Raw genomic sequence first — 60,294 nt, 5'->3', positions numbered from 1 at the left:
TCGCGGCTGATAAACTTCTCTCTGGAACTACCTGTGTGGGTCCTCCAATCTGACTCATATCTATGTTCATTCGCAGTTGCTGTGTTAAATAAATCTCTCCCCTCCCCACGAACTGAATTACAAATTATGAGGCATTTTATGAGTTGTAATAGAATTTTTCCCTTCATTTTGTGACATTCGGTGAATCATATCATTTGTGCGATTATAATAGCAAAGATAAGTCGCCTATTTATCAGGAGTGATATTTCGAAGCAATAACTATTATGGGTAGTCACACTTGTCAAACCATCGCCAAGTTTTGAGGCTTTATGCTCACTGCCAATCGAAGGAGATATTAATGTAAGTGAATGATGAACGGGAAGACTATTAAACCCTACCAAGGCCAATGACAGTTGAGCAAAAGTTTTTTTGAATTTTCTCTTTAACTTAAATTAGTGGGTAACTGCTATTAAAGAACTCCCTTAACACTTACATAGGACCACCAAATCTGATGAAATGCAAGCCTCTCTCCCCGTGTTCCCTCTCCTGTGGTTTTGCCCTATCCTAATTCGCCAATCCGGAAACAATTTTTTTGCGCGCCATCTGAACTCATTAAGGGACATGGGTGGTGTCACGTGACATCCGCGAAAATGTTTTGCCTAATCCCTTGCCTTTTTGTGGATTTCTTCAATAAGATGGAAGATGCTTCCGTCAATTACTTAGGCGAGACGCCTAACGGCTGTTTGCACACTAATTAGTTCAAGCCAGTCGCATTTCGGTTGCGGTCGATTATCGATTTCACACCCGGGGTGAGTCATCGCGTCTTGCCTTAAGCGATTGATTTTTAATTAGATATTCGCGCTGACGATCTTGTTGATCAGCCAATTTTATTTTCACCCAAGTTGACTGAATGAAACTACTTTGGTATCAGCATTTGGATTTAATTTGGAAAACCGAAATTAAATTAATTTATTTATTATGTAAAAATTTTTCTGGTAAAAAAAAAAGACTAGCAATTGCATCACTTTGTCGAGTTTGGAATTAACAACCAACTGACTGTCTAATTGTTTGGCTGATGAGAGTAGGTAGCGATTACAGCAGCCAATTTCCACCTATATTATCAAGGCATGCTGGTTATTCCATTTCGCCATATTGAGAATGTAGCTGCCTGATTTCGTTTTTACTTCAGGATGAGCATAGCCATCGAAAAAAGAGAAAAGTGGAAGGGGCAAATGATGCGCTGTAAACGCATTACTAATCTAGGTTAGCGATAACAAGGCCTGGCAACTTGTACGCCCCCCTATTTTGACAGATCATTTCAGTTTTAACCTTAGGATTGGGGACAGCTTCACATCCACTTCCTCTAGTTCTACACACTCATCAGCCACTGCTACATCTAAATTTGTCCTCGGCTCACCCAAGTCCACTGCCCTTTATTCCACTTTTTGACCTTATGCAAGTGTATGGTGGTTCCAGAGAATTTGATTGATGAAAACGGTAAAATGTCGACTACGGGATCTTATGACTGGATGATCACAGGGATTGCTTTGGTCCCATGTGATTCCAACCTATGCGTTGCTGGTATCAAGTTCTGCTCTTACCGCCCAAACCACGAGCCTCGTTCACGTCAAATCGGGACTTATACTGCTATTTTTTGGTGGTGCTACACGCAGCAGTGAATGGCAAGCGTGTCTCATTGTTACTAAACTTATTTAGCATACACGCTATGAACAAGTTCAGGCATCGCGAATCTAATCTGAATGGGTGGACAGCAGTGGTTGTGAATAAAGGCATGAAGCAGCAATCTCTTGCAAAAGAGGGTTTGCATCCCGTGGATATATAACTACAGAACGTTTCAAGCACAGCAGAATGATGATAATTTAAACAAGGTGAAAGTTGTTGCAATGATGGGATTACTCCAATGATGGGCATCAAAGACCGCCAATTAGTGCCCCACCTCGGTTGTGGCGGTTCCCATCCCACCACTACCGCCCTGGATGTTTATAACATAGCTAATTCCCTAATTACATGTCTAACACTGTCTTCAGGAGTAGATAGAATGGCAAAGGTGGGGAAGTGACATTTATGCTGATAGGACCTTCACAGAATGGTTGCCAAGACTAAACTGAAAAATGAATATCCACAGAAAATCGATTTCAATTGGCACTGACATAGTCCATTGTTAATGGGGGACTATTCTGTGTTTAATTTGGTGACTCTTCACGTTTCTTCACCATAGGGCTACCCAACCTGTCTCTCAAGGCCCCAAATCAACCAATTTACATCAAGGGAATATCCTCATCAAACTGAACCTCAATTTTTAGCTTAAAATACTCCCTACGGACGCATTGAAGTTACAATATGGAATTTTTGAAAAGGATTCCACAGTGGCTACTTATAACCATGTTTTTTCGCCTGATCAAAGTGCTATATTAACAGATGTAGATTTCAAAGTCTTCAAAGGACCAATCGAATCTACTCCATTCATAACTTATTACTTCACCTCTGCAACAGACAATGAAGGTAACGTAAGACCACATAAAAAAAAAATGAATACCAGTTTTTTGCCCCCAGCCCACATGTCCGCGAAGTTGGTGGTAGACCCACCGATGTGAATTCGAGTGTGTGCATGTGTCTGGTTCGGTAGACAGAGTGGCAGGAAATTGGGTTGGTGGGGCCGCGCCTCGAGGTTGGTCGAATTTGCGAGGCCAACTCAGACTCACGTCAGAGGCTGACTCACCACACAGAGGACAGGCAATTACTTGGTTGCGTGTTATGCCACGATTGTGCAGAGGCTAGCCACATTCCTCCTACATGGCGTGATTTTTCACAAAGTGCACAGAAAACTCATAAATCCCCTCTCAAGTGAGTTGAACAATTACATGACCTCATGACCTCACACACACCGTTTCACTGCGAGGGGGTACGCAACATACGAACTGTGATGCAGTTATCAGCCAATTAGGAAACGACAGTAATTTTGCCCCTCCAACTGCCATTGGTCAGGTCCACCGAAAACTCACTAATAGGAAACGGAGAAAAGCAACGCTCCTTTTATTACTTAAGCATACACAAGATCTTGAAGCTAGGGGGCGTTTGCAGTTGGACAGAGTAGACGAGTTGACAAGGTGCGGCACCTCTAGGTGGGAGTAAAACCAGTAAAATATAGTCTGTGCTGAACCAAGAATACCACGTTCAGGTAAAACGATGTAAATTATGGGGAAGGCTAGATAAAAATGGAATAAATGATGGATGAAGAGTCCGGAAACATCTACACGGGACTTGTTCCAATGCAATATGTTGGTTTTACTGGTTAACCCTCAGTTTTGGTAACGCTCCACTTAGGGGATACGCCATTGCGCCTCTGCCCGGCGGCATGGTCTCCGGGTCATGTTAGTAGTCCCCAAGCCTATCTGCAGCCATTGATATACGAGATGGCCTGCACGCTTTCCCTTCTCTTAATGCGGTTCCCCGACAGGCCAAAATTCCATATCCAGTGGAACTGCCTAGAGGGGTCGGTGACGTTGTGGTCAAGTATCCTCCCAGTTGCATGGAAATTCGATGACTGGCGCGGTTGATTGGTGGGTAATGTTCCTACAGCACCGACTCCTTTGTAATGCTTGACACGGGAGGTTGACTAAGGTGAGCGCCGGAGACGACGCTTGAAAGAGGTACTATGCAATCCTTCGGCTGTCTGTTTGGCTCTTCATTTTGGCTACGCGGACATTTAAGGCTTGAACATTGTATCTCCACCAGGCGCCATGGCCACTGGGCCATAATAGTAGTCCCCAAACCATTCCCTATGTCAGCAATACGCTTTCCGTCCAAGTATAGTGATGTCTATCTACTTCAGGGAAGTCTCAGGGCACTACACTGACATCGTGGAATCAGGAGTCGAATATGGAAAAAAAGTGTTAAACGTAATTAGAACCAGAAGCCAATAAAAGATGAGTTGTGCAAGTGTTTAAAGACGGGAGACAAGTTAGGTCATTTCCGGAAGTCAAACGACCTTTTAACCATAATCAACTTTAACCACGAGAACCAAACAACAGGGCACACTAAACTGAGATGGAATTCACGGTGGCCATTAAACAGTTAAAAAAAATTGACACCCAACTACACTGACACAATCACTAGGGCCGATAAACAACAGCTGAATGAGATGAGTCGTTTGAAGTTTGAGGAAATTCCAAGACAAAAATGTGATATCAGACTTTGTGCTATAACAATGAGAGGTGGAGTGAAAGGAGCTTATGAGCCGCCAAATCCAAGTGGTAATAAGTGGAGTCGGTGAACATGAAATTGCAAGCAGTAGGTGGAGCCTTCAATTTCTTAGACGGGACAAACAAAACGAATTATGGGGAATTACACTTCAAGCTCAACATGAACATAGAAATGTGTTAAAATGCATATATTAAGGAAAATGATAACTTGAAAAACGTCAAACACTGAATAACTCGACTTTAGTGAGGCAGAAAGCATGAGAGGTTTAGAAATGTCGAATACCACGGAAAGGAATGCGATTTAGTGGAATTGCACACATTAACCATCTCACCTGACAAGTGTAAATAGCGAGACTATTAACACTAAGAGAAGAAAAGAAAGCGGGTGAAGGGCATTCTTTAGTGTGAATGCGCTAAGTGATGCATGAAACGAAGTGAAGAGTTCTACTTAAATACCAACAAGATCATGCAAATATTAGGTAAACTTCGAGACAGAAAAAGCAACAGCAAACTGGAAATGTCCCGAAAGGGGAAGGAAGCATAGAAGGAATTAAACACAGTTAATTTTTAAAAAAAGAGCATGGTAAGAACTATAAAATACTGACTGCTTCACTTGAAGATAGCAGTAATGCAAGTGATCAAAAGACCCTTAAGGCTCGACTAAGACAATGGAATAAATCATAGGGATTGTTAAGGAAAGAATACAAAGGGGCGCAGTAGCCCCACATACGACTTAAGATAGCTGAGAAGTGGATAAAAAGAGGCAACAGGCAAATGCATTACAATAGAAAGTCAAGTACTAACCCATTAGGTAAATGTGGGGAAAACCGCCTTCAAAATAACAGAAATTCAATAAAAGATGACTTGCGGGAGGGGTCGCAACTTGTCCACGAAAAAAAATTGTACAAAGTCTTGGCTAACCAGTGTAAACACATAATGTATAGTTAAGCAAAGTAGAATCAGAAAAGGCAAATAAAAAAGAAACGTCAGAACGTAAGATAAGCATGATATCGATTAATCGATAGCCGAATGCGTAAGACAGTACACGTTGCTTTGGTGGGTAAAAATGGATACCAGAGTTGGAATTTTACTCAGTGGGAGATGATCAGTAAAGGAGGAAGTCGCCGAACCGTACCGAAAAGAATCGGTTTAAATGACAAGAAGTGCAACCGGTGAAGAGAATATCGATGTCAAAATGGAACCACGTGCGAAATTATCGGCAGAGTGGAGTAGAAGGCTGCTATCAAGAGCGCTGTCGCCAAATCCATCGTGAAATAGCCAACGAAGGGCAAAAACAGTTCAAGAAATGGCTCTGTTGAAAAAGGGAACCCAATATCAATCAAGCATCAGTCAATTGCGATATGAATGACTCGAATACAAAGGGAAAGTCGAGTCCAAAAAAAACTGATACCAAAGAGGACCTTTTAAAACTAGGGATAAACCATGAGAAACGTTTAAAAAGAAGACTTCAGCAATGGAGAGCAAAATGCACTTCAACTCGCAACCAAGTTACCGGCCTGGTGGGGATTATGAAGTACATCGGTGTTTTTGAAAATCCAAGATACATGTGACTAAGGATCAGAGTAAATGGCACAGGAGAAAGGGCAAAGCTCCAACCCAGTAGCATCAAGCTTTTGCAAGATTTATCGAGTAAATATTCCGAACGTCACATACATTTTATCGATTTTGCGTCAGCACGTGACAGACGTCAATATCTCTGAAAAATATGGTAAAGACAGCCAAACCCTCATCGCGCCTCTGTGACCTATGCACACTCCACGAAACTGTTTCCACTCCCCTTCAACATTTCATTTGAGCCTTAAAGAGGCTTTCAAAAGCCCTGGTGTCCCCCACCGACTCGTTAACTTCAAGGGAACAAGAAAGCCTGTTTTAAATAGAAATTAATCTCACCCTCTGCTTACTGTTTGATGATGGCTTAAAAGACTGAAGCAATGTGGCATACGTCTTCTTTCGTTCACAGAACCCATTCATAAGATTGTGGCGCGCCGAAATGGACATTTTCTTCTAGAAAAATGCAAGGTTACAACATGCAAATTTGCACGTAGAGCTCAAGTCAAAATGGCCTCCTCAAGGTTGCGAGATTCACGACGCTTAAATGGACGAGTATATCGATTTTCTTCAAGGGCGAAATCGATTTTCTTGCCTGTGTGGCACAATTTACCATCCCAGCAACCCCGCGGAATTGATGCGAATTTAAGAAATATTTCTCGAATTTTTTAGCCAAAAAGCCACTTCTGTGATTGCGACTATTTCTCTTTTCTTACTAATTCAGCTAAATAGGATGGTAGGTTAACCCTGATGAATCATGCTACACCTTAAGCGTTCAAAATGCCCTTTCCCATTTATCTAAAAATACTTTTCACTCCCGTCTGCAAGTGTCAAGCCTATCAAAAATCGTCCGGACGGATGGATTGGGTGGACTGGGAGAGGAGAAATATGTTATTTGATTCCTTCAAGCGAACCGTAACAATTATGCTGTGAAAACTGGTGGCGTGACATCTTCGACCGATCAACTGACCGCTCTTGCCGCGATTTGTTAATGTCGATCGACTTGGTGCTACTGCGACTTTGAACTTCTGGGAATGCATTTCAATTCTACGAAGCACCACTCCCTGGCGTATTGATCCCGTTCAACATTGGAATAATTGTGTCCAAGTATATAAACTACTTTCACCGCCAAACTGCATGCTGAGAGGCTCTCATGGTGGCTAAGAGTGAGACGCTACCGTTCCACCAACTTGTGACCGCAAGATCTAACCCAGTCCCGCGAGTGAGAGAAGCAGCAGTCGACTTTTAGTAAAACAGCATCTTTGCATATACACATGTATACAACCATTAACGCAAATAGACGGTGATTCTTAAATGTGAGCAACTTTAATATTCCAATGTCTGTGTATGTATTTGTGAGAGTCTGTATGAATACTTGTAACAATAATAATGTAATAAAATAAAGCAACACGAGAAAAAAACCACGGTTCCTGGGATGGTTCATTCACACTCACAAAATCACATCGATAAGAAAAAAGAGGAAGCTTGGGAAAGTTTGTGTCTCTGGCTCAAACACACGCACACACAGACGAAGGTGCGGGTAGGGGATACAAAAAATCGAACAATAATGGACACCTTTGTCCATAAGTCTCTTGCCTAAAGCTCTCCCATCAAACAAACAAAACAAACACTCCAAGAATCTGGTTGGCTGATTTAGTTCGTTGGAGGAGACAATCATGAAAAAATAGACGTTAGTATCATCGTCATCACCATTTGCTTTATCTACTGATTATAACTGGGGCCAGAAAGGTACTACTCCAGGGTCAGAGCCGAGTTTTCAGCTCTGTTGGAGAAGGCAGCTGCGGCGGTGGCTTTCCAAGGAGGAGGCGCATTTGTGGAGGCTCTTCGACGGCGCCCAAAACCGACTTCACTCTGTGCGGTGAGAGTCAACTTGATGGCAGAGGACTTCAGACAGCCAGGAGCGTTTAGCAGACGTGCAATTCGACACATCTTGGTGGAGTAGAGACGCAAATACACTCCGGGCGGTTTGGACTCCTCTATAAAGTCATTCATCTCTTCTTCCTTTGTAAACTGAATGATAGTGGTGGTTGGTGCCATTGGTGTGATAGATGAGACCTGAGTTGTTGTTTCCACTTCTGTGTCTGGTACTGTAGCCGCTAAAATACAACAAATTTGTGATCGGATGCCAGCTACAATCCAGCATTCTGGGACCCCCACCAGTTAGGATATCTTAGAGGTTTCAATTTAACCATGAAAATATACTGAATGAATACACGTAACAAATATTTTCGCAGCTAAGCAAATTAAACAGAATTATAAAAAAACCCAAGACCCTCCAAAAATTATCAAAATTTTACAGATAAAAAGTCTATAATTTGCACATGGCTTGAGGTATTTGGCATTCACATTTGAAAGTAAATAATACTAAACTAACTTTTATAAATGCCCGCTAGTTGGATAGGTTTTGAGTCTATTCACTTTAAACTAGTAGCAGAATTTCAGACTTTGAACCTCCATGAGTTTTTAAGAAGATATTTTCACTACTTGGTAATAGAAAAAAAAGACAAGCATTCAAAAAAGGAAAATTCCAGGAGTTCCCCGAACTCAACCAATCAGTATTCAGGGAAATAACTATTTGATTAGACTACAATTACTGGAAGAATTTTATTGGCTGCTTTGAAGTCGGTAAAATCCTCAGAGCCAATCAGAACCAAATAAACACAAAAACACAACAGTGGAACGTCAGGCAATCGCCGCTTTTAATTGCAAAAGCGAACGTCCCAAAAAAATATCCTCCAAGATTCACAATAAAAATTATGATAGTATTTAACCTAGTTATTATCAAGATAATGGTAGAAATCCGAATACTCCAGTCCGGAGGTCTTGTCGTTCTTATAAAGGCACCAACCACCAATTCACCTGCGGCTCAGCTAAAAGATACGGCTATCCTCGGACTAGGGAATGGTCTGCATCCATTACTTTATTGTTACAGACTCAACCAATGCTTTCGCGGCAAAGCAGTTGGCGAAACCAGTTATCATAAATTGCTGGAAAGTACACTCCACAGTCGTCACGTGCAAGGTAAGGTGGGAAAATCAAGACATCGCGCCTGTGTTGCTGGTAGCGAATGCATCATAATAAGCATTCTTTTTTCTCCCAGAAACTAAAAAAACTTTCGCAGAAGGCTGCTACCTTACAGCAGCTCAATCGACACCCCCGAACAGGGTTTACTTTTAATCCTTATCAAGGCAAAGTGTGTTTCACCGTCTGTCGCCATTCTGCCCACGATCATGGCGGTTGAAGTTGGAACCCAAGGTCTGCCGATGCAACTCGATGCTATCGTGGGGAGAGACGAAATGGATTTCTTCACACAGATGTCGTCAAAAGGGGGGCGCTCCTATGATGATAACAATACCAACAACATGCAATTCACGTGCTGAAGGAGTATAAATTGTGAAAAGATGTGTTAGCGATAAGGCCACATAAGAAGAAAACAATTATTGGGGGTTAATTTAATTACCTAGGCAATATACAAGAAAAGAATTATTCACATCTTCAAGTGGAAAATCACATGAGTACTATCCCCCGAGACATCACTTAAAGCTAACTGCGTTGTTATTATCTGACAGGCGTCGTATTACTGGCGTGAGTAAACGTCAAAAGTCCTCAACGGAAGTCGGAACTATTGAAATTCTGAAAACTGTCAGAAGTAGAATACAATTAGGGAATCATTTCTACACTGAAGTTATGTTCGCTTTAATGAGGCGATAAAGAGGCTAATTTCAATCACAGTCGAATCAGTCAGAATTAATCTATTTGCACCCGATAATATCCAAGAATAAGTCGAATAGAGGTTAAAAAATGAATTGGAATCTTGTCAACCACATAACAACAACCATTTTTCAATTTTCAAAAGTTTTAGATAACATTGGAAAAACCCGGATTTGAAAACCAATCAAATCGCAGACAAAAAAGTGGGAATCAATGAAACGCCGATGGAAAACAAGAATGCAACTAATTTTGCAAGTAAAACTATGACTTAGCAACTGATCATCATTCATCACAATCAAAGAAGGCGATTAGAAATGTGTGCTACTCGTGCAATAGCTATTGTGTTGCAATACAACGCACGTGGACCCGGTCACAAACATGTGACCTGTGCCTTGACAATTTATGGTAACCATGGCTTGTTGCACCAAACCGAATGCCAAAAACAGCCTTTGAAACAATAAAAAAGATGCCGAATGATTACATCTTCCTAGATTTGAGAAGCACATATTTTTGTGCTAGCGAAATTTCCCTCTGGTGCCCTGGTGGTGCAAGTGCTAAACAAATCATGTGAGAAGGTGAAGAAGGCAAGATTAGACCACTTTTGTTTCGACAACGGCTACCTTAGTTGCCAGAATTTCTTAATATCTAGCTTAAATAAACTTCCTGAAATCTCGTCGATAACTTACTTCTCGCCTTCTCCTCTTCTTCCTTATTTACCAGCACAGAAGCTGCGGGGGTTTGTGGCTTAGGAGCGTCAGTGACATCATTATCTACTGTCGCCATCCCAACCACAGTCGTAACAGCACCTTCAGTAGCAACTGCAGTCATAGCTTCAGGAGTGACAGGGAGAGGGAAAATGGGAGGTGTGGAGGGGATGGATGGGAGGGAGGGACAGGCGGAGGATTCGGGTGATGAGGCTCGGTGTTGAGATGGAATTGCGACGCCCACATCGACTTCTTCGTCCTCTTCTACCTCCATTTCGTCCTCCGCTGCCGCTGCGACTGCATCGTGTGGACGTGATGGATCCAGCTTCTGCTCCTTCTCCCCCAATTCATGATCATCCTGTTGTTTACATTGCGGTTGTTCTTCCTGGGTCTGACGACCATCTGGAATTTCTACCACAGCTGCCGGTGTCGAAGATGGAGGTTCAGGCAGGAATTCAGGCTCTTCTCGATCCTCCTAAAGAGTAGATTGAAATACTTGTTTAGAATATACATTGACAACAATACAATCTTGAACACGAAGAGACAGAAGTAACAGCAGCAGGAAAGCATCAATGTGTCAATTTCGGCAAGGGATAAAGCTCTGATACTAATCTCCAGCCCCCCATATGCTAACAATGGAACTAACTCCAGACAGATAACGGGGATAAATCTCGTCCAAGAGAATACTACAAGTGCGTGAAAAAATGGGGTCTTGGCTAAACCAGATCAAGTACAAAATCGTGACCTACTTCCTTAATTTTGGAAGGCTCCCGTTCCATGAGAAAATCAGCCAATTCTTCTGGGTCCGCAAAGGGTGGCGCAGTAAGATCACCCATCAAAAAAGCCGGATTGAGTAGACGAAATTGTGAGGCCTTCGCCAATCTAGAAATTAATTTCTCCTTCGGACCTGTACAACAATCAACGACCAGACTGTAGACGTCCAAAAGATCCTCCTCACCTCCTTCCAGCCCATCGATTATTCCAGGCAAAAGGAGGTCCTGTTTTGGAAGTGATTTGGCCATCTCCTGTTTAGGCGGTTTTGATGCCATTTCAGAAATCGAAACGATGGTAGAGTTCTCCCCTCCTGAGGTCAAAGGCGTGTTGATGAATACGGAAAGTACAGAGGATCCAGTGGTCGAACAACTCTGGAAGGACATAGATGCAGCTGGTGGTGGAAGGATTACTCTCAAGGGCTCCGCCTTCGTCATTTCATTCGCCGTGTCTATCGTTGATGTCTTTGGATCTTCCAACGGCGCCGACGCTACTTCCACTTCCGTCTCCATCTTGGAGACGGGCAACGGAGAGGGTTCGCTTTCCCGAACCGTGATGGGATGTATGACCACAGAATCACTTCCAAGGCTGGACTGACGAGCACGAGGATAGGGATACTTTTTCTTCGGCGTCACTGTCGACATTCTCAAGTTCTCCTCATCCCCAGTGGCCCGGATTGCTTCCAAATGAAGCTGAGTTCGTGCTTGAATTGAGAATCGTGTCAGCGATGCGACCAACTTATCCACCCACCCAACGTGAAGAACAGGAACTGCTGAACCCTCCTCCCACAGACAGAGGTGGTCATAAAAGGCGAGAAGGTAGGCCAGGCACAGGGGACTGTCTAGAGACAAAAACAAATTCAGTTAGGGTAAGCGGATCTGATCTCATATTGGAGGAAAAGCAGCTCACCTAGCAGGTTTGGCTTCGTGGACATTCCGGATCGATGTTCTACGGCACACAATCGGAATATCTCTGGAATTACGCGTGTCGCAATGTCTAAGAACTCTCGGTAGATTTCTGCGTCCTCTGAACTGTGGTTGTACCTGACATTAAAGAAGGTAAGCTTCAACTGGTGGGGGGTCAGAAACGTCTCTCAAAAAATGAATCTGCTTTCACACTTGTCACTCCTTGATGACCAGATAAAACAAAGTGCCTAACGTACTGTCCAATAACACGAGCAGCTTCAGCCCAACAGCGCAAAGCGCCAGGTGTATCGCCTCTGCGTTGAAGGTAATTTGCCAGATAGATGTAGGGGTAGACGTGTTGGTTGCGGAAGAAAACCCTGTTAATTTCCACTGCTCGCCGGAGCAATTCCAACGGAACGTCCAACTGCCTCGACGGTGTTGGTGAAAATCCAACATCTCTGAAATCGCCGTACACCTCTACAATCTCGGGCAAGACGTAGTCAGTAGCAGGCACACTGGAGGATATCTGGAGGTCACAAACAACCTCTTCGAGTCGAATTCCTGTCGAGGGATAGCCCTCTTCAATATCCGCTAAATTGGTTAATCCAAGCGGGTACTGATTGAGCATACCCGCTCGGTAGACCGTCCACAAAAGGGTCTGCTTCAAACGCACTAGCTAGAAAAAGTGGAAAACGATGTCGTATAGAAGGTGCTCGTCAGGAGTGAGTCTTCATTAAGTTTTGTTTCACCCACCTCAGGTGAAATAGTCTCAACACTACGGACAGGATGGCCATCACTGGAGGTAGAAAGAGTGCCGGAGGAGAGTTTTTGGCGGGGACGTTTGGAAGAGGAGGGCGGTACTGACGCCATGGTGATCTGATCTATCGGGCGAACGGATTTTGACAGTCCACATGGCTGAATAGCGGTTACAGCAGCGGCAACCGAGAGGACAAGGGGGTTGCAGACTACGGGACAGCCGTTGAGGTAGAGCCAAGAGTGAAGTAGGTGTCCGAGTCGGACAGGAGGTGGATAGAGGGTGGAGACTGAGGTGGTGGTAGTGATCTTGACCGGGGAAAGAACTTCAGTGGGTTCCAGTGCAGGTATCACTGAGACATCAGCCGTTTCACGCCGCTCTGGTGACCCGAACTCAACCCAGGCGTGGTCCTCGGATAACGCTAAGTGGACGTCTGTGTAGCCCAGGAGCTGGCATGCTGCTACCGTGGCGTAGGCCAAACCAAAACTGTCTAGTTGGCCATCTGAGTGAAAAGCAAAACATTGCACAAATAATCAAAAAGTATTCACGATGGTCTAGGAACAATAACAGATTGGGACTTGAGCACTCCTGAAGATATCTACAATCCCGGAAAAAACATTCCACTTTTAACGTCCTAGAAGTTCGCACTCGAACTTTGAATTCCCGGACGTTCCAGAACATTTCTCCATTTGCACTCACGTTGAGTTCACCCCACATTACATGTACTACACTAAGCATTGCAAGGTTAAGGTCATTCAAGTTGAGAATGCTGACTACCTTGGAACTTCAGCAACCCACCCAGCAGGCACGTATGCACACGTCGTACTCCTAATAAACTCACCTTATCAGCACCAAAGACCTCCGTGATGAAGTCGTTATCGACTGGTTATTCTGGTTGGAATCTTGACAAGAGGCGTAAATTTACATGACCTTCAAGGGATATTAATCAAATTCGTCTTTTGTCACAATGATCCCAAAACACCAGGAAAACAGCCAAACGAGGTAATCGCAAGCACTATCTTCGGATTTGATTAACGAGGGTCCAATATGGCACACTTCCTCCATCAAAGCCAGAAGAAAAACACGGAAATGTTCTCCTCATTATCACAATTGAGGGATAGGGAGGAATGAAATGAAATAATGCCTTCAGTTCTACTAATCTCAAGGTAGTGAGAACTGATATCAGGAAGATTGTTCAAAACAGAAAACATGCAATTTGAAAGCTACCTACTGGATTGGCTAAAATCATCTTTCAAGGATAATCAAAAAACAGAGGAAATGAGCAGGTAAAATGTCCGGTACGGGTTCCTTCGTCAAGGGGATAAGTCGTTACATTCAGTTATAAATCCTGATCCGGCATCCATGTCTAAATGTGTTGCTCAGCGATGATCGAAATGCGTCGCCAGACCTAGACTCAATCATTGATCGCTTAGTTCCTTCAACCTCCTTCCTTAAAGGCTGTGAGCAAGTTAGACAATTTCCCTACTTGTTTCAGTGAACGGAAAATACGGGAAACGGAGCAGAATACCACTGTTCTAATTTCCAGAAAAAAGAGCAAATTCATCATCATCGCACAACTTATTTGGGAATGATCGTTTCGTTTAAAAAAGCTATTCCACTTTCCCCATTTCTGGAGTAATCAGAAAGTGTCAGGAATTAAAAGTAGCATTATTGTCGCGGAAATTTACAGATTCACTGCCTACAGATACCAATGGCCAGTCATCTGAGTGCAATAGTGGAAGCAACAGAACAGTTCAGCTAGATCCCAGATCTTAATAAAACACCAGCAGAAAGCTAGGCGACTTTTCCCGTGCATCTCCTTGATCAAAAGACATCGAGAATAAGGTAGTGGGAGCACTGACGCACCAATTCCCAGACTGACAAGAATGTATGCTACTGAGAATAATCGGAGTGAACGAACGGAAAGTGATAGCTTTGATGTATTAATTCGCACAGTCCATCCAAACTCATAGATACTTATTCGTGAATGACAGAACCATTCTATACAAAATTATACAGTGCGTCAATTTGAATTGCTTCCACTAGCGCAAGGCAGAAAAAAGATTGGGGATCCAACATTGCCATAAAAAAGGAATAACCAAAGTTAGATTGATGGAGAACTGATAGGATTAATTATGTAAACGGTCTGGTATGGGTTAGTTCAGCATAACTGAAGTTGCATCGTGGTATTTGGTGGGGTTTTTTATAAAATTGAGTTTCTTTATTTCATGCATCGAATAAAAAGTACCGATAATGATACCTCGGTCTAATTCCTGAGTTAGCGGAATCTGCATTTCAAAAATTGTTTAAAAAGAAAATGCAATTTGAATAGCCTCAGGAAATCATGTTACTCAAATATCGTTCTCATCAAAAAAGTAAAGGGAATAAATATACATAGAACTGTTCACACCCTGATTCTCAATTTCTTAGAAATCCATGGCTCGAAGAATAGCAACAGAGGCCAACTAAATGTCTGGCTTACACTCGAGAAGAGAGTAGATTGACTGAGCATGAGCGAAGTGCTCTCGTTGCCTAGCCGGAGAGGCCATGTGAGCACAGAGGACATCACAAACTGCCTTCACCAGTCGTCGGTTTGATGACAGTCCCAGTTTCTTGGGGGTCACCTGGTCGGGCAGAACTCTGGCCATCGATGCCAACTAAAATGAAGAAGACTCGTGGTCCGCACTTCTAGCCACTTCTGCTATCTTCCAAGAGTAACTCATTCAGATACCTACAGAGCATCACATTAAAGAGTTCAAGGGGGTTTGCTTGTGGGTAGGTAACCAGTTACAATGCATGTGCAATAAATCAACGCACAGATAAACCATAACAAAGCTAATGCTGCAATCAAGAATCGTTTCTTTGCTATGCGAACTCATCTAATTACCATTGTCGTGATAAGCAGGGCAGACGCAGTAAAGACAACACTTCTCACCTGGGAACTATAATTGCAAGAGGTGTTGCACTTCTAGCCTCCCTGTCCCCTTCCTTATAATTATGACGTTTTTACAGACTGATTCAAGGTAGCAGTAGTCAATGGCATAGGTGCAGGGACATTGTACCTTCCACAAAGTGAGAACAACCCAGACAGACATTTCGATGTCATCAAATTGGTAAGGAAACTTCTCAACCCCATCGCTACCAGAACATAAGAGAAAAAGTAAACCACCAGAGGCCGGTGTTTTGTTATTCTATCACTATCACTTGAATAATCGAACTGACCAATTCAACCGCTGCTCAAAAGGTAAAAAAGGTCACACATTTGTGACGTGCGGATTCAGATAAGAAAATCGGAGTGTCGCACGCATGACATTGATAGCGAGTGTCCATCATTCGGCTAAAATGGAACTTGCTTTATGGTGGGCAAAACTATGGAATGCGTTCCCTGTAGCTTGACTGGGGATTTCAACATTACAACCAAAACTGGTCCAAGTACCAAGTATTCATTCGGTTTAGACTTGTAACAATTTGAAGATGCTTCTAACCTTGGGATTGTGAACAATCATGGTATAAAATCTCTGATACAACTGCTCCGCCTCTTCATAACGAAGAATAGGAAACTCTGATCTGGCCGTTTCCACCGCCACACGCATCAAAGAAGCCGCTGCACTCATTGGAGACGGCGTCGAATCACTGGGGGCCAGGGAAGGGGTCGAAGCCGCCGGTATCTCTTCCTCCGAGAGGGAAGGAGGCACTTCAGGCGAATTCGCTTCGTAGGGCGAAGCAGCAACAGCAGGAGCAGTAGCAGCGGGAGAGGGGCGGACCGTCAATCGTTTCGCCCCGCAATTCGATCGAGTCCCACTGAGTGAGCGTTTGCGTGTCGGCGCAGACGCAGGTGTCGTCGACTCACCGGCAGTGGCGATGTGACTCTCAATATACCCAAGAATGATAGAAAGGAATGCCAAATTTGGCTCAGGACAGACGGCGGGTGTAGTAGTAGCGGAGCTGCATGTGGATGCCGAGTCGGAAAGGTGACTAGTCTGAAGCATCTCCTCAAATAGTTCTACCAAAGATTCAACAGAAACGAGGGGAAAGAATCGACGCCAGGCACGCATTGAAGTGCTAGTAGCAGAACGCAGAGTCATTATGCAGGGTCTGTAAAGCAAGGATGAGATCTTCAAAGTCAACTAAGAATAAAATTTATAGTACTTTACTAGATTAAAAAACAACTCTGGGGGTATGGTTGTGAAAGTGTGCCAAGAAGGGTGGCAATAAAGCGCAGAACCGATTCAAAAAAAACGTCAATGCACTTCTGCGCCGAAATGGTCCAATTCACAAGGTCATAGAAACAGAAGCAAATACGTAGGAAGAACCTGACACAAACCCTTGTATTTAAAAGGCATGAGTTTAAGGAAAAGCTATGAACAGCTTGTAAGATATTGTTCATCTCCTCTCAGTAAACGCCCAAAGAAATCGATGTGACACACTCACGACGTTCATGCAACCACTGAAGAGCATTTCAAAATAAGAATTATGAGCCTCGAGCAATAAGCTGAGTGCTGGAAGGCGACTACTAAAAAATGATACAAGATGGAAATAGCATAAATAACCCTTCTGGATTTTTAGGCAGAAGGTGCATACTATTTTAGTCAACAAATACGAGTAAATGACCTAAGTAGGTATAATTACCAAATGAAACAACCATCTGATGCTTGTATTTGTATTTTCAATAAAACCAATTTAAACTAATATGACAAAACCCTGAAACACTTCTTTTCAATAAAAAGCGTGACGAGGTAAGGAAGGCATGGTTATAGCCAACTAAAAATCTATCAAATACAACACTTTGACACTGAGAACAGCAAAAGTACTTATTTAAGGTCGATTCATACTGCATTTGGAGCTGTCCACGACTTATTTGGTTCAGCATACACGAGAGAGCACAAAGGCAGAAATGCAAAGTAAATTAATAAGAAATAAGGCACCGACGATATTGCGCTTGTCGCATCAATGCGTTCCCTCAGAAAACGAAAAAACTTGGTAAACGATAGCGTTAAATTCAAAATTATGCTTGTTTTTATAACACCCAGTGTGGGGAAGCATAAATTGTGTGAATTGATATCAAGCAATTACAAAGCACAGAGCCAACAACTAAGGTGAATGTAAATAGTCAGAACATAATATAGTCAAAATTAAACTTGAATTAGTATTATTAATGCTCACCCATAAACAACCGTCCAGCGACTATCTGGGAGAGCATATGCTCTCCTCCATATTCAATTCCACAAATAACCAATGGATAGGCGGCAGCATCAACACCATCAGCCGTGATTTAACGATTATGCTACGGTGTGACTTTAGCTTGAGAATGCGTTATTTTACCAAAAATGAATTTCCACTGGACTAGATGCCCAAAATAAATGAACTTTCTGGCAAAAATTTGCTGTGCCAAAAGCTAGAATTTCCACTCATTGAATATCCGGCTGTTAATCGATACACTTCAACACCTGTTTTTGAAAAGGGTTACAAACTTAGAATTTTTACTCTTGGCACCAGTGAGCAACAGAAAAAATGTGGTTCTAGAGGCCCCTGTGCAGGATTCGCACTCCGATGCCCTTATTCTAATACTTCGTTTGCCTGGAATGTTAGCTAATATACCCGAAGAACTTAATCGAATTTTAAGAATTTATTTTTTCCAGGCAGCATTGTAAGGTCCCGTCATTCTCCTGCATCTCAAGAGCAATTAAATCCACTTCTTTGGGACCAAAAAATAATCGCAGTTTCCAAACGCCTCACCAGCTCATGACGGCACATTTCATTGCGCAAACAATGAAGGCAGTGACAAGAGTCGAGTAATACAGACGAAGAGAATGAAGGGCAAAGATGAGATTGAAGGAACGATAATATCACAATAAAAGGGTCGCGCGATCACTGTCTAGTTACTTGTTCTCGCCTTGATGAAGCTGCAGTAACCACCTGTCGCGGCAAGTACTGAAACTTCAATTGGCCCTGGCCGGGAAGCGCTGATCTGATGGCCTCAGTCTTTGGTTTGTTGGGTAAAAGGGAGGGTAATTCAATTTCAAAATGTACGATGAGATCACCACGCTTGAGTTTCTGTGAGTCGAATGAGTCGGCCGCTGCATTCCCATCCATGTCTTTTGATCGAATGTCAGGCAGTCCGCCACCGGGAATAATTAAGGGCGAAAGAGACGATGGCATTGGTTCCATTTTTACTGAAAATGATTCATCTTTCAGTCCTTTTATCTATGGGTAGAATAAATAGCACAGTTCGTTTTAGCTCTAAAATACGCAATAAATATTTTTCTACAAGCCATTAGTAGGTGAAACGTGGTAATTAATATGCTCACCACGAGACTTCCCCCAAAGAGTGCCAACTTTAGGTCAATTTTACATCCAGTTCGGAGATTGCAGTCTTCACGGAGGAACAATTCGTGTGCCTCCTCCTGGAGTATAAAAACAACATCTCCGGGAGGTTCATTAGGTGTTGCTTCGTTTCCTTCTCTTTCGAATCGGATACGCGTGCCGTTCTGTGCTCCTGGTGGAATATTGAAGGTGAGAACTCGATTCTCCTGAACATAGCACCTTGACAAACAATCGAAACGGCGTCGATGGACCCGCATCCGGCGCTGAGTATTGCCGAGGAGTTCATCAAGCCGCACCTTCACTGGATGCTCGATGTCTCTCTTAGTTCGATGGAAAGTTGATGAAGAGTCCTTAGAAGCAGGCTGAGAATAGCGTTCAGTGTTTTGAACACTTGGTGCATTGAAAACACAGGTAGATTGCATACCCTATCAAAATTAGGGTCCTCTGACATGAAAGGTAACGACTTGCAAATATGCACATTTATAAAACTTAGTCATGAGGTGCGTGAGTGTCAAACTGAGACCTCTGCAGTAGTGAACGCCACGTGTCCTCTCACCACTAATATCACCCAGCATGCATATTGTGAACCAATCTGGATGGCGTATAGCAGAAGTGAATGCGGGCATGAGTAGTGTTGGTGATCAAGGCGATCTCCAGTGAACGATGATGCGCAGCCTATGGACATATATCCACCGAAAGTTCTAATCATAGTATAGTGGCCAAAATCTCAATCACAGTTATAACGATATGGACGTTTCAATGGTAGACGTTGAAGACCGCCTATTAGTGCTGACCTCAATTGGGGCGGTTCTCTGCTCATCATAATCACCATCGCTAGAGTAGTCGGTCCTGTAAGCATTCAACCAGTAAGTGAAAAGCCTGTTCGGCACAACTTACGTTCGTAGTGACTTCCACGAATGGTTTAAAGGCCTTATCTCCTCCAAAAAACATCTGAAAGGTGTGAAAGGCACCGCAATCGCCGTCAAAAGAACTTCCAAATGATCGCATTGGTGGCGGCCCCTTCAAACATCCGTTCCCATATAGATCGTAGAGACGACGCTTTTCCGCATCTCCAAGCACCTAAAAAAGTTGTTCATGTGTTTCGCTCTTTTAAACAATACTTGCCAGGATATAGGGCCCGTTTAATCAGATCTCTGGGGAAAAAAGAATGCAACGAAATAAAAAAATATTTTTGTCATCTTAACTTATGTAATTCTCTTCCAAACCTACCAAACATGTCATCAAAAATGAACGCCTGCCCTGACTTATACTTCATTTAATCGGATCATGAGATGCCTATTTTACCTCGCAACTACGCTACTTGCCTCATAGGCTTTGGAGATCTCCTTGAACCTCGCCTCCGCTTCAGCTGTGGCATTTTTGTCCGGATGGTAGAGGAGGGCCAGTCGCCGATAGGCCTTCCTGATTTCCTCCTCGGAGGCGCCACGAGGCACCTCAAGCAGCGAGTAGTAGTCCGGTCGTACCACCCCTGCGCTGCACATGGCGTCAGTCGGCCTTCCCCCTGAGCCCAGCTGGTTACCACGTGGGGCTATCGATTTTTCTTACTCGCCGCGCTCGAGATGTTAAAATTCGCGCATTTTGACGCATTTGACGAAGTCTTTGAAGAAGACTGGTTGTTTGGCCCTTTGGTTTGAGTATGCGAGCACTTAAAGCTCTACCGGACCGTGAAATAAGACCCCCTCTCCTCCCACCTAGCCCTTCTGTACGTCAGCAATGCATTTTCTGCCCTAAAATTGCTTTCTTTCATTTTTAGGAAAAACTCTGAGCACTGCATTGGTGGCAACGCCATACGAACCCAGCCCTAAAGGACAAATACCTTGATTTCTGTTACTGAGTGTTAAACCTCAATGTGACGGAAGAGGGACATACATTACGGTTGGGAGAATCTGTCAGGGTCGCTAACAGAAGGGTTGGGAATGTTGTCTACCTTTGGCAGCTACCTCAGTCCCATGTTCTACAGGAATGCCTTCAACAATTGAAGTGACACTAGCCGTGGCCGCAAACCATCTGGAAAGTTAGTTACAGAGCTGTCCACGGCACCCGTATGAAGATGTCAATTAGGTGAAGAGGTTAAGAATGAATCCGCTCTACTAGCCGGATAGAATCTAAATAGATAGGACTGGGTAGAAATGAAGTGAGAACAAGATGGCAAGAAGGAACAGACGTGGTGCCTTACCTCCACAAAACCATTTATACCCCATCTTTTATTAAATCTTTCTGCTTTTAGGCCAATGTTCTGAGGAATAGTGATGGCCATAGGAGATGGCTGGTACACTTCTCCTTCCCTCGGTATGGTTTCTGATTCAGTAAAATGTAACTTTTAGGTGGGAAGAGTCCGTTTTTAAAAATCCCAGAGCAGAGCAGACGTTATTGACCTATGAGACGAAAGTTAATCCCGAACCATTATACAACTGGACTATTAAATAAAAGATGCCCTCATATGACCAGGGTATAAAGAGAAGCATCGAACCTGTCACATTACTATCTTTAAGGGAAAATAATTTGAAAAATTTTGTTCGTATGTTTACTACTTAGTTTAAGTCAGCTTTCCATTTGTTACTTTTCTGCTTCAAGTAAAGTTCTAACATGTCAAAGAGGTCACCAAAAGGACGCTTTGCATTACTCAAGAACACGTTAGCAATCAGCTGGTTGACACGCGCGAAAATCGATATCGATTGACGACGAACTGCACTTGTCATAACCAGACCTCCTGGGAGAGGCAGAGCAGGCGAAGCGGTACGCGGCAGAAGCTGCGTAAGTATCACATTTGCCGTGTCTTAACACATTATTTAAATGATTTAATTTACTCACAACCTTGTTTTGCTTGCAATAGCCAATATGACACTCGTCTTTTCTTCTTCACATCGCAGTACTCCACCACGCCATTCATCACCGCACACAGTCTCTGCCTTGAAAAAAGAAACCGACAATTGATTTTGACTTAAAAGAACAAAAAAGCATGGTTGACGGTCTTAGTTGGATTAAGTTAATAATCTGTCTGATATAATGTTGTTCAGAGATCTAGCAGGTTGTTAATAGGGATAGTTTACAGATTTCTGCTTACCATTACGGATGAGGAACTGAGAGGCTATAGGGTGGAACGGAAGTGCAAACCGCAGAGAGACTGAGGTATTCAGGTAGTTAAACAAATACGCACTCCCAGTGATGAAGATTGGGCAAAAGAGGGTGAGATCGAAATGTGAGGTAAACACGGAAAGTACTTCAGAACTCAGAAAGCTATTATTAATGACGCATATTTCTGTTCACATGGTTTTTGTGTACCGGACAGATTTTGTCCAAGGATAAAAAAATTATGTCTTTGTAAGCCGCAGCACTCACAATGTAAACTGATATTCTTAAATTAGATTGCCTTTGCCCATCAGCCTTTAACAATCAAGTGGACACAAATTCACCGAAATACCATGAATATGAATTGACCATTACCTTTTAAAAATGCGACTTGTAGTCAATGCTGAGTAAAAGAGCCCATTGTTGTGATAAAGAATTGCGTAAGACTAATTTCTCTGCCATACCGCCTGAAAAGTGGCAAGTCCTCAGATTTCATGAAACATTTGGCATTGAAGGCAGCAATTTTAGTTGTCGAATGTCATGCATAATTAAATGGCACTATCTCGTGGTTTGTTGCCCATACTTGACAATTTAGAAAGATGTGTCAGTAGTTATAAAGTACTTCAGTAGAAAATAGTACTAACTAATCAAATTTCAGCATTCCAAGCAGAAGACAGGTGGCTCATGAGTAAATTTTTTTTGCCTAGATTTAACAATTTTAAAGGGCGTGCTAATAACTATAAAATAAATAGAAAAAAATATGCATCAGCTCATCAAATTCAGGAATTGCGTCCAACTCCCGATTGGCAATGAGCCATAGCAAATGAGAAAATTTGTTACGTAAGAAGCCGCACTATTTAAATTTCTTTTATAAATTTTCCACTGTCAAACAAGTTTTAAAAAAAAACAAAGGAAGCTGAATAGGGCCCACCACGACCAGTCCAATTCACCATTTATCTAAGTTTTCCTTCCCAAATTTTAATTGTTTTCATCACCAAGCAGTCAATGCGGCATCTCCACCGCCAATACGCTTTCAATAGGCACGGTAACTTTATACTCCAATAAGTAAACCTACTCCTGCATTTACTTTTAGGTATTTTCTTAGTTTTTAGAGGGGGCCTCACCCGGCTATATAACTAGCACAAGCGAACTGGTTCTTGCTCTCGCTAATTCTCGGGCAGCACCAGCCAAATCCTCCTGCATGTCCTATCGGAGCATGTATGCTCATTCGAGCGCTTTTTTAATAACCCTGCACCAAATCTTGGTATTTCCAACAAAACTAAACATTGGTCAATCGCGAGTGCTGGAATTTACCAGCGAGCCACTGTTACCGACGTCAATGTGTGTGTGGATGAGCATGACCACCCTCGGGGCCCCAGTCAGTACATCAAGCGACGGACTTTAGCGCGGAGGTTTTTGATGCCGGTCTTGTGAGTACCTGGCTGCCTGTGTGTCGGCTGGATGAATATCTGGAGCTCCAGAACGGTGCACACCCTCACGTGTCTATTTCATTTTGAACGGCCCTGATCTTAGAGAACTTGATGTTCCGCAATGACTGGAACTAACTTCCAATGAGGAACTTTAGAAAGAGGTATTGTCAGCACCTTTTAAGCACTGCTAATCACGTCATTGATGTCATCTACACGAACATCATCCCCAAAAGGCATCAACTTATCGCTACCATGAATATTGGCTAACTAACATCGCTTGCCAGCCCAGAGCAAAAAGTACCACCCAAGAGTGCCTCAAGAAGTCAAATCTGAATAAAAAGCCAGCCACATGGTGCCCCAAAGATGGGGGTGTAGGGAGGAGCGGATTGAGGGTGAGTTGGGGTGACCATCGGGGAAAAGAAGGGGTAGCAGTGTTAAAGTGACAAGTAGGGGGGCAGGGAGGCAGTGAAAGAATGCGGTGTGTGGCGATGTCCCTTCTCCCGATACTTTCCTCCCCATGCCATTAAAAACGCGGGGAGGCTGTGCTATACATACACACATACGCACTCGGAAAAGGCAAACTGAACGAAATCCAACCGCGAAATTAGAGCACCTCCTCCTTTTCTTCTCATTCTTTTCACACGTGAATGGTCATGGATCTGTGATATCACCATAGAAAGGCAGTAGGACATATGCACTTGTTTTTTACAGGTAATGGGCTAGTCCCGAAGTATAAAAATATATTTATAAGTGTGATTGGATGTTGATATAGTGGGTTTGAAAGTGTAGATGTAATAAATAGTAGAAGAGACGACAATCTTCCCCATTCGTTTGCTAAGTGAGTGATGAGGTCAAAAATACAAACAGACAGAGAGAGGGAGGGCGGTGAAGGCGAAAGGCGTGCAAATGGAGGAGACGGGGCAAGGGAAGGGCAGCAGTGCTGTTACTGTTGTTGTTGAAAGCCCGAAAATGTGGTGAAGTCGCCATCTTTGTCTCTGCCTCTCTCGGTCATACTTTGCGCGGCTTGCGCAAAATACTCTCCAGATGACGCATGTCATTTTCACTGATTTTGTTGGACAGTGTCCGGCTGGCTATATGTATAGTGAGAAGGAGTGGGGTGAAAAAAAACATTTGGTTAGGCAAACTAGGAGGAGAATGAACACTCAAAACAAATCAGAAACCAAAGTAGAGAGCAACGGCAACACGAGCAGTGATTTGGTGGAGCAAAAAAGAAGGGAGAAATTTGTACAAAAAATTACAAAATCTTTTGCTTTTTCCCTTGTCAGCAAGAAAAACAATCAGGCTTCCGTTGAACAAGATTTCAGAAGCGAAGAAGGAAAGTTTTTAATGGCGGCTTGCAAATCACAGAAGGCAGTAAATAAACAGCAAGATTTTTGTCCCTGAAGTACCCGAAAAACGTCAATCTGTCGCTAAACGAGAGCGGTGGTTCGCGATTCGACTACTTTGCCGGTGGTGCGGAGCTATGCTGGCGGTCTCCAACAGCCTAGCCTATCGTCTATGTGGTGGTGTGGTGGAGATACCTACTGGCAAAAGATTAAGTTGCGTCTGTAGGCCAATCCTACTTCCAGGAAGTGAGATGGAGATGGTGCTGTTGGTGAGGCAACATAAATGGCAAAAATAACCGGAGCTCGTGAAAATTCCAAGGCACAGTTTACTGTTTGGTGGCTTGACGATTGTTTTAGGACATATTTCATAACACAGGATGGTCTAGTTACCCTGGTGTGCACTTTCGTCCTGCCGGCATGATCTCTCTGGCGGATTGTCTATACGTTTTAAATGAGTCCTCTGCACTACTGGTTAGGCCTCATGCGACACTGGAGAGGACTCGGAGCAATGCGCTACAATCGGATTTAGCCAACAAAGTTCAACCTCTTTTAAATTCAAGAACGTCCCATTTTAATGGGTTTTACGAGCGGGAAAAAAAAATTTAGCCCCTAGAATGATTTGGTTTGTCCTAAAGGCTATCACTTTAGTTGTGAGAGGAAGAGACCTTAAAAATATTTTTACAAAATGGGCTCACTCTTTAATCATTGCTAAGGTTTTTACATTAAGTCCTTTCTAATGAACTTTTTAGCATAAAGCACTTCAGCAGCTTCCTTATTTATAAAAGTAGTATCCATTCGCGCTTGATTTAAGCTATCTTTTTTTAAAGATGAAAAATGAGCCGAAGCCGAGGGAATATCGCAAGCATGCAAGCAGAAAAAGGAAGAAAAAACGAGGTGAGGTAAGAAAAGCAATGATGCTAGAATAAGGCACAGCAAAGCAGCGCAAAAATACAACGAGGAAAAGGAAGGGGGAAAAGTGGGAAAAGAGGAGCACGAAAAAATGCGCCACATTTTTGCTATTACCATGGCGTGAGGTGTTGCTGATGGCGAGGTGCATGTTAGTAAAATAGTCGAGCTGCAAAGTAAAACACAAAGGGAGAGAGAAGTGTAAGTAAAGCTACCACCGCACGAAGGCGCACAATTTCTGCGAGGGGGGTTAAACAGTAAGCAACTTGGGATGAGTTGTGCGGGTTTATGTTTCATCTTTTCCAAACATCTTTGCGATTTAGCTTACTACTTCTCTAAGGCCTCTATGATGCTAGAGATGAGGTCTTCGTCGTCTGGAAAAGGAGTGAGAGTGTAATGTACTTAAGAGAAGAAATGAGACAAAGTGGACGAAGCAATCGCTTAGAGGGTTTGTGATCGCGTGTATAACAAACCTATTCAAACCGGCTTACTTGCTAAATACCTGTTCCTTCTCCCTGAAGTGTGTCAGGGGGAGATTCGTTTTTTTCCTATCATCTAGGTATCGGATCTCTTAACTCGGCTGGCTAAGGCGGACCTCCAAAGGACTTGAAGATCTGTGAAGTAAATGAACTAATCACGGCTTGTCGCGGGATCCTTGTTGAACCAGTGTTAATGCAGAGTTTCGTTGAGTTGATGCGATTAGTCAATTGGGGGCCAAATTTGAAAAGAATAATAACTTGTCCCTTTTCTGGTAATCTACGTAGACTTGTGATTAATTGGTGGTTTAAAAGCTCCATTTTGATACTACAAACCTCAATCGAAACGAAAATAAGTCCTATAGCTTCGGCCCAAAGGAAATAATTCGTGCTTGGTGGTTTTTCGCGAGGGATATATGTTCGTCACAATTCTCAATGTCATTGAAGTCAAAGAGACATTAAGAAATCTCCCAAACCTTGCCAGTTTCATTGGGCTGACATTTGATCATATATCGCCTACTATAAGCACGGGATTTATACCAGAGGTATCAGCGTACCCCCTCCCCCCCTCTAGCATGTATTCGGTATAGAAAGAGGGAAAATGGTCTGATAATGACAAGATTTATGCAAACGAAATGCGGCCGGATGATATACTGCCCTCAGTATTCCAATTAAGCATGTAGTTTCCCTTTAAAATGCCTTAAAATCTGGTAAGGTCCTACAAATCTTAAGGAAAAAAGTGTAATTCTTAGCGATTTACCATCCAGTGTTGGCATTTGATCCAGAAGAAACGCATTCTTGGAAACTATTTGATCATTTTGATGGTTTGCGTGCACTTAAACTCTTTTTCATCACAAGAACAAGTTCATTTTATTAAAATATCGTATCAATTGCACTAACTTTCTGCACCCTGAAAATCCACTTTTCTTCCAATCACATCAATCTACTTGGTTGTTTTACCAATGAAACTACTGCTACCGATTACCAAATAGCAGCTTGATTAAAATCGCATTTCAAAAGATGACTTACTGGCTTGCCGAGTACGCTCTTGCACACGGCGACGCTCTTTGGAAGGACCACGTCGGCCAAGTGTGCCTCCAGACGGAGCGAGGGAGGAGGCACGATCGCAGGCGTCGAGTAGGACACTGCCTTCGCGGTGTTCGCGATCGTTTCGTCCTGTCACATCCAGCACTGAGCTGGGCAGGCAGGGGCTCATACCGCGCTCACGATGACGCTTAGAGTTGGCGACTAAAATGTCGAGTCGAGTGTAGTTCATGACCTTCCACTATTTCCCATTACCCGGCATGCTAAATTACCTAAATTATTAGCGAAATTCCTGCAGTCGTGTGAGCGATGCGTTAACGCTAAGCGGTGTTATGGCGCCCAGGCAGCTCAGGAGTTTGGGAGTAGCTTTTACCAAAAGACTACTACTGTTTGTATCCAGAATGCTTGCACACATCTCAATCATCAATGCGGATACTGAGTAAACAGATAAGAATTTCTTAAAATTTATCTTTGCTTGGTACTCTGTAAGCTATGGCTTGCAAAGCTGCTCACCAGATCTTCCACGATGTGCGAGTTAACATAGCTGTGTTAATTTTTTTGTGCTGAAATATTTTGTAGTCAATTGCAAACATTTACATCTGATGGCTGACCTCCTCAAATATCATCTAGTTTCCCCTTCGAACCGCTTCAAAGCGGTGGTTGCATCGCTACCTCAAATGACTCTTTGGTAGGCAAAACCAATACAACGCTTGTCACAGGCTAATTAATAGTGAAAAACAGTGTTGACTGTAGCATTCTTGATTGCATGCGGCTTTTAAAGATAACACGTAAAAGCACCAACTCGATTTTTACCCAGTTTAATCATCGGACAATTTGACAAGATGAAAGAAAGCATTTATGCCGGCGCGATGATTAAGCAACAGCGTCTTGGTGATAGCATTGCAGAGGCAGCGGTAGCAAATCAGCAGAGCGTTATCTGTTTACATAATAATTTGCCCCACTTACGGAGAGTCGAGCTACTACACATGCGACGAGTGTTCGGTCCCAATCGAGGCAAGAAGGAATAAGAAGACTCACTAGACTCGCGTCTACTTGAAAGCACCTGCCGTAATTCCATATCATCTGCCGCTTGCTGCTTTGATACTGGTGGAGCTGTGCGGATTTTTGGCACCTAAAAGGAGGCAGATGGGAGAAAAGCCACGTATTCTCCACCACTCCGTCAGTCGGTCAGTCGGTTATTCATGCTCTCCTTCGAGTAGGTTGAATTCGCGCAGCCAACAGAGGGGAGACCACGGTAAGTGCTCAATCAGTCAATCACTCTTGTGAGTTTTATGACAAGCAATTGATGGGTTTGTAGAGATACCACAAATATCGAATATGTAATGTATAAGTAAGGATATATGTATTAGGAGTTTAGTCGAGCAATGAGACAGCGAAGCCGTGAGGAGGAAAAACGCGGTGACAACTCACGTTATGCGCGACAATTACAAACCCCTCGTCCATGGTGAGGACCTAGAGAGGGTATTCACACGTATACTTGCATGATATTATTAACCAGGGGGGAGCGAAGAAGGCAGGAGGAGAGAAGGACGAGGACTATATTTGGTCGACTTACGTCGTCGATGAGCTTGCCGCGAGTCTGTCTGCGCTCCTGGTCATTTGCTTTCTTGGCGTTCTGTTCGAGAATTCGCTCTCGTGTGGTGCGGTACTCGAGAGAGAACTCGGCCAGAATGCGGCAGAAGTGGCCTATTGCTATGTTCTCGGCTCGGGCTGGAGGGAAACCCAAGTAATTGAGGAGCTGGCGATACCTAGGCGAGAAAAAAGATTACGTACTTGGTAATCCTCCACGATGGTGCAAATTATACAGCTGGCTTTAGACTTCGTAGAAGTAAAACAACAGGTAAATGCAAAGAGGGAGTAAAAACAAGGCACGAATCCAAAGAGTTACTACATATGAAACGATTGGCATACACAACGTGCTCGCTGGACAATGCTGACCAGTCCAAAGCAGCATGGAAGCAGGGGGATAATACACAGACCTAGCAGACGCTACGAGATGCCAAATTTAAAATTGTCCCAATGTGTCGAGGAAATAATCGTAAGATCTCAGTCTTCCACTCACAGTTGACTGAATTCACTACACTGGTCGATGCAAAAGAAGAGGCGCGGGAAGTACCGGGGGTAAAGATTGGGACAGGGCGGAGGCATTGTGAATGGTCCGTGGTATTTTATTGTCTAGGTGATTGCGATCTACGCATATTACCTGTGCTTCTAGTCTCTCAGGCCTGGGTTGTGTTTTTTAAGCTACTTTAAATTTGATAATACTATTATTATTGAATGCTCAACTACGGCATAAACAAAGCCAATTTAAAGAGCTCACCGTTTTACGGTTCGTCGCTTGACAATCTTCATGGCAATTATTCTGTCAGCTGCATCTGCTATGAAATCTGCCATCCTAGGAAATCCAAAACAGTGTTATTTTGTTTAAATTAGCAAAATTCCACATGTTTAAATTTGGCGACACAGATCAAATAAAGATCAGAAGGAAATGGTAAAAGCAACTTCAAAACTAGAAAAATCAGGAAGAATTCTTATTATGTAGTGTCAAAAGTAGGATACCGAGATGTTAGATAAACAGTCCTTTAATAACCAGGCGGATCCTATTTATTGAATCCCTAATTTAGTTAAATTAAACGTAATTCTCAAAGCCCAAGTCATTTTGTTGCTAAATGATAAATACACAAGTGTTATGTAAGAAAAGTTTCCAGACTTAGAGTTAATCTCCATACAGCAAGAATATTGAATGCTTCCATGTCCGCAGGTGATCGACTAAGTAAGGAGTTATAGTGGACATTCGAGTATAAGTAGCAAAGGGAATGGAAGGGAGAAAGCCAACTTCCAACTACTCACTAGTGAAGTAGCTTAGATAGGCATACATCAAAACGAACGAACATGATGGGGTAAATGAATAAAAGGAAAATTTTAATCAAGACATCTTTGATAGACTTATTAACAGGTTCTAATAAAAGCATCTATTTTCTCATATTTTAAACCGGTAATTATTTCGAAGACAATAATATGGATAAAATAAATGAAACAAATATATACGAGCGCTTAGTTACTTATGTGTTGCATGATCCTCAAAAATAGAAAAGGAGGGCATTCGTAAATAATTTTGTGACACCAAGGTGATAATGTAAAGTTGTCCTTTTCGCTCCAAATCAATTATGATCAGAAATTTTGGCACGATCGTCACCGGCGTCTCAGACGACGGGTAACCAATGAAGCTATTTAAAATGCTTGGTGCCGAAGTACAAGAAGGATGCAACTCTCCTTGGACAAGTAACACGTTGGGTGTGTTTTAGTGTTTAGACCTCAATTATCCAGTGTGGTCCCATTTATCACAAACTGACAGCAAGCACTTACCACACATATGTAACACTCATAGCGAGCGTGTTGTATGTTGTGGTGAAATAATTCTGCACTGAAAAACCAAGGGTGCCAGTTGCACCTTCCATGGGAACAGCATCATATTCCAACTACTAGTTACTTCGTATTCCAGGGAGTTTTGACTATTTCAAAATGGGCTTAAGAAAATTGTACACTATAACGGCAAAAAACGGCTTTTTTTCGATATCAAAAACTACTTTGTTCTAAACTCTTGATATGTTATTAATTTTGAAAGGAAGATATCGTGCCTATAGTCAAAATTGATTTGTTTTAAATCTCATCAGTCCGGGGTGACTCTTTAATCTGATTGGTTCAAATGCACTGCAGTACTTGATGGGAGTGGATCCGAGTCAAGGTACGAATTAATAGTCTAAAATAAAAAAAATAGACAGAAGTGGGGACGCCCTTTACGAAATAGCCAAATTCTCAAGTCGGGACATGTTTTTTTCCAACTTAAAAGCGACAAAAATTCCAAGAAGTCCAACTAGGGATTATTCGAAATGCTAAATAGGTTTCAAGGTAGCCTATTTTAGACGAGTGTCCAATTTCAAACGTCTTACCCGAATCTACCAGTCAGAACAAAATGAGTAGACGAGGATTTGCGTAATGCAAATCTAACTAGCTTTGAGTCTTTTAAATGAACTTGCTCTCACCCCTCCAACAGGCCAAGACAAGAAAGGGCGATAAATTGACGGAGTCAGGCCGACACATCAACACGAATAAACAGTGGGCCTCAAACTGTAGTGCTTGGGAGACTACCACGTTGATCTTTGAGGAGCACACTCGCAAACCGAACGGTGACGTGCATGGGCATGTTCGCCTGCCGTAACCGAGCTCCAGACATCTGGGCAGCTACCAAAGGCTTTTGTACACGGGAGGAGCGATCTGAGTGATTCTTGATCGACGCTTGATTGATATTTAGCTGCTACCAGATCTGTCGACCTATTGTGTTTGCTAGACTATTTGACTTCTCTCTCTTATAGTTGGTCTTGACGGAAATATAATATTTAAAGCAACACGCGTTTAATCCAAAGGAATCTCCTGGGCAAACCCACTTGTTATTGACCACAAAGTTGCGATTCGTGTTGCAGTAAATGGTGTGATAGTGCTCCCAAGCCCGTCGACAATCATTCTCGACCTTTTCCAACCTCTTGTCCAGCTCCTCCCAATCCACTCGATGGCATCGACACACAGCACCCATCTCTGAGTGCAGATCTGCAGGGAAAGGACGGCCTTCACAAATCATCCCTTCAAGGGGAAGTCAGTTCTTGTACAAGCAAATTCCATTACCTGTACTGTCGGGAAAGAGTTCAAGGACTGTCTGACAGACGTGGTGAAGGAGACTGTGCTTGTGTTTGGTGTCCTTCACCTCCGGAAGACGGTCCAGGTACTCTGGATTGAAGCCCCAAGACTCGCTGGAATTGAGGAAATTGCCCATTGCGAGTATGACGGAGAGAATACAGCGGAGGGTCTGCGATTCTTGAATATCATACACCGCCTAAGAGAGAGAGAAGGGAGGTAAATCGACAGTAAAATCATTTTTACCTTCGCAACCGTGGTCTTACCTGCTTGAGGTCGGTCAGAGGATCGAGAATATCTGCCTCCATTGTCTCGTAGTCAAGTTTGAAGAGCCACAGTTCTAGCCGAGCTTTAAGGTGGGAGACTTCAGAAAGGGTTAAAAGAAACTCTTCAGCTTTGCCTAGCTGAATGTCACTGTGTTCGCGTTTGGCGGCTATAATCTTCTCTCGTTCCTCATCTGTTGGCAGCATAGTGTTGAGAAGTTGCTAAATCAGGGCAAAAAATAGTATATTCCAGAGATGAAAAACTGAAGTGGATTGGAAACTTTGAATGCCTTCCCACTACCTCAATGCCTTCACGGTTGATTACAGAGGAGTCCATCTTGATCAGCGCACTGCTAATGGTCCGCAGCGGTGGCAAGACCTTCATACCAATGTTGATGGCATTAGAGCGTTTCATATCAAGAATCTCAATCTTCTTGCTCGTCGTGTCGTGTTTCTTCAGGAAAAGACAGGGAAAATGCACTTAGAAATGATACCGACGTTGATAATAGCCAGCAAAATTGTCAACTCTCACCATGACTTTGATCTCCGTTACTTTGTTCTCAAACAACTCCTCAAGATGCTTATAGTTTAGAGTCACTGGAACCATATGGCTCCAGATTGTGGAGGTTTTCAACTCCTCAACAACCTTTTTCGCCTCCTCATTCTTCTCCGTCTGACTGAGAGGCGGTTTTTTTATGGGCTTGAAGTCTACCCTATCCTGACCGCTGGATTTTGCAGCCTTGGTGAGAGCCTCGACATCCTTAGGCTTGGGGACCCATTCACTCCAGTGGAGTCGCATGGTTCGACTCTGTTTTTGAATACGCGCTCCCGGAGGAGGTGGAAGACTGCTGAGAAGGCTGTTGGTGGAGCTAGATTTGCCGAAAGGTGGAGGAGGTGGTGGGATACCGCCTAAAATAGACAGTAATTCAGAATTTCAATTACTCACTGCTTCCCCTCAAAAGACCCGCCTCTTAGGCGTCCACCGCTTTATCCGCAGGAGACCAGGCCTCCTTGGTGTTTGTGTGATAGGCGGCAAACACAACACTTTTCGCCATGAAGTATTTAGTTACTGAGGTAATTAAAAGGTGCGCAAGGCAACACCTTTTTGAATAACAGGCAAGATAGCCAGGCTTGGTGGGACAATGGAAAGAAATTCTTCTTCGTACATGATCTCAAATCTCATTTCCTTGAGAAATTAACCTCTGAGGAGACCTCAAATCATACTCTAAGATGGAAGGGAGCTATTACCTCGTCCTCAGTATTTCCCTGATGACATTCCTCCGTCCTAATCGTTCAGAAAGGACTCGGATTCCACACCGCAGCGGGATTTTAATAGACCCCCTTAACTGTTCTCCGCACTTAATCCCCCTGTAGCATAGACATCAATCTTAGGTCTGAAGAAAAGTGGAATTGGTAGAAGGAAACCAGCTAGAGGGCCATCTACCGAGTGTGCATTCCAAACGAGAGAGAAAGGTGCACTGTGCAATGAGGCCTCAGCTGACAGGAGCAGTGGTGATGAGAGTCATTAGAGCACGATGCCAAATGCTAGAGCACTTTTCTCCATCAAATCATTGTAGAGCGAAGACCCCACGCACACACACACACAAACATGCACAAATCACCTCGGTGAGGAGATACGTTGGTGGTGGTGTGGCTTTGTTAAGCCGCTGTCTCCAGTGTGGTTGAAAAGGCACAGGCAATGGAGGTGAAAGGCGGGCGATTATGAAGATCGCAGAATCCGCCACACTTGTTGGTTTGTCTTCCCTTATCCACACTGATATGTCACCACCTTTCGATGAGAGTCATTATGGAATGTCAGTTTCATCAGTGAATGTATCCTTCACTTCAAAAGACGCCTATTTTTTATAAAGGTAGAAATCCAAAACAAATATGAGGCTTTCTGCTACTTTCCTCTTTAGTAATTAAAAGCTATTTTACGAGGCTCATTTAGTCAAACTAACATTTTTATTGCATTGATGTGCAGAAGGAAACGATTGGACGGTGACGTCACTACATGCAGGAGTAGGTGATAAGCAAACATGCCAGAAATCAGTCCTGATACCGTTAATCAAGGCGGCAGATGATGGCGCGCGGTGATTAATGAAGTTTCTCATGAATGGGGAGGCAGACCTTGCTCAGCTGCCCCACAGGATGACATTGGACAGATTGGTGTTAACACATCAAAGACAGCTATCAAGGCCTGACTGCCAGAGACGATTCCGGCTAAGATAAATCTCACCTCCCTTTATTTGTTTTTATTTTGAGGGTTATTCCTTCACTAATTTAAAAGATGCGCCAATGTAACGAGTCGCCAACCAACAAATTTTTCAAGCAGTTTGATGAAGTTGATGCCAGTGCATGGAGTCGGAGGATGTCTGGCATATTCTCACGCTTTATGCTGGCTTACTGGTTAACCCTCATGAGTGCGTATAACCACCAAGTGAATTCGATACTGGAAGTCTTGCTTTGATTTTTGTTTATTTCAACATAAAGTGAAGGGATCACTTATGTCAACAATGGGCACAGATGACACGATTTTACACCAAAACAGCCGCCAAGGGTGTAATAGCGACTTCTTGCCAATCACGAGCTCATGCAATTTATTTGCAACCAAACTGAAATAGCGATAGGATAATAAATAAATTGTGCAAATAAAATAAATTTTCGAGCATAAAGTAGATTGAGTATTGCACCATTTCTATTGGCTACTCAGGGAATTGGTATCAGCTAATCAAAATTGCGCCTGAGCCGTCCTCTCACTGGCTAGATTTCATTTGAAAACCCCTCCCTTTGACCACTATGCCGTTGTAAATTTCCGTATCCGCAATCTTCTGGTCAATACCATCATATTTATAAATTCTCTGCAAGGTTTTTTTTACCTCTTCGATTGGTTAACTGGCCCCTTTTGCTCATTCGTGGTTGGAAAGGAATCGTTGACTCATTGATTAAATAAAACGGCACCACAAACAAATAGCCTTTCACCGCTTCAAATAAAGCCTCAGAGACCGTCATCCATTAAGCTTACAACTAAAACAAGTAGGTGGCAGTCCACCGAGTCTTGTGACGCCTATTCTCACGTTCTAATTTAACGTCAATTGGCTACATATCAAGAGTGTACGTACTTATTACTAGTGTAAGGCAAATAAAAGTACAATTTGGACGCTTTTGTTTACTTAAAGCAAATAATTTATGCAAATAGTAAGTAGGGAACTTTAATTCTACCGTCTTAAAAGGTTACTAATTCCTAAAACCTAATTAGCAGGACCTTTTTGTTGAATGGGTGTTAGACACAGACACAAGAATTTTCTAAGTCCCCAGATGAATCACAGTGGAATTATACCAAGTTAGAATTAAGTTTATCAAAGAAAGTATATTTTAAAATTGAATTGGTAAAAAACTAATGGAAGTTGGGTGGCAATCACCGGAACGAAAAATGCACTTAATGTACTTAAGTGTATTTATTCATTGAAAGATCTGCTAACTATTACTTTCAGCTCATTATTTGTAGTAATTAATCAATTAAAAAGCTAGGTAGATCAAATGAGCAGTCGGTTGTAATCGGGTATCCCTCTCATCGGGTGTTTATTGGATGACTGCCTTCCCCACATAGCATTGGTGGAAATCAGACCAATGGGCTATTACAAGTCCTACAATTCCTAAAAATGAAAATTTAAAGCCTTTTTTAGGTTTCTAACTGTTTCGCCAGTAAGCAAATGCAAATGGCTGGATGATTTTATTAGGACAGCAACTAATACGTGATACATTATTCAATCGGCAAAAGCATTTTAAAACTCCATACTAAATTCTTTTGCCTCTGCCTCACTCAGTCTCCATCAGATAAAAAAACGAACCGATTAAAGCGAAAAGAAAAATAGCACTCCAAATTAGATTGGCTGACCACTCGCCCCCTCTTATTGCAAATTAGTTCAAACATACCGGGTGCGGGTGGTGGAGGAGGCGGAGGGGGACGGAAGCCGCCAATCCCAGGAGGTGGCGGAGGTGGGGGCGGTGGTGGTGGCGGAATTCCACCGTTGACTTTTACACCATCCGTAAACGCCCCTGCCGATTCGTCGTCAGAACTCTCGAGGTCTTGAAACTCCCTATCCTTCACTCGCAGTGGTCGTGAGTTCACTTTCTTCTCGTGGTCTATCCAAAAGGAGTCCACACCCTTTAATTTTGGTGGCTCTGGTTTTTCTACCGCTTTCTAGTAATCAAAAGGACAAAAAATGGCAATTTAAACAGTTCGAGTTACTTATTGTAAACTTGAGGTTTCAAAGACGCAGACTAGATCGAACCGCCATGGAATCAACAAATTCTGGTTTACCGAGACGGATATGCCACTGAGAGACACCAAAAAGTCTTTTTTGTACCTCTTGTTATTAAGTGGTGAAACAACTGAAACAATAAACTCCAGGAAAAACAAAGTCGTGATAAAAAATGAACTTCTGGAATCACGTTGCACTTAAAAGCTTGTACGCGTTCAGAGAGTTTTCACAGCACAGAATTTTCCCAGAGCGTGGGTGGGAAGGGGGAAGAGGTGGCGGGGTGTGAGTAGATTGTGTTTGAGGTTAGAAAAGGGTCACAAGAAAGTGGATAAAATAAGACGAAACCAAATAAAGCTGGCTAAAATTACCTCCCTACAAGCAGATAATGGCAAAATTCCATCTTCTTCAAACCCTGGAAAAAAATTCCACGACTTGATTTAGTGGAAGTCCTGACCAAAGGAGTGTGCAAATCATGCGCATTTGTGCTCACCCTCTAAAACCTTTTTAGCAAGAGATTAGATTTTACTTAAAATAGCCATTTTTAAGGAGGAAAGTGTGAATAGAAATGGGTTACTAGTGACAAATTCGTCGAAGACACAAAAAAAACGGAAAATTTTAAGGCTAAGAAAATATTAATTTCAAAACAGAATGAAAGAAAGCGTTTGATTCGTCCGGCACCATGAGTTTTTCTTAAAGACAGAAGAAGACAATGCCAGAGCCGATGTGCCGAAGGGCTGAGGAGGAGGGGTCTACCGGCATGGCCTGGAAGCCATGTCGTCCGGTGGAGGTACAATGGTCGAGCCTCAGGTGCCCGCGTAACCAAAACGACGGTTTAAACAAACCAAGCATTACAAATGGTCGGCCTTTTGCTATTTACTCAAGCTTTTGATTTCTTTAGAGATTTTTGACAAAAAATAATTGGTGGATATAAGACTTGTGTTTTGACCCACCCTCCCGAAAGCTTACTAGTCATCAAATGGTGGCGTGAGTCAGAGATGAACCCCTTTTTTGACAACACGGGTGGTAATGTTTGCTAAAGTGGGACCTAAGACAAGCCAATTACTTCACTTCTGGAGGGAAATGCTACCTTTTCTGCAGAAGCAGCAGTACTAGTTGTTGACGCTGGTGGAGGACCCATGGGTAAACGACCAATTGTGGCCGCCAACTTCTCCTTCGTGGCAGAAATTAATCCCGGTTTCACTTCAGGCATCGTGGACGAGTCATTGGTCCTTGCTGCATTCTGAAACAGTAGCAGAAGAGTACACAATCATAGCTGACACATAAAAACGACTTCTTGTGCAGTAAAACAATAATTTCTGCTAAAGGTGTCAAAGAAGAAAAAACCGGAACTAATGAGGTTACCAAGGGAAGTGGGAGAAAGATTTTTTAGTAAAGCTTAAACATCCCAGCACGACCGGAATGTACCTCGATAACTCTATACACTGTTGTCGCGCAGAAATTAGCCTCTTCTGCAATTCAACTCAGGTGTTCAGAGCTAAACGTTCCACACTTCAGGGCAGAAAACCAGCAGTCATGGATGCAGCTGTCATCACCAGACGCAGCGCCGTCTGTATAACGATTAGGCTAGTCAAACGCCTTACTGCAACTGAGCTTTTCTTCACCGTACTGTACTGAAAACCTTAAGTATGCACGAGTTTTCGTGGATTTTACACCTTTATTAACACCCACAGTCCCGTGTACTACCACCGTTGCTAAACACCTTGATCATTGGCATCTGCATCAAGTACTGACTGAAAGGAAATACTTGTCACCCACCGCTGTCACAGTGGCACTCTCTCTTTAGAGTTCTAAAACATCAAGTGTCAGATCGACTGAAATGCCCACGTAGCAAGCCAAAATTGTCGCTGCGGAGTAGATGCACAAGTATCCATGCCAAAAGCGCCTAAGCCTCAAGTGAGGATGTGACCAATCAACAAATGGGAAGTTCTCTTCTAGGGGGGGGGGGGTAGTTTCAACGTTGAAACGATACTTGCCTTCCAGAAGCATATCTTGCTTGTCAGTCACGTCATAATGCTGAAATCTGGTAAAACGCAATACCATCCCCGGGGGCCAAAACGGCTTAAAAGGGGGATAACAAGGATTAATAAGTGGCACTTTAACCCACCTCTTTTGCCACGCTAGCCGATTTTTCATCTTCTACAAAAAGGGAAAAAGGAAGAAACGCGGTAATTAACTTTGGTAACACCTTTTAAAGTGAAAACGCCAATGTGCTAAAAAAGCGGCAAAAGCGAGTGTTAAAATTCCCTTCCAGAAGCTAAATCAAGTAACTCAGTGGCTCTTGGCAGTTAGCAATGTCAACAGTCATGAATCACCATCAATTGGCGCTCTCACTGGTGTTCTGACATTGACGCCAGAGATTGAAGCAGTGGGGAGAGTTAAGGCAGTTATACAGGGGGGAGGGGGGGGAAATAAAAAGGGGACTTTGGCGTCGGTTTTCGGTTTTAACTCTTTTTTGTTGTTACCCCCCACTTTCGTTTATCCTTGTGGACGCACCGAATTTGTGGACAAGATCACTCAACCGTGAGGAGCTTTGTTGAGAATAGGGAACCAGATCATTGCATTTAGGCGCCTCGTTCCGCTCAACTTCTACCTTGTCTGGGAGAGGAAGGGAGGATGAACTCACTCAACTCCACTCGTACTCCCTAGAGTAGAGAGAGAGAGGGCGAAACTCTTACCCGTGTCACCAGTACTACCTGTGGTAATGGTAATGTAGTGTTCAGCTGGACTGTCATCTATATCGCTGTTTACTTCGGTTTCCTCTTTACCTCCTCCTGCTGCTGGTGGTGCTTCATCTTGGGGCGCTGCGGGAGCAGGGGTTTCTTCCCCTGGCTCCTCTTCCACGGGGCTTTCGTTGACGATTAGGTTTTCGTACAGATCTCTCACAGTTTGGCGTTGAAGTTCTGATTATTTATTGGGGGGGAGGTTAATTTAGTTGGTTAAGTGGTGAAGTGGTGATGGTGAGTAAGCAGTGGTGAGTACACACACACACACACACACAAAATACGCACACAGAGAACGAGGGAGATACACAAATCAGGACACAACAGCAGCGTGAGAGCATGATCAAATTGTTTTGATCGTGTGTGTGTCGTTTTGTTGTTTTATTTTGGGATTTAGGTGGCGTTAACACAAAAGCCGCGAGGTGAATGCGCGTGAGAATAGGCGGAGGGATGAGGGAAAGGCGAGGCGAGGCGAGGAGTGGAGTAAAGGGGAAAGAAGAGATAAGAAACGACCTCATTAGCACAGACAAAGAATAGGTTAAAATGCGCCAACTTTACAATCGGCTTCCAAAAATGCTTACCTCTACTCCTAGTCGGCTAACTAACCATTTGAAGGGAGAAGTCAAAATGTTAACAATACCTGCGGTGTGCCTTCGGGAATCGGCGATTATTTTGTCAGTCGCTCGACGAGCGTGGGTTTTTCGTTCGTCAGATCCGTTTCTAAGTAAAAAAATGAAAGGAACTTTTTATCACGAATTAATAACAGAGGAGGAGTTATGACATTATATGGCAGCAGGATTTATTGCCGTCATGACAGGCTTTGACATTACTAACAAAGCCGCTAATCACACTGATACTGCTCTTCAAAAGATAGTGTAATTATCCACAAACTGATAAAAAAAAGCATATTAAACGCCTGCAAAGAAAATCGGGGCGTCACGTATTTGTGATGGGGATGATGAACTGTGGGATGGGATCGGACCTTGCTACGTATAATTAAAAGCGAAGTTTTAAGTAGCACAAGGCACAGAATGCATAGTTCATGATCAAACGCAGTCAGAAATGTTTGAAGTAAGGACTAGGTGGCTCCTGGATTGCACCAACGCCAAAGACGATGACTAAATAATAGCTCCCGGGTTAGTTTAACCCAATGTAGCAAGTTAATGTTTACCTTAAATGTGTACTTTACTGCACAGATCTCCTTCCCATCTCCAGCAAATTGACCATCTAGAGCTACCACCATGCTTGCCCTTCTCTACACTTAAACGTGTTGCATTCCACCATGCTTAGGTGCCGAAGGCAAATGCTAAACCTTAAATCGAATAGACCTTTGATACTTCACAAAGACGGCTTCCTCAGTAGTGGGAGACATCCCTAGCCATATTATCTTCGATTCCTCTATGAGCTACTGCGTTTACAGCGTTGTGGAGAGCAATATAAAGGGTATGCTCACTGATTGTAAATGACAAATTGTAACAACCCGTCATTGTTGGACTGGTAGTCAGATTTAGATAGTTTTAATAGAATGCTTGATAAGGGGGTGGTGATCAAGATGAGTTGCGGTGTCCAAAATCACGACCGCCACCAGGTGGTATCACATGGGGTGTTTAGGGGCTCTCCATCGCAGATTATCGTGAAGGCATTTTTGATTGACGCAAAGGGTTTGGAGCAGGTAGGCAGAAAAGTGGGTCAGCAGCGTGGAGGTGGCACGGAATGGCACCAAATTCATTGAATTTACCGCACAGGGATAGAAACTTAAATCTACATTTCGCGTCGTGATTCTACTGCGGCATTGGCTGGAAGCTCAACTAGACGCCAGAATTACAAATGTCAGAAACTTTTTTCACTTACACAAAGGTACCACTTTCATCGGGATGAAAACGTCGAGACCGTCGTTTTCTTGGTGCCTCCGAAGTCGCCGTCTCCGTGGGTTTGCCAGCCAATTCAGCTCGACTAGGTCGTGGGGTTTGTCGTATTGTGTCCAACGATTTCTCGCCCAGATTCACCTGACTCTTGGACCCGCCATCCTCGAAGATTAAGCTCGCCTGTAATTAATTAAAAGAGACAAGTGAAGGCTAAATTAGTTTTGACTGAAGTGCATCTTGATATCTGGGATCATCTCTCTCTCAGCCACAGTGGCTCGACAGAGTTTGTTTCACGCCTACGCGCTGGCATCAGGTCTGGTGCGTTTAAACCAGAAAACCCGGTTTCAAAAACATCCTAAACTATTTTCGCGATCCGATAGGGACAGATTTCGATTTTCCGACAGTTCAAATCCAGCCGCTAAAGACGATTTAAGCCTCGAGTCAAGGAAGTGAATCGGAATAGGGCTTAAGGGTTTCAAAAAATCTCCAGTCTACTTATTTATCTAAATCTTGTGAAAAATTCCTCCACAACCAATTAGTATGCATATACTTGTGACGCTGAGGTTGGATAAGTGAGTTGGGTCGTCACATACATGCGACTTCAGTCTTGAAGACATTAAAAAAGCTACTTTTAACCAAAACAAACACAACTAAGGTGCAACTAATTATTTTAAGGATGATTGCTGAACTTTAGCACTTTGACAGCAGAAATAAGGATCCACTTTACAGGAGATTACATTTAACGAAGATACCTCATAGATTTGCAACTGTTCCACGAGAATTGGGTCGGTGCTGGGCTCTTTAAGAAGTTTCTCCGAGATCTCTTTCATGCCCTGATCTTCTAAACAGTCTGTGATATCGTAGAATGTCTCCTGATCTGGAACTGCAACCAGAACCTTATTGATCAACAGCATTGTCAGTCGACTAAACTCCAGATCACCCGATTCATTTTGCAGGAGGTCAATGAGGTAGGACCAGGGTTTACCGTTGCTTTCTGTTATGAAAGAAAAAAGGAGAAGGAGAAGAAGAATTAGGAAATTGTCTTGTCACTGTTTAATCCAGGGATGTTCAAGTTGAGCGGAGGCTTAAAACTTTAGCCGTATAAAAGAGGGATGCTATCACGAAGGTGCTCGCTCTCATGCGTCAGTTCAGACGCCATACAGCAATGTCAGCGTATACTTCTCAACAAGGCATGGTGAATGAGGTCGTAAGACACGAATGCACAGACAATCTCTCGTCGAGGAGACCTCAAGCGTAGCTTGGTACAGCGACGAGGCGCCTAGTTATTCAGACATAAGGAATCAGAATGGTGTCAACGGCGGCAAGCCTGTCACCACCCCTCCTCACTCTCAGTGCTTCCCAGTCCACGTTTTCAGCTGGTGCGTAGAACCTCCAAGCTCCTACGCCTGGTAGACGTTGAGTGGTTTAGGATGGAATAGCTGGACAAAAAGCTCCTGGTTTAAGATATATGTCCTCCATAGTATCCAAAGCCATTTCTTAATGACATGACTTTTTTCATTGATGCTAATTGCACGATCGACAATTTTGCGGGAATCAGATAAGTCCTAATTCTTTTCCTTTTTTGGCGTGACAGAGGATAAATCTCGTGCTTCTGACTTAGGATTGGGTTGTACCTGACAACTTTCGCCTTCAACGTCATTTGGAATGACTTACTGTGCACCAAATAGTGCTCCAGAGTTTCTGCCACAGGCTTATAATCAATTGTCTCACTCCACATGATTATCAGGGATACTAATGTATACTAGGCAGAAAAAACAATTTACAGGCATTTATACTTTCCGGTGTAGGAATCGATGTTAGTGGGAGAAGAGAGCAAAGGAGTAAGTGGTCACTTTGTTTGGCTGCCTTTGCGCTGTGGTAGACGAGTCGTGACAATCTGTGGCAAGGATGGCTGCTAATCAAATGCGTAAATTGCTCCGAGGAGGAAAAAAAGTCGTCTGTCACACCTAGACACTCGCTATCTGGCTCACCAGCAAGATTCTAGTTCCGTTAAGGGGCGAATTTCGGACGACTGGGTAGGACTGAAGACGACACTTCGGAAGTGATTCGCGGAAACCGAAGAATTACTAAAATTATCATCCATTTGTAGCCAGGTAAAAGTTAAATCTTGATGAGTTAAAACAGGGCATGACGGGCATTCTATTTTCCTACTTTCCGATTTACTGATCAAACAAAAGAATGTCTGACCTTTCCAGCTGTAAAGAGGGATAAATATGCGACAGAATTTTCCTTTGACAGCGATTTTAGACGGATAGAAGTATGGCACTCCGAGAGCATAATCAAAAGGCGTGATCCCCAACCTGCTTTTGTTCCCATCGCACTTACCACGTTTAAAGAAGATTTTAATGCATCTTTCCCCGAAAAAAAGAAAACTTTTCTCATAAATTACAACTCTTTTTGTGAGAAAAGTACGCAAATTCTAAATAGAAATAAATAGATTGCGTCTTTTATTTAGCCATCAATATCGAAAATGTGAAGGATTAAATGTTGGTGGAACGATAAATGCCCACGCATCAAACTACCAAATTGTTTTAATGGCAACAATAGAGGTTGCAATTTTTTTCTTAGGCGATCAGCAAAATTTTGTCTTTTTTATGTCTTCTGTGCACTGTGGTGCAATGATGCCGCGACCACGGTTTAACAGGCTTCGTCTTCGTTTAACCAGACATTACTATTCACCCTTCCGGTGGCATCAGATGGAATGCCATGAACTTAGTGTTCCTGCCAATGCCAAAAAAGGAGAAATTTAACATGTTTCATTCTCAGATGATTAAATACCTCTAGGTTACTAAGGTGGAGATCTCTGGGATCCGAAGACCAAGATTACAGTCAGACTACTAGCAAAGGCGGAAGAGATATCTGAAGTACAAAGCTAAACTCTTAGAAGAAAAGAATTTTACTCCTTCTCCGTCTAGAGGAGGATGGAAATAATGACCACTCCAGCTCAATTCATTGGATCTTCTGCCATCTGCCATCACCCCAGGCGTTATTTAATTTTAAGTCAAAGATGGAGAAGAAATTTAGCACGATCTTATTTTAACCCTAAATGGTTTTTTGCCATTTTTTAAGATGAAGTTATGTACCACTTTCGAAATTTCAGCTTCACCGATATTGTTAGTGCAAAGTGAATTTTCCCATATCGCAACTACCATCTCAAAGAGAAATAAAAATAACTTAGTAAAACTCATTTTCCTTATCAATAAGTTTAGCAGCAGACATTGGGTTTCTAACTTCTGGCAGCTTACCACATGTTTTATTCACAAATTGTTTAAGCTACTAACTTAAAGTGAATAAATAAATCCTCATTTTTCATGGTCTCAAAGCCAAAGGTATGGATGAACTTACTTGAGGACTTGTGGAAGTCGTCAATAGTCTCCACAAAGATGTTGGCGTTGGTGTCCGCGTAGCCGACAAACACAGAGAGAAGATGGAGGGCGGTCTTCTTCACCAGGGAGAACTGCAATTAAGGAATACAATCCACTTTACTGCTGCATTCGAGCGTTCCAAAAAAGCGTCAATGAGGGAATATTTTCGCCTACCCACTAGAACAGCAAAAAAAGGGGCAACAAAAAACTCCAGTTTACCATATAGTCATCGTAGGCGTTAGAGCCGATGCACAAAGCTCGCTGCAGGTAGAGAGTGAAATTAGTGGCTTTTTGGGGCGAACAAAAATAAGAAGAGGGAAAACAGAAAAAGCGACGGAGGAGGTGACACAGACACATATACACACACCATGCGAAAACCGCCGTTACCTTGCAGGAGAGGAGGGAATACAGCCACCGTATCGTCTCCGGGTGCTCGCTCACTCCATTCATCCCATCCACGTAGAGAATGAGTTGACCCAAAGCTGAAATGCAGTGAAAAAGAATATCGTTCTACCTCCGGTCGACAATCGCTGTGATTTTACCGTTCCCTGGAGGGGACTCTGTGCCCCCCGAAAGCTCTTTCTTATAAATCAAAGGAACTACTTTAGTTTCACAAAATTTCCCTTATTTTATAAGCAATGAATGCAAAAAAGTTGAGTTTTTAAAGCTGCTAGACTAAAAAGGATGTGGTCAAGGGAGTGGATGATGGAGTGTAGATTGTAAAAATGGTCTTTAAAGTGGCTTTGAAATGTTCATATCTTGAATACGCGATAAAGCCTACTTTTTAGTGCCACTTTTTTCCGGAAAAAAGTAACCTGCCCTTAGAATGGAACGTTTTACTCCAAAATAGGCTTGCGGAAATTATCTCCAAATGAATGAGTGGAGCTCGTGAAAAATGGAAGAAAACGTTTACTTTGTAAATTAGTAACTGAATTTCCTTTTACAAAAAATTCGCTCAGATTATGATATTTAACACAAATACATTTCCCTAAAATCTTTTAATTTGGCCTGAGGAAGGAATATTTGCAGGTCTGAGTGACTAAGAAGATTAATGGAAATAAAAATATCCTTTTTTTAAAGAGAAAAGTGAAGATGTAGTACAATGTAAAGAATTGTGCACTGTGTACTTCCACTCGGTTCATTTAAAGTTTTCTCAAGAGAAAAAAACCTCATGACTTTAGAAATAAGTTCATCTGGCGTCACTCATTCAGTGGTGGAGACGAAAAAGAAGAGGATATAGAAACAATGGTCGATGAGTCAGTCGGGTGGCGGGGATGATTCGGCGACGACCCAAGGAATTCGGTCGCACAGAGTACCCTCAGCATCACTCACCTCGTAGGATGTAATTCTGGTGGGTGTGTTCCGATTGGGAACCCACTGTGACAAGACACGTCAGACCGGAGTGGGTGACGAACTCGTGGACCAGGTCTTTATCATTCTTAGAGGTAAAAAGGGAAGACAGACTGATAACTTATTGTATGAGCCAGAACGTTATCAGATTTCACTGCATTAGTAGCTTGTAAGTGAACCATTTTAGACTCTCATCCACGCTAGTTGCATAGCGGTCTGGTCATGCCGGCTCAGGCGCCATTGCTAAGGTATCAGGTGTAAAACTCGCGATTTTCTCAGGTGACATCCAATGTCCAGAGGTCCCATCTCAGTGATATTTTGTGTTTAGTACTACCATTACTTTATGCCATGAGATGCGAACCTTAAACTCCATTACCTTGTGTTGTGGAAGCTTTAAAATGAAGCGGTTAATTGAGTGAGAGTTTTTTTTCAATTTGGCGAACAAATATACTGCACTAGCGAACCCATTGCTTGTGGACCAATTTCGGGAGTTACTCCTCTGTTTCAAATTAAAGCAGGGCCGGGAAAGTGCTCTGAGGTCTGCCCAAGAGATGCGGACTCAACGCGATAGTGATTTTTAGGAACACTTTCAGCCCTGAAACACTGTCGCCTCATTTGATAGGTTGAAAGTCAGAAGGTAACATTATTTACTGAGCCCATGATTTGACTTTAGGCGAATGCTTGAAAGAGAAAAGAACACAGATTTTTAGGGCTCGCACTACTTGTGTGTGGTATTTGGTCAACTAAACTTCTTTTACTGAGACAAGTAGCATACTTTCGTGGGTGCAGTCACTCGGTGCTGTAACTCAGTCTCGCCACATTGGTTGAACCCCTCCAACCCCTATTCAAATTTTCGGATAAAATTTCACTTTTAAACAAAAACTTGAAGGAAACTTAAATTGGTTGGTCAAAGCGAAATGCAATCCCTAATTGAGCGAAATGAGAACGCTGCCCAGTGACAATAATTTATCCGCTGGTAAACTTTTAAGATATTGGAAGTGTACCACGCACGTGACTTTATGGCATGCAATAACATCCATAGCTCTGATAACTGTCTAACTCATAAAAAGTAATGTGACTGAGTGCCTATTAAGAGAGAAGGTTAATAGATTTACTTCTCCAGTTTTATTCAAAATTTGATGGAGAGACTTCTCAATTTCTCACGGTGTGCATTTACAAGGCAACAGGAATTGTGCAACTGACCTAATAAAATTCGCAAAAGCAAAAAGAGCATTTGAAAAACGTACCATGAATATTTGTTTCAGGGAAAACAGGGCTCTTCGCAGCTCCTGACCCTTTGCCGAATAAAGACGATCTGTAATAAGCAAAAGTAGACGCCACTTTAAATGATTTTTAAAGTGTAGATGTATAAGAAGGTGGAGGGAGGGAGGGAGTGAGGGGATATCGTGGTTGCCGTAGGGAGATTGGATGGTGACGCTGATGAGGATGGCCCACAGACGCCCTACTCAGGGACTGCATTGATTGAGAATGCAATAAAGCGCGGGTGAATGAATGCATTCATACCTTGCGTGTGTTGTGTGCAATCCAGGCACACGTGTACTGTAAGTCCTTTGAAAACCAACACCGGAAGCCTCGCCTCCTACCTACCTGCCCACCTAGGCGTGGCTACGAGAAGTCCTTAAGCAGACGTCTGTCTTGTTCACATTCCATTAAGGTTTTTTTCGGCCTTTTTTTTCGGACATTTTTTTTCGCATTTGTTGGCTTCTTGATCGGATTTAGAAAAATGCATTTTAAAAACCGTCAGTTTTCCTCATTAACCAGACACAACTCTGAGATTGGCAGGTCAGATGTGGTTGCGGAGCTCAGAGGTTGCTTTAGTCCCTTATAAATTACCGGTAAAATAACGGCAGAGGTAGTGCTTAACCAGCTTCTGCAATAAATTTTAATACCTATTGGTAAAGAGAGAAAGAATCAATCTCATGCCTCAATCATTTAAATCACGGAGCAAGAGGAAGAATTGACAGAAGATAAAATGATGATGTATGATCCAGGAGAGGATTATTTGGCTACTTACTAAAAGTCGGATTTTGGGGGGATCATTTCTAAGTAAAAAAGAGGTACTATTGGTGATTAGTGAGTTCTCCTGTGTTTGGCTGCCGAGGATGTGACACAGTACAGCAGTGCCATGAGAAGTTCAAAATTTCATTGCGATCCACAGAGTAGCATGCCTCAGGCAAGTAGGGCGACAAGACGCATATTTACCGCTGCAGTAAAGACACCTTATTTTTCTAAGTGTAATGAGTAATTTTATAGGTCATTCCGTTTGTCACTGCGTGCTTTTCTCAAGTGCGCAATTACGAGGCAAAACGCAGCGTACGGAATTGAATGAAAAGTCACGAGGTCATGACCCCGCCTAGAGGTCACGGGGCGAGAAAGCTGCTTGGAGTGTTGACCCCTTACAATTATTTAGAGGCTGTAGAATAGCGTGGGAAGTTATGGAATATTTGTACGCGTGTACTTGGTTGGCAATTAATGCTAGTGGTTAATGCTGTTGTCGATGAGGATGACACGCATTTATGGCTGCGTGCAGGTGAAAACTTTGAGTTAAGTCGGCAAATTCACATACATATAAACACACACACGCACACGTAATGTGATCAGTCAATCACCGAAAAGTGGGTCCAAAACCCAATCATTGCATCGCAACAGAGAAGCACTTGACTTGCATTTATAAAGGAAAAATAATAAGCTCATTTGTAAGCTGGATGCACAAGCACAAGGTATATTTTTATTAGCTTACTTATGATTGCTTGAACACGAACAATGGATTTGGTTCGCAAAACGATTGCAATTGAGTCGGCTCTGAAAATAAATAAAATGTGGAATGGTTCTAGTGCAAACAACAAAGTACTACGTAAAGAAAAATAACACGGGCGGCATATGAGTCTTATTCTGCATTGTTAAAAGGAGAATTCGGTGCTTATAACTCTCGAATATGGATATCCAGCACTTCTAAGTGGGGGACTATGTGAACATGAAAGGTAATTTAAACTTTCAGAAATTCTTATCAATACAGGAGGGAAGAAGTCATGGTAAACTATTTGGGTTTAAAGAAAATTCAACTTGACTAAATGTAATTATCCAAAAATCTAAGACGCAATGATACTCATGGGCTACAGTAAATACCGCATAAACTTTTCAATATATTACTTTGTGTAAACGATACTCCCACACTCAAAAGGCACTCAGGTTAACGATATAGACGGATTAGACCTCAAAAAATGGGCTAGTTTGTACCACGCTAAAGCTAAAATATGTAAGCAGAACTCAAAAAATTTAATGTCTACAACCCAAAACGAAACCATAATTAGAACTGAGATGAAATGCAAAGAATTAGTGCAGAATAGTTACAATATTAACCAAATATAATGCAAAACATAATGAAATTAGAAGTACCAAAAGATCTTAGGGAAGAACAAGTGTAACAAGATAATCTTGACATACTCATCGTTTACACCCTTTATTTCCTCCCACTGCTCTTGAAGGGTGGAATCCATGTCTAGATATGTACCGAAGTAGTTCTGCTCAGCTCCAAACCGATAGACTTGCAAAATACAATTTTCAACCTAAAATGTATAACAATCAGACGAAAGATACTTGATGTGGAGCCTCCAAAATTTTGTGAAGTCCTGGCAATTGAGTTCGCAAACAAACATCGGTAAGAAAAGCAAATCTAGGGGGTTTCGGAGGTTCCAAAAATCCGGATTTCGTGTAGTCAAATGGGTCTCTATCATCGAGGTAATAGGTGCGACAAGTGTACGTCGTCATCTTATCACATACGATACAATTTACATTTTCATGTGGTGCACTGGGTACCAAGGACACGTAAAGGGTGATCAAAACAAAACTAATATGGTGCTTGTTGCTACTGCGTTGAGGGCCGTTAAAAAGTTTTTAATTTAGTAGCGAAACTTAAGATAAAATTAATGCCGATGCCTTGTTATCAGTAAATGTACAAAATAAAACATCTAAGGTTTACACAAATTTTGAAGGTAAAACAAGAAATGTTTCCCCTTTATTTGCTTGTAAGAAAATTACAAAAAATGTTGCACACAATAATTAGGGGGAAAATTATTAAGTAGGCGAAGCACAAAAATCAGAAAATTTTCTCGTAAGCCGCTGTGGCTCCGTGCTCCAGAAGAATTTCTAGTTTCTCGCGTATCGTTTAAAAATATCAATTGCTGAGTATGGGATGAAATGGTACCTATTAAAAAATTGCGTTTACTTACTTTGGGTTGTACAATTTCAACTGGTCTTAAGGTAAAAATTTTTGGCTCACTTTTTATAGATGTTAAGAAAATATGTGCTGTTGCAAAATTTCAGTCTCAAATATTCGTATGTTTCGCCTTAAGAATCTTGAAATTATGTATGAATGTAGTTTTTACATCCAAAAAATAAATTACGCTGCGTTAAATTAAAGAGAGGTTTGAATTTTCCCTAACTTGAGGCCTATCATTTCAATTCCGCTTATAATAAAGCATTGACGACTTTATAGTGGGGAAAACAGTTCAAAGCACTGCACCATGGCATAATAACCGAAATTTTCCTACGCCACTACTTTTCGGTGAGACTTTGTGAAAGCCAGTGCTTTTGTGAAACAAGGCACGCATAGCTGTAAGGATTTTGCATGTTTTAAAAAAACCATGGCACTGCAATTTAAAAAAGCGGGAACTATTTTCGTTAATGAGACTACAGCCGATTCTATAAATCTCTTCCTTTCTGTCTTAAGAATTACTGGCCAGTTTTTACAGTAATGGACATGCGAAAAACCAGAAATCAGTGATTGCTCAATAGACGACGTGATCACGGCCTTATACCACACCGCGTGTGATAAACACTGGGTATGTTCGAATCACTCGAGTAAAGGCGATAATTTACTCCGTGTAATTAGCATACGCCACAGAGTTACTTCTTAGTTAGCTTTCCAAAATGCACCTCCCCTTGCCTACTAATGGCGGTCATTTCACCTGCTGAAAGCAGGTTGTTTGATGATAGGACAAAGCCCCTATATTAGCTCCACCGGATTACCAGCTCAGTCAATTAATCAGAGGAGTGAAAACGCTCATTAAGACCCATTCAGTGGGATTTAGTTGTCCCAAGCCTCCTCCAAGTGGGAGATGAGGTCACCCTGCCTGAACTTGCACTTTACTACCTTCCAAAAGGTCACGGCCCCTATATTTTGCCGAGTGGTTGCAATTTCCTTTTTTTCTTGCCGCCAATAGTGTAACGAGCTGGTAGTTGGGAAATTGGCTGCACATTTTGACCAGAATTGCAAGTTGGCATATCTTAGGAATGACATATTGTCTGACTACCTGCCATGCTCTTCATTTTTTTGCTCTGCGAAAGACACCGCCAGGGATGTGGGATGCGTGTGTTTGTGCGTACGAGATACATTTTTTCTGCATAAATACCGAGTCGCTAATAAAAGATCCATACTCCGGAATCACGTAGTACAAATGAGGTTCGAGATAATGCAAGCAGAAGAAAACTGCAGATAAGAGATAGGGAGGAAATGGGTCATTTATTCACCAGCTCACAGCTACAAATTTGCAGGTGAACTGGATTAACGGTCATTTGCAGCACGTAAAGTACCTTTTCCGGTAATGTTACAAATTCCTCTTCCCATATACTTTTAACTCTCCTGACTTCTGATAGAGAGGACGAGACATACACAAATCCTTCAGTCACTATCCTGCAGGGACAAGTTTGAAGTTCTGTCCTCAGACAGGTACAATTGACATTCGGGTAGATGGTACTGCCATCCGCAGCTTCGAAGTGAGGGGACTGAATGAAAAATGCCTATTTCAACTGACTGGGGTGCTTAAACGGTGACTAAAACTCTTCATCGGACCCGGAAAATGCCCAAAGGACTGCAGCCAGACACGGTGGAGGGAGTTTTCAAAGATTACGCTTATTTTCACTAACCATTAAAATTTTTCACTAAAATTGGAGGAAAAATAATTCACATACCAGCACACTATTATCTTTAAAGAGCCACACGAAGAATGCCTATTAGAACAAAAAGCATTTGTAAAGTCGACTTCATTTTAAACATTGTCCAAGGCGATGTTTTGACGTAAACTATGTATTCTACATAATTTTGTCTTTTGATAAGGAAAAGCTCCTTACCAAAAAGGGATCTTTATTAATGTCACTTTGAAACGTAGGCGCTTTGTGCCAATAGAATTACATGTTTAGAGAAAAGTTTTTTATAATTTTTTAAAAAGCCCACTAAGTTCTAGTGATGTTCTACGAATTCTGCGCAAAATTTTCATTTTCTTCTCCCTGCAGTTTCAAATGGGCTCCCTAAAAATACCTCATTCTGAAATCTGTGGAACTTTAGGCACCCCCCTTATTCTTTTCTTGGATTTTTTTTTCAAAACTACCTTAAAATAACGCAACAAACAAAAAGGGGTTTAAAATCGTCGACTCACCGCGTTCAAATCAAATCCGAAGTCCGTCATCATGGTTGCCACGTCATTGTACCCTCTAAAATTGCGCTCACTCTCAGCAGAAAATTCTTTTCCGTACTTATCTGTCTTGCACATCTCCATGATGGCTGCAAATCGAATCGGTCGTTTATGCGCTCGCACTACCAAGTGCTGCAAATCTGTAGGCATTGCTGTGAACAATTCCTTCGCCCTTTTCGTCTTATAGACAATGGACATCTCCGTTGCGGAGTCTTCTGTCTCGCTGTCTGGCTGGTAGGTGCACCAGGACTGCTCCTTATCTTTTCCACCAATCAGGTGCTTTCTAAAGTAGTCATCGAAATCTGTGAAACTCATTGCTGTCTGAACGATGTCTGGTGCAGTGGCAACCTCATCCTGCTTCTCTCGTCCGCCTACTGTAACCTCAGCCATCTTCTCACATGCCTTGAAGGATGGCCTTCGTGAAAGGGGCTTACTTTCTGCAGCTTCTCTTTCCCGCTTCTTCGAGTCCTGTCGACGTAGTTGAAGTCGTCGAATTTCTGCATCCACCTCGGCGATTTTCGCCTCATCCTTCTCTAAAGTGGCCTTTCGCAGGGCCTGTCGAAGTCGCCTTTCCTCTCTTTCCTCCTCCAGCATCTGTTGCTTAATCTTATCCGACTGAATCTGCTTCTCCCTCTCCGCACGTCGACGCTCCGTCTCGGTCAAGTTTGCCGGGGTTTTCGACGTGGGAGAAGTCGTCGCCTCCTTATTGGTGTATTGAACACCATAGACTGATTCTCTCCAGCTGCTTCGAGCTGGAGTAACAGAAGTCTCATTAGTGCCTTCTCGAGAATTCACTCGTTGGAGGTATCTCCCTCCAATACTGAGCCGGGGTCTTTCTTCCGGTGGGGCGATGTTGATATCATCCGCCTTTCTGCTACCAGTAGGAGTTCCATTCTCGAAACGGGATTTTAACGCACTGGTACGAGTTGGAGCAGTATTGTAGTTGTTGCCGTACTTAGACGAGTCAGCACCACGACTGGCGTTCTGGAGGTATCGATCCGCTAGCCCACCCGCCCTGGAGGCAGTAGCAGAGCGGGTGTAGCCCGCTAGAGGTCCACTTCCATGACGAAGAGAGCTGTAATTGCGAGAGCTAGACATTGAGGAGGGGTTGGAGAAAGCGCAGTCCCAACTTCGAGTTAGAGATGACTCAGCTTTGTCGTAGGGGTCTTGTGGATATTGATAGCTGTTTCTCGAAGATGTTGAACAAGTGGCGGACGAAAAGAAACTCGCTGAATTGCGACCGCCTCCTCCATGCTAATTCCAACGGGAGGAGGAAGAAGAGAAGAGAGAAGAGTAACATGAAATCATAATTGTGTTTTGGATTCACTCTCTATCTCTATTTCTGTGCATGCGTGGAGGTTGGGCAATTGAACGGCCACATCAGGTGACTGGTCCCGGGGTGAATAGGACTGACCAATCAGAGTGGAAACGCGTGTAAGGTGGAGGATGTGATTGGCTACTGCATGTGGGGCACTGCATTGGTTGGCACCATCTTTTTGACCAACGGAACGGGCAAACAACCCTTCAACTGACCACTACTGCAACGATTAATATACCGCAGTACGAGGTGAACGGGTCAGAGGTTTATGGACAAAAGGAGGCATGCCCGTACACCTAGACTGGGTGAGCAGACCCGAAAGTGGACGATTACAGCAAAAGTTTTGAACTTAATGATTAAAGTTTGGGAAATTGATTCAATTTTTTTCTCTCTTTTCATTCAAATGATGAAGGCTATCTCTTAGCAAGGATATAGTCCCTGAAAGGGTTCATACAAAACACCAGTATGTAAAGGTAGAGGAAATTGGAGAAGGGCTGAGAAGATTCCAAACTTTTGAAGCAATTCATCTCCCAGAAAAAAAACCATTTTATACTATTGTCCATCTTTAGTAGCCATGTTTCCCTATCCAGAGTCGAGCGATTCGCTCTTGAGAGTAGTTACACAGCTTAGACAACAACACGGCAGATCCATCAACACCGGACATAATTCAACAGTTTTCGGGGTCCATACTCTGGCCCTAGCGGCTGTGGCCATAGCTAGTTACACGTCTGGAATACCAGTCTTAGAACTCCGAGTGCACAGTTCCGGGGAAATGAATTAGATCTCTTGGTACTTGCATCTTTTGCTTAGCAATTTTTTGAGAGCAAACTTCGGTCCTCTTTGATGCAATTTGCGGCCGCCATCATCCCTAAACAAACATTATGGCAATAGTCTTCAGATGAAGCCGACTTTGAAGGTGGACCTCGGTCTTACAACCAGCTCAGACTATGCCTCATTCTCCCCTCCTCAATTCCACAATTTCCCCAATTTCCTTTCTTAAGTTCGATCCAGAAATCTGACTAAAAATGCATGTACTTTAGCCTAGTGTGATAACTTTCTGGCTCTAAACTGCAAAGGCAACTGGCTTGCCAGAAGAAAGTGATCATATGACACGATTACCGATTTCAAGGGCAAAGATTCTTCCAGACAAAAGAAGTTTTTCATTGGCACAAATTTTGCTTGCCTAATATGAGGAGGTTCAAACTAAGGAAGTCTGAAGGCCAGATGACCCGAAGGAATTGGCCTAAAAGGGTGGGTGCAAAATTCTTTACAAAGTAGTCAAGAAAGTTCTTGCCATTCTCTGCACGGTGAGGTGAAATGATTTGTACGGCGTAATCAAGTCCCAACTACTCTACCGCCGTACTACTTTCCTGCCATTTCAAACCTGCACGGATCGAGCGTCAGCTAATTATGGTGGATTATTTGTGTTGGAAGCTGGTCTTCTGCACAAATCGAGTTCCACTTTACTTCGAAGATGGGGTTTTTTGTCGTCAACATGGGAGCAGATGCGGTACTAGATGACAGGAAGTGCCATCCAGAAGTGGTTTAAAACCCGTATTCTGGTAATAAATCACTCAAGGAGGCATGACTCCCAGAAGCATCATCCATTCTTAGTCATGGAGAAGTACGTGTGGATAAAAGGAACTTTTCAGTAGGAAGAATTGAAACTTGAAATAAGAGGAGTGGAGGGAGTCAGATACCGCCCCATATTGCCTCATTTTGCATATTTCCCTGATGCTATATCTCCAAGTGATGGTTATCACCTTCTATTGTCATCAACAAGACAATTACATGATTACTTGCGAAAGGGAATAGAGAGTTGGAAAATGCAAGTGAGATCGAAGCGTAGGTGTCCAGCGTTAGGAAGTTCGTTTCTACAAAATAAACTTTATACCTTATGGGCCTTTTAACAAACTGCAGTCTCGATGGGTAAGGATACTACTCTAGGAAGTCTTTAACAATTACCTACTTTTCATTGTGGATAATCGCTCAAACTAAATTTTTACCCCAAAGATAGGATACCTCGAGATAAGAGAACAGCCGAGGCCAAAACCAACTTTGACTGGTTCTCGACCTTACCCACATAGATTCACTGCTGATGGGGGCAGTTAAAAATTCCCAAATATATCCCTACCCCCAAGAATGGCATTGAACCCTATAAAGTGCCACTTAAACCAGTTTTCCTGTTTTATGCAATAAATTATTGCAATGAATTGGAAAGAAACAGAGCCCTGAAATGCACCATTTTTGTCGAAGGGAAAAAGAAAGGTTCCTTGTCTTTTTAAACTAAATCACACGCAATGGGTGGCTGATAATGGTAGCCTGTCAGTTCCAGTCCCTTCGGTGCGATGAAAAACCCAAACCACTACCTAGTATTTCGTCCCGTCCACACCTCCTCTTCTTCTTTCTTCCCGTAGAAACCAGTAGCGAGTGGGCCAATTGATTCTGTCATATTCAATATATATCGCACATCTTCGGGTTTACCAGTTAGACATCAGGAGAAACAATAGGAATAGACGTTTTAATCCCTAGATTGGTACTTACAACTCGGACAAATGATTCGCAATAGATATGGGTCAGCCTATTAATAATTACCTGCAAATATGCTTTGACCAACAAATTCAGGGGATTCGTGAACTATGCTACTCTATTCTGCAGCTGCAGAAATTTCGCTTTTGCCTATTTTTGTTATAAATTGTAAGGCCACGAGAAGTCGCACGCTGTCCTTACAATTTTATGCAAGATTCGTCATTGTGGAGGGAAGGAGAAACAGCCTTTTATCATAAGCTAGGTGCTGTAGGTGTCACATGTACAGCCTTGTTTCTGTGTTCTACGTAAAGGTAAAGTGCTCTTTCTCAGAGTTGCCTGAATGCGAATTTAAAGGGTAGAAAAGGTTGCAGATCCCTCCTGAAGTCTTTATGGCTACCCACAAAGATTATCCAAAGAGGGTGAATAATGTTATAATTCACCTATGTATTAATCTCGACGAAGAGAATGCATTTTGATAACCTTTGAAGCAAGCAAAAATGAGTAACGACCGTGTAGAATTAAGATGTAAATCGCTTAAAATGCACAACAAAAATTTCGCATGAAGTTTTTTTTAAAAAAACTAAGTTATTGCACATTAATTATTAGAAATGACATTTTGATTAGAATTCAGTATTTGCTATGCAATTGACCCTTGCGATTTGAATCTACCAATAGGCAACGGGTGTGGCGAAAAATCAATTATTTCGCCCGACCAACGAGTTTTTGAGGGATTCCCAATCAATAAAGCAATAAAAAGGAGTCCACCTACATGGGTGCCACTTAAATACGATGGATAGGACATTTTCAAGGAGGCAGTAAAATCACAAAGGTGGCCATGGGAGTGGAAGGCGAGGTCTGGTACCTAATCCTCCGCCTAACTGCTTTCTGGGCGTCGTGTCCGCGACTGTTTCAAATACCTCCCTCTGGCTAATGGTGCGTTACCAATGAATTTTTACCAGGGTACACCGTTCACCGAACACACGATCCGTGGGGAGGGGGATGGAGGGAGATAATTAAAGATCACGCACGTACACTGTTCGGATTTCAGGGTAATGGAACACATGCTTGGTTGTGCGTGTATCAGGGCGCGCCTTGAAGGAATGGATGGACCACCTTCTCACGCCATAATAGCTTCACTAATAGGCTGCTGCAGATACGGTTATGCCGTGAATTAACACTCGCAAAATCACTCCATTTTTACGTACAGCGTGTCATTAAACTGAAACACTGACCAAGTGATGGAAATGTTTGCCTCTAAGGTGTATTTATTTGTTTTTGACTAACGATGAATAAACAAATGTTGACCAGAATTCTTCGTGAAACAGATTGATTAACTAATCGACCTGGTTGCTAAGGTTTTTCCTCGAGACAAGCATTTGCGACTTCTTCTTCAAGAGAATTTGGCGCGACTGTTTGCATCCTCAAGAGCTTCTATATCACCGATCTTTTGATCCCCACATTAACTGTCGCATAGCACACGGATGGAGGACGAATTGGCGGCTATTCGCTTAAGGAACCCTTACTGAAGCTCCAGATTTCTCCTCCATCAAAGCGCCGCGCAGTGACTACCTCTCTTTGATGCTCCAGTTGTCCCATTTTCCAACTGAATTTCAGCAAATGCGCAGCTGGTGCCAGTGCCCACCTGCAAGACTACTTTTCTTGCAAATGGTCATGTTAGAGGTGGAAATCATACCATTGTAAAGCGCATTTTACCCTTAAAAGGAGTTGAAAAAACCCCATTTGTTTGTTTCCCTTTACTTGTCTATCGATAATGAATCGTGTCAAAGTTTGAAAGGTGTTCACCACGAAAACAGATGAAGAAGCGACCAGCTGTGACATTTGACTTCATTTGCGGACATTTTTGGAACAAATAATTATTTTCACTCACCTGCTTCATTCATGCTTTTTCTTTTCGCCTGACGTGCGATTAGAGAGTATAGGAAAAACGGTCAAGCACATTTGTTGTGCTTCTCTTGTTAAGGAAAACTTGGAGGTGAGAGGAGAAAGTAGTAGGAAGACCTGTTGGGAGTGGGTATTGCACCATTTTGAAGTGCGTTTTACGCTTTAAGGGAGTTGGGAATCTTGCTTATGTGCTTTTTTGCTACCCACCAGTCGTGTCAAATTTCGAACGCGGGTTACCACGATAACAGATCGACAGACAATCAGCTGTGGCATTTGCCTTCATTGACGCCCACTTTGGCATAAATTCTAATTTTTGCCTACTTATTTCATTTACTTATCATCGTGGCTTTCGTGGACCTTAAATTGGTGGAAAAAACTGGGAGGTAGGAGGAGGGGAGTAATAAGTGGAGCCTTCTGATCGTTTTTATAGATTCTAAATTATTTAGTTGGTGCCAATAAAAATGGCAAAAATGTTAGGCTTTCGATCCTGTTGTGTTTCGTTTCATTTGAAGGTCATCGTTTTGGTTAGTTATTTTACTCTTAAGACTTTTTTCTTTCCTGACACAAAGTTGGCAAAACTTCTGTCATTGACATTCAGTGGATTTTGTTTCTTATATCACCGTGCTATTTAGTTCTGGGTATGCGTAAAATGCTCAGGAGCGCATCCATCTGAATGTCTTGGGACCGGTGTTATGTTTTAAACACAAAAAACTGCCTGTTCTTGCTTCGTCACGCTGCCACTTCGTTCAGTTTATTGTAAAATAGACGTTCAAGGAAGTTTTTGCAGTCATCGGTACAGCCTCGTGAAATGACTTGCTGTTAACATATAGAGATTCGTAAGGCGCATCCAGATGTTCGTTTACATCTAGTATGCATGCAGTGCTAATGTTGTTTTAATGTTCCTTTCAGAGAGGAGGCGGACATGCGAATCGGACCTCCTGACTGAGGAGTCAACGTCCAGCAACCCTGAGAAAGGTTCCGCGTCCAAACCTCCCTGAATTTGTGCCTGCTCTTTCCATTTACTTTACCCAATAAGCATGACCAAACAATTCAACCTGGGTGTTCTAAGATAATGAGGGCCAGGTAAAAGGAGATCCACGAGCCTCGTCCAACAATGCACGTCTGGATGCATGAGACATTGATTCGTGTGTCATCTATCAGCACCCTTCGTTCATCCCCCTGCTACCCCACTACTCTACTGCTTTCCTGCTCTTTTAAACCCGCACACTTCCGGCGTCGGCTAAAATCTGAGGGATTTGATGTGTTGGCAGTTGGTCTCCTCCACGATTTGAGTCCCACTTGTCTCCGAAGATGGGAGGTCTTGTCGTCAACATTTAAGCAAATGTAGTATGTGGTGATAGGCCTTACCACTCAGAAATGGTTTAAAAGCTGAGTTTTGGTGACAAATCACTCAAAGAGGCAAGACATCCAGGAATATCATTCATTCTTGAACATGGAGAAGTGCATGTGGATAGTGAAAACTTTTCTGTAGGAAGGTTTGCACCTTAAGGTCGGCGGAATAAGAAAGGTGGATACTGCCCATATCATCTCATCGTCCTTATTCCCCTAAAAATGTATCTTTCAGTAATAATTACCACCTATTTTTGGCATTAGCATTAACCAATCCCATGATCACATGACCATGCAGTGAAATGATTCCTGTTGCAGTTCGCTTTTCGTTGACCTTCGGTAGATTACCCCATTTTGTTGCTTGTGCATCAACGATCCCAATCTGCGTATTTTCATTTAACAAGTTTTAACATGAACAGTCAGTAGGGTTATTTATGGAAAGTTGTCAACCCTATCACCAAGCATTTCCAAATGAACAGCCAAAACGTCTAAAGCAGTCCATACAAAACGTACCTATCTCCATTACTTAAATATTCATTATCGAAAATTTCAGAAATCCAAGGAGAAATCAGTTTTTTTAATTTGTCTTTAAATGCAAAACAACTTTGTATGCATGTTGTTTCACTGCTGCTAGAAGTCGAAGAATGGACACAACTCTAGACACCTGGTTGCGTAGATACTACTAGAAGAATAATTAGTACTCTCTTGTGATTAAATCAAGAGTACTAAAATATTGTGTACCTTTTCCAGTAAACATTACCATTCTAAAATGAAACGCCTTTTAATCCAAGGTAGAATCCGCTTATTGCGTAAGTGACTCCAAATTTTGTCCAGAGCGTCCGACCAACACGACGTCTTGGCTAAGGTAAAC

The 60,294-nt window shown here is 42.6% G+C and overlaps 5 protein-coding genes across 5 annotated transcripts; all 5 read right to left on the bottom strand. All coding sequences in view use genetic code 11, as the record gives it.

Annotated features, from left to right (window-relative positions):
* Nucleotides 1-7,523: 7,523 nt before the first annotated feature.
* Nucleotides 7,524-16,722, bottom strand: EGR_01254 (Menin; the record flags this gene model as incomplete). The annotated part of the gene is made up of 8 exons (XM_024490503.1): nt 7,524-7,888; nt 10,190-10,682; nt 10,957-11,819; nt 11,888-12,021; nt 12,141-12,559; nt 12,637-13,139; nt 15,120-15,294; nt 16,123-16,722. 8 exons carry the CDS (start codon nt 16,720-16,722, stop codon nt 7,524-7,526), a joined length of 3,552 nt encoding a protein of 1,183 aa, XP_024355322.1.
* A 1,783-nt stretch (nt 16,723-18,505) lies between these two features.
* EGR_01253 (DnaJ subfamily B member) lies at nt 18,506-20,463 on the bottom strand (the record flags this gene model as incomplete). Its single annotated transcript, XM_024490502.1, has 4 exons — nt 18,506-18,810; nt 18,990-19,323; nt 19,859-20,041; nt 20,278-20,463. The coding sequence occupies 4 exons, from the start codon at nt 20,461-20,463 to the stop codon at nt 18,506-18,508; spliced, it is 1,008 nt and encodes a 335-aa protein (XP_024355321.1).
* Nucleotides 20,464-26,060: 5,597 nt separating this feature from the next.
* Nucleotides 26,061-29,422, bottom strand: EGR_01252 (FH1/FH2 domain-containing protein; the record flags this gene model as incomplete). The annotated part of the gene is made up of 6 exons (XM_024490501.1): nt 26,061-26,107; nt 27,239-27,457; nt 28,220-28,385; nt 28,685-28,726; nt 28,770-29,022; nt 29,337-29,422. 6 exons carry the CDS (start codon nt 29,420-29,422, stop codon nt 26,061-26,063), a joined length of 813 nt encoding a protein of 270 aa, XP_024355320.1.
* A 1,975-nt stretch (nt 29,423-31,397) lies between these two features.
* On the bottom strand, nt 31,398-49,622 carry EGR_01251 (FH1/FH2 domain-containing protein; the record flags this gene model as incomplete). Its single annotated transcript, XM_024490500.1, has 22 exons — nt 31,398-31,526; nt 31,716-31,879; nt 31,955-32,162; nt 32,230-32,448; nt 32,528-32,680; nt 32,759-33,135; nt 36,163-36,430; nt 37,579-37,731; nt 38,617-38,648; nt 39,006-39,107; nt 39,188-39,412; nt 39,873-39,952; nt 41,084-41,277; nt 41,850-42,091; nt 44,464-44,575; nt 44,703-44,744; nt 44,871-44,965; nt 45,816-45,921; nt 47,081-47,148; nt 48,595-48,656; nt 49,299-49,420; nt 49,509-49,622. 22 exons carry the CDS (start codon nt 49,620-49,622, stop codon nt 31,398-31,400), a joined length of 3,267 nt encoding a protein of 1,088 aa, XP_024355319.1.
* A 2,648-nt stretch (nt 49,623-52,270) lies between these two features.
* EGR_01250 (hypothetical protein) lies at nt 52,271-56,973 on the bottom strand (the record flags this gene model as incomplete). Its single annotated transcript, XM_024490499.1, has 3 exons — nt 52,271-53,578; nt 55,434-55,516; nt 56,937-56,973. The coding sequence occupies 3 exons, from the start codon at nt 56,971-56,973 to the stop codon at nt 52,271-52,273; spliced, it is 1,428 nt and encodes a 475-aa protein (XP_024355318.1).
* Nucleotides 56,974-60,294: the final 3,321 nt, after the last annotated feature.

Source organism: Echinococcus granulosus (assembly GCF_000524195.1).
Source record: "Echinococcus granulosus chromosome Unknown EG_S00004, whole genome shotgun sequence".
Lineage (NCBI taxonomy): Eukaryota > Metazoa > Platyhelminthes > Cestoda > Cyclophyllidea > Taeniidae > Echinococcus > Echinococcus granulosus.
Note: the sequence above shows the minus strand (reverse complement) of the source record. Positions and strands in the feature narration are given on the sequence as shown.